Here is a 71,733-nt window from a genome sequence, read left to right as displayed (position 1 = left end):
AGGAACATGATAGATTCGCTAGGGTTGCTCGTCAACCTCGAGAAGTCACAACTGATCCCCAGCCAGAACTTGGTCTATCTGGGGATTCAGATGGATTCTCGGGGTTTTGGTTTTCGGGTATATCCTTCGCGAGAAAGAATCGCTCGAGGTTTGTCGAGAATCTCGAGCTTCTTAGAGAGAAAGAACAGCTCAGCGAGGGATTACCTGAGCCTTTTAGGGACCCTGTCCTCACTGGAAAAGTTCTTCTCACTAGGAGACTTTACTTCGCCCTCTTCAGTTTTTCCTCAAAGAGGTGTGGAGTTGGAAGACGGGTCAACTCTCGGACATCTTCCAACTTCCACAAGAAGTAAAGATCATCTGAAGTGGTGGATCCCTCCGCTTCAAAAGAACGAGGGTTGTATCGCTTGCTCTGCAGAACCCAGACCAAGTGTTATTTACCGACGCTTCGGAGTCGGGATGGGGAGCGACGCTAGGAGCAAGGAGGTGTCAGGCACCTGGACAAAGGAACAGTGTCCTGGCACATCAATTGCAAGGAACTTGTGGCCATACACCTAGCCTTAAAGTCCTTCGAAGAGATAGTCAGAGACGGGGTGATACAGATAAACTCGGACAACACCACGGCTCTGGCTTACATACGCAAGCAGGGGGGCACGCACTCTTTCTCCCTCTATCAGTTAACAAGACACCTGTTAACCTGGACGGGAAGAAAAGAGGCATAACTCTCCTCACAAGGTTTGTTCAAGGGATCAAGAATGTGAGAGCGGACAGACTGAGCAGGAGAAATCAGGTCCTTCCACAGAATGGACTCTACACGAAGAAGTATGTCGAAGTCTTTGGTCCCTGTGGGGGAGACCTCACATAGACCTGTTTGCGACGTTCCTCTCCAAAGAATAGAGATCTTTTGCTCTCTAGTGGAAGATCCGAGAGCCTTCGCAATAGACGCGTTTCTCATGGATTGGTCGGGTGTGGACGCATACGCCTTTCCCCCGTTCAAAATCCTGGGGGAAGTGCTCAGGAAGTTCGTAGCTTCGAAGAGCACGAAGTTGACACTCATAGCCCCATTTTGGCCAGCCCAGGAATGGTTCACAGAAGTACTGGAGTGGATAGTGGACTTCCCCAGATCGCTTCCAAACAGACACGATCTACTCAGACAACCCCACTTCGAGAGGTTTCATCACAACCTCCCAGGTCTCGCTCTGACTGCCTTTCGACTATCGAAAGACTTGTCAGAGCGAGAGGCTTTTCTCGCAAGGCTGCGGGCTCTATCGCTAGAGCCCGCAGAGCTTCGACGAGAAGAGTATACCAGTCAAAGTGGGAAGTCTTTAGGAGGTGGTGTAAGGGTCAGAAGCTGTCCTCCTCCAGTACCTCTATAGTGAATATTGCCGATTTCCTCTCTTTCTGAGAGAGGAATCACACCTATCTGTCTCGACAATAAAAGGATACAGAAGCATGCTGTCTTCAGTATTCAGGAATCGAGGCCTGGACATTGCTAACAACAAAGATCTACACGATCTAATTAGATCTTTTGAGACTTCGAAAGCAGCTACTCCTAGAACACCTAGTTGGAATCTAGACGTGGTCCTGAAATTCCTTTCATCGGATAAATTCGAGCCTTACATCTGGGCGTCCTTCCGCGACGTCACTAGGAAATGCTTGTTCCTGGTGGCTCTCGCTACAGCCAAGAGGACGAGCGAATTACACGCTCTGGATTCCACGGTGGGGTTCAAAGGAGATGCTGCCATCTGTTCTTTCCAGACAATGTTTCTGGCAAAGAACGAAAACCCGTCAAAACCATGGCCCAGAAGTTTTGAGGTAAAAGGCCTATCTAACCTTGTAGGCAGAGAGATAGAGAGATCTCTCTGTCCAGTGAGAGCTCTTAAATATTATTTAGAGAGGAAGAGACAGATGGGAGCTTGTCAACAAGGTCTTTGGTGTGCGGTGAAGAACCCCAAAAGACTCATGTCCAAGAACGCCTTAGCTTTCTTTGTGAGAAGCGTTATTACGGACGCTCACAAGAACTGCTCGGAGGAATCCTTCGGTCTTCTAAAGGTCAAGACTCATGAAGTGAGGGCAGTAGCAACGTCTTTGGCGTTCCAAAAGAATATGTCTCTAAAGAATATCATTGAGACTACATATTGGAGGTGCAATTCAGTGTTTGCATCTCATTATCTGAAGGATGTGAGTGACCTATGAGAAGTGCTTCTCGCTAGGTCCTTTTGTATCAGCAGATACAGTACTGGGTCTTGGAGCAAAGACTGATCCTTAATTTTGTGTTTTTTATCGTACATAAACCCTCTTGTCAGATATGTGCTTGGTTTTCTATTAGCAAGCTCACTACTGTCGCACGGGAGCAGAGTGTCATTGCTGGTAGGGGATCAAGGGTATGTATGACTAGTAGGGGAGTACAAAATTTTTTTTTATATTTTGTAATGAAAGTGTAATTATGTTTCGAGTTTTTGGTTGTTTGTAAGGAGTTCGGGGATAACTCCTTACAATCTTAGAACTAACATGGATGTTAGGATCAGGTGATCGGGATCGGTTTTGTGCTCCTTGAACAAGGTGTATTGTCATGTTAGTGGAATAGCACCCAATGACAAAGGCCTTTAGGTTCTGCCGAGTAAGTGGATAAGACCCCATTGGCAGACCCACAAGAACTCTTAGCCATAGATCAATATCTCGCTGAGGCTCTTGAGGCTAAACAGACTCCAAGGCAGTAGCCGCGAAGTCTTCAGCCTAATAAGGTAGGAACCAAGGTTTATTAATACCTACAACATATGTTGTTTACCTGTCTATTTCAGTAGTTAGCTGTCTCTTACCTACCACCAATGGGTGCTAATCAGCTAAGTATATATCTGGCAGGGAAGTTGAATGTATAAAAATGATATTGTCATGTTACAATAAAGTTTTATACATACTTACCTGACGATATATACGATTAATGGCCCACCCAGCCTCCCCGCAGGAGACAGGTGGTGGAAGAAGAATTCTGATTAGAAAACGGGGATGGGTTCCTAGTCCCTGCCACCCCCACCCAGGGCAGGGCGGTAGATCACCTGACCTAACCTGTAGCGTGTGCCGCGAAAATTTGAAATTTCTGTCGGAGACGACGGAGTCTATAGCTAAGTATATATCTGTCAGGTAAGTATGTATAAAACTTTATTGTAACATGACAATATCATGTCTCTAGAACAATATTTAGAATTACGGGGAATTTTTTAAAATAACATTTTTTTACGTCCGCGCGTTACGAATTCGTACATCATTTTGTGATAATATTTTTCCGGTGTTCCTTTTATTGTTTTACTATGTATTATATATCAAAATGATTGCAATTTAGTGTACAATACAACGGAAAAAAAAGTAACTCGTTAGCTTTGACCGTTTTTTGCACAGCGTGATTTGAATACAATTATCTATGAATTTTGTTTTTTCGCTACCATATCTCGCATTTATATATGATAATGATATTATTTTTCATTAATGATGATTGCATACTAAACTTCAGGCAATGACAAAAAATTGAGCCAAAAATGAACTCTTAATCTTCAAAACTAAGCACGCTGTGATTTTTTGAAAAAATTATTTTTATACATTCAACTTCCCTGCCAGATATATACTTAGCTATAGACTCCGTCGTCCCCGACAGAAATTCAAATTTCGCGGCACACGCTACCGGTAGGTCAGGTGATCTACCGCCCTTCCCTGGGTGGCAGGACAAGGAACCATTCCCGTTTTCTAATCAGAATTCTTTTGTCGCCCGGACCGTCAACATTGTTGTTGGTTCTTCTCGATTGGATTTTCTTTTTTCACCGGCAATTGATCTTCTTGACCAACTTTGGTGACGTATCTGGATTGTTGGATTGGCATACGCTTTTGTGGACTGTTTTGTGGACTTGATTTGGATTTTTCTTGAAAATGTCTGACGCTGGAATGGTTGTGAGACGTTGTGTGAATGTAGGCTGTAAGGTGAGGTTGCCGAAAGCTTCGGTAGACCCTCACACCGTATGCAAGGGTTGCAGGGAGTATGAATGTTCTTTCACTAATACTTGCAAGGAATGTGAGAATTTGAGTGAGAGTGAGTGGAAGAATCTAACTAATTATTTTAAAAAGTTAGAAAGAGAAAGAGTGAGGAAAGCTTCTTCTAGAAGTTTAAGTAGTTCTAGATCGAATGAACTAATTCCTAGTTTGGGATCTTCCCCAATGGTAAGAATTGCTACTTCTCCTTCCTTTTCAGCCTCTTCACCTATTGCAGATCCTGTAGATTCAGCGAAAGAACTTGCGGATCTAAAAGCAGCCTTCAAGATAATGGAAAACAAAATGGCTGCCCTGCAGGGTAAGGCTAGTGATGTTACAGTGGACAGTGATGTGAGTGTCCCCAGTGTAGTGGAGGGGGCATCTGGTCGGCTCCACAACGCTCCCAGGTCTAGACCTCTTCCAAGCTCACATGCCCAGAGGAGAAGGAATGTCAAAAAACCGAAAGGAGGTTTGTGGAGAATCCCACCGATCAGGTGTCCCTTCGGCAGTTTCTGTGACACCCCAGAACTGCCAGGGATCACTATTGTAAAAGCGTCCTGCGTGATTGTTTTTCATCGTCGGGATCTTCGTCTCCTAGACGTGATTGGAGGGATTCGGATCGCTCGCGACCACTGAAGAGGAGCTGGAAGGCTCCGACTATTGACTCGAGCCCGGAACACTTCCCTGAGGAGTATCCTTCGGAGGTTAAGAGGGCAAAAAGAGCCATTTTGTCACCTATAGTTAGAAGGAGTCAGGAGGTGGAGCCCATGGACTCCTCCCCTCCTCCTTCTCCTCCTCCCGAAGAGGATAAAGAAGAGGTTACTAAAAGGTTTCTGGTTTCCATGCAGGAACAGATATCGTCTTTGGTAGGAGTGCTTTCAAAGGAGCCTCCTCGAAGGAAAGACACTTCCCTTCCTATCAAAAGGTCCTCCAGACGTGTGGAGGTACCTGCCGCTAGGATCGATGCTCCTACTCGAGGTGAGGCTCCTAGCAAGAACGAGGAGTCAACCATACGTAAGGAGTTGTCTAAATGCAAGACTTATCAGTTGCGAGGAGCCGATCAGGCGTCTGGCACCAGCCAGGAGTGAAGAGTCACCCAGGAGGCAGGAGCCAAGAGCCAGGAGCGAAGAGTCTCCCAGCAGGCAGGAGCCAAGAGCCAGGAGTGAGGAGTCACCCAGGCAGGAGGCAGGAGCCAGGAGGCAAGAGCCAGGAGGCAAGAGCCACGAGTCAGGAGTCAGGAGGCAGGAGCCAGGAGGCAGGAGTCAGGAGTCAGGAGTCAGGAGTCCTCGGCCTTCCTGAAAATGAAACCTGCGATTTCAATGAAAAAGGCCCTCCAATCTTTGGATTCTTGGATGGGCACTAAGAAAGAGTTGGGAAAAACAGTATTCTGCATGCCTCCTTCCAAACTCCATGGAAAGAGAGGTATTTGGTACGGGACAGGAGAGACTATGGGTCTTTCTCTTTCTGCATCGGCAGACTCGGACTTTGCGAATCTAGTGGATGCCTCCAGACGACACTCTTTAGTCTCGGTCAGATCTACGTGGAGCATTTCAGAATTGAACCACTTTCTTAAGGGACTTTTCATCACTTTAGAAGTGTTCAATTTTCTGGATTGGTCTCTCGGAGTCCTGGCTAATAAGTCTAAGGACCCGGAATTTCTTAAAAACCCAGAAATTCTCCATAGCGTCCTGTCATGCATGGACAAGGCAGTACAAGACGGTTCGGGAGAAGTTGCTTCCCTATTTGGTGCTGGTCTTCTAAAGAAGAGATCAGTTTATGGATCCCTTTTATCCAAAGCTGTTTCTCCGAGCCAGAGGACAGCGTTATTGTTTGCCCCTCTTGTCAGATCATCTGTTTCCTTCTCAGTTAAGTGCAAAGATAATATCTCGCTCGCTAACTGAGAAGGCGACACAAGACCTCCTTGTCCAAAACATCTAAGAGAGTCGTCCTGTAGTGTCGACGAATAAAAAGGACTCTCGTCCTCTCAGCAGCCCTTTTCGTGGAGGTGCAACGGCTCGTCCCCCTTCCAGGAAGAAGAGCTCTGATAAGAGAGGAAGGTCTTCCTTCAGACCATTCAAGAAAGGAAAGTGACTTGATCCTCCAAGCACCAGTAGGCGCCAGACTCCTGAACTTTGCAGGAGCCTGGGCAAAAAGGGGAGCCGACCCTTGGTCAGTTCAGTCCTAAAGAAAGGATACGTAATCCCCTTCGAGGACAGTCCTCCCATAACCTCTACTCCTCGGGAACTGTCAAAGCGAGGTACAGAGACCCTGTAATGAGAAATACTCTCTTCAAATGGTAGAGCAAATGTGGGAAAAGGAGGCCATCGAACTTGTGCAGGATCCACACTCCCCCGGATTTTACAATCGCCTATTTCTAGTACCAAAGGCATCGGGGGGGGTGGAGACCAGTACTGGACGTAAGCGCTCTGAACCGCTTTGTTCAGAAAAGAAGTTCCGTATGGAAACGTCCGCCTCAGTAATGTCAGCACTTCATCCAGGAGATTGGATGGTCTTCTGGACTTGCAAGATGCATATTTCCACGTTTCCATTCACCACTTGTCAAAGAAATATCTTCGATTTATGATAGGAAGCAAGGTTTTCAGTTCAGGGCTCTGTGTTTCGGCCTGTCTACAGCTCCACAGGTCTTCACCAACCTGATGGCGAATGTAGCAAGATGGCTTCACCTAGGGGAGGGATAAACATCTCCCTCTACTTAGCGACTGGCTGATCAGGGCCAAGTCGGAGATTCAGTGCTTGGAGGACCTATTGATAACAAGAAAGATGATAGAATCGCTGGGATTACTCGTGAACCTCGAGAAGTTGCAACCGATCCCCAGCCAGAACTTGGTCTATCTGGGGATTCAGATGGATTCTCGGGTTTTCGGGTATTTCCTTTGCGAGAGAGAATCACTCGAGGTTTGTCAAGAATCTCGAGCTTCTTAGAGAGAGAGAGCAGTTCAGCTTTTTTAGGGATTATCTGAGCCTTTTAGGGACTCTGTCCTCGCTAGAAAAGTCTTCTCTCTGGGGAGGCTTCACCTTCGCCTCTTCAGTTTTTTCCCTGAAAGAGTGTGGAGTTGAAGACGGGACAACTCTCAGACACTTTCCCGATTCCACAAGAGATAAAAAATCACTTAAAGTGGTGGATCCTTCCTCTTCAGAAGAACGAAGAGTGTCACTTGCCCTGCAGAACCCAAGCCAAGTGTTGATTTTCCGACGCTTGGAGTCGGGATGGGAGCGACGCTAGGAGCAAGGGAGGTGTCAGGCACCTGGACAAAGGAACAGGTGTCCTGGCACATCAATTGCAAAGAGCTAGTAGCCATACACCTAGCCTTAAGATTCTTCGAGGAGATAGTCAGAGGCGGGGTGATTCAGATAAACTCGGACAACACCACGGCTCTGGCTTACGTACGCAAGCAAGGAGGGACGCATTCATTTTCCCTCTATCAGTTAACAAAAGACCTGTTAACCTGGACAGAGGAAAGAGGCATAACTCTCCTCACAAGATTTGTGCAAGGTTAAAAAATGTGAGAGCGGACAGACTAAGCAGGAGGAATCAGGTCCTTCCCACAGAGTGGACTCTACACACAGAAGTGTGCCCGAAGTCTGTGGTACCCGTGGGGGAGGCCTCACATAGACCTGTTTGCCACGTTCCTCTCCAAAAGAGTAGAGATCTTTTGCTCTCTAGTGGAAGATCCAAGAGCCTTTGCAATAGACACGTTTCTCCTGGATTGGTCGGGCCTAGACGCCTACACCTTTCCCCCGTTCAAGATCCTGCGGGAAGTACTCAGGAAATTTGTAGCTTCAAAGGGCACGAAGTTGACCCTAATAGCCCCATTCTGGCCAGCCCAAGAATGGTTCACGGGAAGGACTGGAGTGGATAGTGGACTTCCCCAGATCTCTACCAAGCAGAGCAGATCTACTCAGACAAACCCCACTTCGAGAGGTTTTCATCACAACCTCCCCGGTCTCGCTCTGACTGCCTTTCGACTATCGAAAGACTTGTCAGAGCGAGGGGTTTCTCTCGCAAGGCTGCAGGCGCTATCGCTCGAGCCCGCAGATCTTCAACGAGAAGAGTATACCAATCGAAGTGGGAAGTCTTTAGGAGGTGGTGTAAGAGTAAGAAGCTGTCCTCCTCCAGTACCTCTATAGTTAACATTGCCGATTTCCTCCTTTTTCTGAGAGAGGAATCTCACCTTTCCGTGTCGACAATCAAAGGATACAGAAGCATGCTGTCTTCAGTATCAGGAATCGAGGGCTAGAGATTGCAGAGAACAAGGATCTACATGATTTGATTCGGTCCTTTGAAACTTCAAAATCAGCATCCTCCTAGAAAACACCTAGTTGGAATCTGGACGTGGTCCTGAAATTCCTTACCTCAGATAAATTCGAGCCTCTACATCTGGCTTCCTTCCGCGATGTCACTAGGAAATGTTATTCCTGTTGTCTCTCGCGACGGCCAAGAGGACGAGCGAATTGCACGCTCTGGACTCCACAGTGGGATTCAAAGGAGATGCGGCTATCTGTTCGTTCCAGACTTGTTTCTGGCGAAAAACGAGAACCCATCTAAACCTTGGCACCCGAAGCTTTTGATATAAAAGGCCTATCTAACCTCGTAGGCAGAGAGACAGAGAGGGCTCTCTGTCCAGTTAGAGCTCTTAAATTTTATTTAGAGAGAAAGAATCAGATGGGAGGATGTCAACAAGGTCTTTGGTGTGCTGTGAAGAACCCCAAAAGACTCATGTCTAAAAACGCCTTGGCCTTCTTTGTGAGAAGCGTGATTACTGATGCACACAAGAACTGCTCGGATGAATCCTTCAGTCTTCTAAAGGTTAAGACTCATGAGGTGAGGGCAGTAGCAACGTCCCTGGCGTTTCAAAAGAATATGTCTCTCAGGAATATCATTGAGACTACATATTGGAGGTGCAATTCAGTGTTGCGTCTCATTATTCCTGAAGGATGTGAAAGTGACTTATGAGAAGTGCTTCTCTCTAGGTCCATTTGTATCAGCAGATACAGTTCTGGGTCTTGGAGCAAAGACTGATCCTTAAAAATATTTTTGTTCATGACACTTACCTGTCAGATATATATATATAGCTGTATTCTCCGAAGCCCGACAGAATTCAAAAACTCCCGGCACACGCAGTGGTCGGTCAGGTGGTTAGTAACCATTCCCGCCGCTGGGAGGCGGGTTGTCAGGAACTATTCCCATCTTCTATTCAGATTTTCTTGTCTGTCGCCGGTAATGGAAACACCTGTTTCATTACCTCCGTCTAGGATTTTGGAACTTCATTGCCGCTTAAGTATCTTGGTTGTTTTCTTTTTTGAGGGGGTTTATTAACTTGGATTTGCGGCTAGGCATACGCTATCATAAATTGATTTAATTTTTAATTTCTTGACATAGGAAGTCTGATTCTAGTTAGACTGGTTTCAGACTTTGTTGTCCGCAAGGGGTTAGGTGAGAATAACGAAACTTTAGATATATTCTCACTTAATATGCACGACGTGTCATCAATGTAATTAGTGTATTAATTGGCTGATTCCGAAAGGAGATGTATGATTCGTTCGTATGTACGCAAATTAGAGCGTAATAGAATCAGGAAGTTTTCCTCCAAGATTAGTAAACAGAGTAAACTTTATTTTGCCTAACCTTGTGGTATGGCCTACGGGCCTAGAGGAAGTGTCTGTGAGAGGTAATGCCCTTTCTGTTATGGTGGATTACATCAGTAATCGGAATCTAAGGTGCTCGCTCTCCAATCAGTGTTGTGAGTGTAGTGATGTTGATTTAGTGCCCCTAGTGTTGTGGAGGGGGCGTCAGATCGGCCTTATAATGCCTCTAGGTCTAGACTCTGTCGGACTCCCAGGACCACAGGGAGAGGGCATGTCGAAAGCCGAAGGAGGGTTACGAGGAACCCCCACCGATCTGGCGTCCCTCGGCAAGACCTGAAGACGCTTCTCAGCTGCCAAAGATCGTGCACGTGCACGAATCCTGAAGGATTGCTTCTCGTCCTCTGAGGCGTCCTCCCCGTACAGGGGTTGGAGCTCTCGGAAGGACTCGCGCCCTTTAAATAGAAGCTTATTGAGGAGGACGCTTCACGTCCTCTCTCTATTGTCGTGCGATTGTAATCGCGCCTTAACAATTTGACGACTTTCCAACACATGAGAGAAAGAAGAAGGAAATAGGAAGAACGCTGTTAAGCGCCCAGATCGCCTTATCATTCTTACTGTGAAAAGGAAGAAGGCGTGCCTCGTCTTCTCACAGGTTCAGCCCTTCTCGGTTGGCCTCGTTTTCGCCAAAAGAAGTGCAAAACACATTTACTGAAGGAAGGATTTGAGGCTGTCTGTCTGTCAAGTCAGGCAGTCTTCTTCTCCTTTTCCTTGCTCGTCGCTTTCTACATCCTCGCACCCAAGAACACAAAGGCGTCTTTTGAGTGCTTTCTGGAAGTGCGGTGAGCGTGACAGAGACGCAAGATGTCGCACAAGCGGCCGCCGTCTTTGTCAGGATTGCCGAACGTCCATGATACTCGTCCGGACGACGATCACCGTACATCGGCTTATGACTAGCACGCTTCATGAGCGGCGCTCGCCCTTGAAGGCAGGACGCTTTTGAGGACGCTTTTTTTCGGGACGCATCCGTATTTGATAAGCAACAGTCATGTCGAAGTTTTTACCAAAACGTACGGGAGAAACCTTGGTTTCTTAATAAGAATCTTATCGACGTTTGGTATGGATGGCGGATAGGAAATATCTACTTCCTTCCGTAAAACATAGAGAGATGAACAGGGAAATTCTGTCTCTTCCGCGATTTTATGAGGAAATTTCGAAGATTTAAAGAGTTCCTGGATTAACTTCCTTCCTTAAGGAGATATATCACTCTTTCTATCGTTCTATTAACGAAAAGAACGAAGATAGTAAAAGTTTTTTCCTTTCTCTATCTGCCTCGGCAGGGAAAGAAGGTAGTTAGAGTATCTGCTGTATGAATAATACGATACGGTCAAATCATAAGCACTACCGTAGTTACTTCTTTGCTGTGCAACTCTATTACCAGTATCCTTACAGGACTTTCCTAGGAAGGACTACGCTTAAAGGGATTGTTATGACAATACCTAATTAGCTTCTAGATTATCGAAGTCTTGTTTCGCTTAAATATACATTAATAAGAACTTCCTGAAGTTCGATAATAAGTTTATAAGATTCCTTTATTGAATGGAGTAGCTGGCAACTCTGGAAGAGTAAGGCCAGACAGGTAACGGGGAGGCTGCTATCGCTTAGACCAACGCATAACCATCTATTGCTCAGTCATGAGAGGTCGGTCCTGCGGGATAGGAATGACTAACCGTATCTCTCCCCTACAATCGCGGTCTTAGCGCCTCGGATGGAGGGGATAGTTAAGCAAACATAAATAAAATATTGTCTGCCTTTTGCTAAGAAAACTTTCAATAAGAAAGATATTCCAGCCTTTCAATGCTGATTACCGTAGGTAACATTATTAAAGGAATCTAACGCAGCAGAACACTATATATTATATAATGTTCTCATGCTTACGAAAGCATGGCTTATTAGAGTACATGCTTAGTGAGAAGATGAATGTAGTAGAGAATTCACTTTAAGTCTACGGTATGGTCAAGTCTTTTCCGGCCTTCCATAGCACAGGGCGCTCGACAAGATCCTCTCTGAGATGCCCATGGTGTTCTAGGCACCAATACGCTCGGTAAAGACTCTCGCGAGGACGTCTCTTGAAGATGCTCAACGTCCTACGCATTGAGACGCGAGGAAGCTTTTGCCGATGCTCGACGTCCTACATGAAGAGACGCTCTGGAAGACGCTCGACGTCATAAACATTGATAAGCTTTTTGGAAGACGCTCGATGTCTTACACATCTGGACGTCATGTCGCTCAGCAGAGCACTTACCAGGACGTTCTTCAGATGTCTACTTTGCTTTCTACGAAGGGAGCGTTCAAATAGAATTCATGGACTTGATGAATTCCAGAAAAAAAAAACTGTAAGCAGATTTCGGTGTCATAAAACGCCTCGTCTGCTTTCGGGACTGCGCTGCCGAAGGGGAACATTAAGGTCCTACCTGTCGTAAGCCCAGTCTCTGATTAGGAATCCTGCCCCTTCCTCGATTTCTGCGGGAATCGGGAAAACTATATGCTCGAATTCCTGGATTACTTTCTGTCATGTAAATGGGTTAGTTCTCATTGACAAAGATCTTCATAACATTTTATCGCTTAAGCGGATAAGCTCTCATTAACAAAATTCGAGAGAGCTCTCATTCATTAGTCGGAGGCTCATCCAGGAAAAAGACTTGTAGACTACGTCCATGAAGTCTTATGTCCAATATCATAAGAAGCTTGAACTGTCCTTTTCGATCCTCGGTTCTCACTTGATCTCCATTCGAATAATGTTAATTCGTTCTCTTGGGCAAAGAGACGAAGAGTCAAATTTCCATTCTCTCTCTCTCCTCGTCGAGGAAAGAATGTAGTAGAGAATTTTATGTTCAAGTGACTACAATACTTACGTATTTTATCTTTGCGTCATATTACTAATGTAGGGTTCAAGTCATATCATATCATGGTTACCTCTACAGATGGCAACCGAAAAGACGGTTATTGTAAATGTATTTAATCAGTCCTTCCTGCAAACTTCCAGGAGTTTCCGCTGTAAGGACAACGCTAAAAGGTATTGTTACAACAACACTAACTCAGCGTCGGCATCTAGCGGATTATGTTTCGCTTAAATATGCCTGCTTGAGAATTTCCTTATCGATAATAGTAACAAACCTATTCCTTCGTAGAAGAGAGTAGCTGGTAACTCAGGCAGAATAGTGCGAGACGAGAGGTTGCTGTCATTGTGGATGACGCAGTATATTTAATCGGTACTCCAGGCAACTTTCCAGGAGTTCCGATTTTTAACACATTTGGTTAATTAAGCGTAATGTTACGACAACACAAAATCAGCTTCTGTATTTAGCGAATTCTGTTTTGCTTAAATATGCCAACTTGAGAGTTTCTGTTCAAATAATGTAAATCTATTCCTTAGATGAATAGAATAGCTGGCAACTCGGCATAAGACTGCGAGAAGGGTGAACATAGCTGCTGCCTGCTGCCTGTGACTGTCACAGTGTCACCAACTCAGTATCAGGTAGCTCGCTGTTAGGCTCTGTCGGTTACGTCTCTCTCTCCCGCGGGATTGATTGACGAACCGTATCTCTACCCTACAATCATGACTTTCGCCTCGGGTTGAGGGGATTTCTAGTAATCATGAATAAACACGACTTCCTATTGCTAAGAAATTTTCAACAGAGATATCTCTAGACCTGTTCAGCGCTGCTTACCGCACTGTAACAGAATTCTGTACGAGTCTACCGCGGCATAGCACTATAATAATGCTCTCCTGCTTATGCAAAGTGCAGCCTTATTAGGGAAGGAAGCATGCTTAGTGAGGGAATGGATGAGTCTGCTGGGGACCATTTCCTCGCTGGAGAAGCTTGTTTCCCTGAATAGACTGCAATTCAGACCTCTACAGTTTTTCCTACAGGAGAACTGAAATAACATCAAAGATCTAGAAATAATTCTAAACATCTCTCAATGGGTTGACGATCACCTCAGGTGATACCGAGAGGGTGCCAGGCATCCGGACAGAGGTACAGAGGTCCTGGCACATAATCTAAGAGAATTAGAAGCAATTTGGTTGGCTCTCCAGTTCCTCGAAGAGTGAGTTTTTGGTCGATTGGTCCAAATCATCTCAGATAATTTCGCAGCTCTCTCATATCCCAAGAAGAGAGAGATGGTTATCGACATAGGCACGGAACAGTAACGATCCTCAAGAGGTTCGTTACACTATTGCACGTCCGTGCGGATCTTCTCGATCGGCGGCAGCAACTACTGACGTCTGAGTAATCCTCGCTTAGAAGTATGTCGAGAGTTGTGGAGACCTTTGGAGACGTCCTTTCGTAGATTTCTTCGCAAATATTGAAGACAAGAAAACTTCCTCTACGTTACTCCCTTATTCTCGATCCGAGAGCGGTAGCAATAGACGCAATCATATAGTATGGAATGGGATAGTTGGTTAGTTCTTTTCCCCTTTTTTTCTATTCAAAAGCTTAGGAAATATGATAAGATAATCGCTGGCGTCAGAGGGAGCGAGAAAGACGCTGATCGCCCCATGTTGGCCTTCGAGAGGCTGGATTCACAGAGGTCAAGTCCTTCAGAGGGCACTTTCCGAGAGAATCGGTCTACTCTAACAGCCTCACTTCGAGAGGTACCTAAAATCTCTCCGCTTCCTGATCTGGATGCGTTCAGACTGTCGAGAGTCGAGAGGATCTTCAAAGATTAATTACCAAATTCTCATTGCCAAAGCAAAGCAGTGCTGCATATTTTGCAGTGTACAATCGGAGTGGGCCGATTCTGGAGATAGTGCAGGAAGAATGACTGCCTCCTACACCTCCACCTCTGTGAATTACTTTACCGTTCTCCCTTTCCGTCTGAATTATGGGATAAGCTAACAGTCCCAACGATTGTAGAATACGGAAATATGTTGTTGACGGCCTCTAGGCTCAGAGATTCGGATCTGTCAAACAACAAAGCCCTTCACGATCTTTGAGGTGTCTGAAATCTTGAAATGGTCTAGATCGAAACTTCCGGCATGGAACTTAGACGTAGTCAGAAGTTCTTGATGTCAAAGCATTTCGAACCTCTCCTTTCTGTAAACTTAATACACGTGACCAGAAAGGCTAATTTCTAACCACTCTAGCTACGGCAATGAGGGTTAGTGAGGTTTGAGCCATCATCAGAGGTTTTGGCTTTAGAGGACATAATTCGGTGTCCTCTAAGCCTTCCGTTCTTGCTAAGAACGAAAACCCGTCTAACCCTTGGCCCAGAGGCCTGGAGATCAAGGGGATGGCACAAATTATTGGGCAAGAGCCACAGAGAGTCCTGTGCCCTGTCGGGGCTCTCAAGTTTTCTTATCTGATAAACTAAAGAAAGTCGAGGTCATTCGGACAATCTGCGGTGTTCCGTAAAAAGACCAGACTTGCCCATGTCGAAGAACGCCCTGGCGTTATTTTTAAGGAGTCTTTCTAAGAGGCTCATTCGTCATGTTTGAACAAAGATTTGAAACCTTTTAAAGTAAATGCTCACGAGGTGAGGGCGCGGCCTCGGAAGCATTTCAACAGAGTATGGCACTCAGTTACATCGTGAGTACCGCGTTTAGCGAAGCAACTCTGTGTTCGCTTCACACTCCTGAGAGATGTGAAGACGTCATATGAGATCTGCTGCTCGCTAGGGACCATACGTGTCCGCAGACACAATCTTGGGGGCAAGAAGTACCACTCATCCTATCCTGTAGAAAATGGTTTAGGAAGAGCTCTTAATTTTATTTGTTGAGTCGCCGCCAATGGCGGACTTCTTAACTCTTAAGCCTAGTTAAAAACACCTTAACTTTGGCTAGGTTGGTCAGGTGGTGATATTTATTTTACTTCTTAGCCCTCATGGTATGGGTCATATGGTCTAGACACATTGTGGTCACGCCCCCGTTGTCAGATCATCTAGAACTCACCAGCTATACAGGTCACGTCCTTGCTGGAGGAGCTAGTAAAGCAAAAGCAGACTTGGGTGACAGTAATCACGAAGTCAGCTATGCTAACAGTAAGGAACCAAGATGTCTATCATCTGCATGTGAAATGTTTCCCAAAATCCTTTTATTCTGTCCCTCCCACCTCCAATGGTGGGAATCAGCTATATATATATATCTGACAGGTAAGTGTCATGAACAAAATGATATGTTATGATACAATAAAGTTTGTTCATACTTACCTGGCAGATATATAATAATCAAGTACCCCGCCCAACCTCCCCTCGGGGACAGTGGCATTAGAAAATCTGAATAGAAGATGGGAATAGTTCTGACACCCGCCTCCCAGCGGCGGGAATGGGTACTAACCACCTGACCGACCACTGCGTGTGCCGGGAGTTTTGAAATTCTGTCGGGCTATCGGAGAATACAGCTAATTAATTATATAATGATCTGCCAGGTAAGTAATGAATCAAAACTTTATCGTGATCCATAAAAACAATATCATTTTATCTTTAATGTACATAAACCCTTTTTTCAGATATGTGCTTGGTTTTCTATTAGCAAGCGTACTGATGTCGCACAGGCGGCTGGTGTCATTGCTAGTAGGGGATCAAGGGTATGTATGGCTAGTAGGGGGGTACAAAATTCTTTTTTTTTTTTAATATTTTGTTATAAATGAACGTGTATTTATGTTTCGAGTTTTGGTTGTTTGTAAGGAGTTCGGGATAACTCCTTGCAATCTTAGAACTAACATGGATGTTAGGATCAGGTGATTGGGATCGGTCTTGTGCTCCTTGAACAAGGTGTATTGTCATGTTAGTGGAATAGCACCCAATGACAAAGGCCTTTAGGCTCTGCCGAGTAAGTGGATAAGACCCCATTGGCAGACCCACAAGAACTCTTAGCCATAGATCAATATCTTGCTGAGGCTCTTGAGGCGAAGCAGACTCCTAGGCAGTAGCCGCGAAGTCTTCAGCCTAATAAGGTAGGAACCAAGGTTTATTATTATTAATACCTACAACATATGTTGTTTACCTGTCTATTTCAGTAGTTAGCTGTCTCTTACCCACCACCAATGGGTGCTAATCAGCTAAGTATATATCTGGCAGGGAAGTTGAATGTATAAAAATGATATTGTCATGATACAATAAAGTTTTGTACATGCAACTTCCCCGGCAGATATATACTTAGCTATAGTCTCTGACGTCCCGACAGAATTCAAAACTCGCGGCACACGCGACAGGTAGGTTAGGTGACCAGCCCACTCCCGCCGCTGGGTGGTGGGAATAGGAACCATTCCCGTTTTTCTAACCAGAATTTTCCTGTTGCCGGTAACAACAACACCGTTGTTGGTACCTCCTGCTTGGAATCTTTTCTCGTTGGCCGAGGATTATCTGTTTGACCTTTGGTGATGTACATTGATCTTTGGCTTTGGCATACGCTTATCTGGACCGTTTTTTTGGATTTTGATTTGGATACTCTTTAAAATGTCTGACGTGGTACCTGTATTTAGAGTGTGTACGAAAGAAGAATGTAAGGTGAGGCTACCGAAAGCTTCGGTGGATCCTCACACGGTCTGTAAAAAATGTAGGGGGAATGATTGTTCTGCAACTAACACCTGTCTGGAATGTGAGGGTTTAACGGAAGTGGAATGGAAGACCTTGGCTTCTTATGTAAGGGAACTTGAGAAAGATAGAGTTAGGAGGGCTTCCATCAGAAGCTCAAGTAGATCCTGCTCTATTGAGCAGGAAGTAGCTCCTAACTCTTCTGTTAATTCACCTGCTCATAGTTGGTTTCAGCCCCGTTCCCCACCAGCCCAGCGAAACCTCCCATGTAGTGCCGGTTCTACGGAAATGGCTTGCCAATGAGAGCCCTCAATAATCAACTTGCAAAATCGCAACTGCAAGAATTGAAGGGAGACAGGTAAGCGCAGTGATGTGTGCAGTGATTTGTGCAGTGTCCCCAGTGAAGTGGAGGGGGAGTCTGGACGGACTCCGCATGCTCCTAGGCTAGGAACTCTTTCAGACTCATGACCAATTGGGGAGGAGGAATTGTGGGAAAGCCGCAAGGGGGATGTAGAGTATTCCCACCGGTCAGGCGTCCTTCGGCAGATCCTGTAGCCGCTTCCCAGGCTGCCAAGGACAGCTACTGCAAAAGCGTCCTCAGGAAGTGCTTTTCGGACTCAGACTCTTCGTCCCCAAGAAGAGGATGGAGTTCTGCCTCTTAAGTCGCATCCTCTTAAGAGAACCTGGAAAACGCCAGCAAGCGAAGCTTTGCATACCAGTCCTGAACCTTTTCCGGAGTATTCTCCTGCTCGTAAGAAGAGAGCTACGAGATCTCCTGACTCTTCTCCGGAAGGTTTCGCACACAAGACGAAGGAAGTCTTGGTAGGACTCCGGCAGCAGTTGTCTGCCTTAGTAGGAGTTCTTTCTGAAGGCTCTTCTAGGAAGAAAGACGTTTCTTTCCCATCAAGAGTTCTGTTAGGAGAGCCTCAGAGAGTAGGCGCCCTGGCGTCAGCAGACGCTCCTCGCCTGAAAGGTTTTCGTACCCAGCGAGACCTTCTTCAGTTGGATATGACAGGACTCGTGTGTCCTCTCCTTCTAAGATTGCTAATCGGAAACTCCCTGTGAGGAAGAGTTCTCCCAGGAGTTTTTCTAGAGGCGATTGCGCCTCTCATGGCAAGTATCAGGAGCCTGATTCGCGGATTTCTCGTGAGAGGAATTCGGTTCTGGCTTAAGAGCTACCGGGAATGAGCAAGGAGAGCCCCTCTCTTTCAGAGCTCCGCAAAGAAGGAACGGAGCGTTCGTTCGTCCTCTAGACATTTCCCGAAAGAACAACCCTCTCCCTCCGGCAAGTGCCCAGGAATCAGGAGTCCCGTAGGATCTTATAGATATCCTTCTAAGGATGCAAGAGTATTGCCGAATAAGCACCACGATTTTGACAAGTGCTCTTCGCCTCCCAGGAGGTATAGGAGAGAATCTAGCGCCTCTCCAAATGGACGCAAAGGAAAAAGGAGCTATTCGCCTGCTAGACGCAGTTACCAGGACGCAAGCGTCTCCGCTACTGGACGACGGGAACAAAGGGTTCTCCTTTCTCCTCGCAGGCGCATTTCGCCTTCCAGGCGTCCTCATCAGGACGCAAATGCCTCTCCTTCTTGGACCAGGCATCCTCACCAGGACGCAAGCGCCTCTCCTTCTTGGCCCAGGCGCACTCACCAGGACGCAAGCGCCTCTCCTTGGCGCCAGGAACAGGATGTTCTCCTGATGTTCTCCTTTCTCCTCGCAGGCGCTCTTCGCCTCACAGGCGTCTGATTCAGGAAGCAAGCGCCTCTCCTAGAGGAACAAGGGCAGAGCCAGACGCCCGAGTATAGGAAGCTCCAGGACTCGTGCAGGAAGGAGGATAGAACCAAGGTTTCGGATATCCAACAAGGGAATATTGATTCTCCTACAGATAGGATTCACGAGAGAGGCTTCTTTTCCGGTCGGATCGGTCTCCTGAAAAGGCAAAGCCCTCTTCGCCTGCATCGCTTTTCGGAAGAAGTTTCGGAAGAAGAGATCTCCAAAGATGCAGGAGTTTCGGACTATAAGAGACTTGCTTCTCTTTTGTTGCAAGTGTTTGGAGATCGCTATGCCCGTCTGATCCCCCTTCTCCGGGATCTTTATTATCTAGCACGAAACTGTCGAAGTCCTCCTCCTTCGTCAGGATGACCCCTACTCTTTCTATGAGAAAGTCTCTGAAGAGCCTCGAGAGCTGGCTCAGATCTAGGAAGGAAGCGGGGAAGACGGTATTCGCTTGTCCTCCTTCCAAGCTGACGGGAAAACCAGGTATGGTGGTATGACACCAAGGAGCCAATGGGCCTGGGACTCCTTCGTCCTCAGATGCGGACTTTTTCCGCTCTTGTAGATTCTTCAAGACGACGCTCTCTGCATTCTGCAAAAGCCTCTTGGGGTAATGTGTGAGGTTGATCATCTCATCAAGGGCCTGTTCAAGACTCTCGAAGTCTTTAATTTCATGGACTGGGCTTTGGGAGCTTTAGCCAAGAAGTCTCAAGAACCAGACTTCGTTACCATGGAAGAGTTGGGCAGCGTTTTAACTTGCCTAGACAAGGCGGTTATGGAGCTCCAATGAAGTGCATCCCTTTTGGATCATGTATATTGAAGAAGAGGGCAGTGTTTAGCTCCTTCTTAACGAAATCTGTTTCGCCTCTGCAGAGATCCTCCCTATTATACGCACCCCTCTCTAGTCACCTCTTTCCTCAGGAAATAGTGAGGGATATTTCGAAGACCTTATCAGAAAAGGCCACACAGGACCTGTTGGCCCAGTCAGCTAAAAGGCTAAAACCTGCGGTTCAGGTTTCGAAGAAGGAGAAAGTTTCCCTTCCAGCAGCCCTTTCGGGGAAGGTCTGCCCCCTAGATCTTCTCTCAGAAGTAGGACGATCGAGAAGAGAGGTCTTCTCGAAGGCGAGCGTTCGTCAAGACCCAGTGAGACTGCGCGTCCTCCAGACAAAAGTGGGTGCCAGGCTTCTAAACTTTTACGAAAACTTGGCACAGAAAGGTGCCGATGCCTGGTCCCTATCCATCCTAAAGAAAGGATATTTAATCCCCTTCAGGGAAAAACCTCCCTTGACTACAACTCCAAGGGAGTTGACAGCAAACTACAGGGGGTCCTCGAGTTACGACGTTGATCCGTTCTTACGATGCATCGTAACACGATTTTCAGCGTAAGTCGGAACATTGAAAAATACCACATGATTTAATGTAAATACCTATCAATAACAACGAGAGAACAATTCCTTACCTTTATTAGTTTGATTGGCTTGCACACTGGAGAGGAAGCTGCGGTGCTGGAGAGACTGGGGGAGGTTAGTGAAGAGAAAAAGAACCTCCACTGATCAGAAGGATGCTTGCCTATGGTTGTATAGTATGTCGAATAGCCTAGCCTAACCTGTTACCTTTGGGGTTGGCTTCATTGCATCTAGGTAGTAAGCAAAGTAATATTAGCTAGGCTAGCTCCTTTTACAGATTAGTCTACCCCACAGCAATTCTCACATTTGCTTTATGTAAAGGCTTTAATCTACTCAAGAACAATGGTTTTCTTTTTCACATTAGCTGGCTTTATGACCGGGTGCTGACTTCTCCTCCTTGGCGATGTAAGTGCGGTTAGGCATACGTTTCCAAAACAAATGTCTCGTCTACGTTAAACACTTGCTGAGCAGAATACCCCCTCCTTAATTATCTCAGACAACGCTTTAGGAAATTCACTCGCTGCTTTCTCATCCCCACTAGCAGCTTCACCTTGCAATATTAAGGTTATGGTAATTGGCCCGAGCCTTAAATCGCATAAACCAACCCCTACTAGCCACAAACTCTTCACTTTCACTTCCCTCCCCCTTTTCTTTTTTCAACGCTTCAAACAATCTTTTCGCCTTCTCCTGAATCACCATAAGGCTGACTGGGATACGCCGTTGATTTTGGTCTTCCAACCAAAAGCACCATAACCTTTCCATTTCAAATTATTAGACCACTACGCTGCTTAGTTATCACTGTCGCTTTCATAGGAGCAGATCCTTTCACATGTTCAACGATGCGCTCTTTATCTTTGATAATGGTAGCAACGGTCGAACGGCTAAGGCCAAGCGAGCGGCCAATGTTTGTTGGCGTTTCTCCCTTCTCGGATCGCTTTATAATGTCCACTTTAATTTCCATGGTGATGGCCTTTCTTTTCTTCGATGCACTACCATCAGAAGAGTCCGCCTTGCGCTTGGGAGCCATAACAAGAGCAAAAAAGTTACAAAAAACGATACAACACGAGGAGAGAGAGCAGTGTAAACAACCAAAATGGCGTATGGGCGAGGACTGAGCGTAGCGAAGCGACGCGTCCTCTCCCCCACAAAGCGTATTCTTCCGCCGTGCGCCTGAACTAGTTCGCGTTTGTTTACGTTGCTTACGACGCTAAACCGCGTAAGACGGAACGACGCAAAATATTATTTTTTGTTTTATAGTATTTTTATGGGGGCGCGTTCGTAACCACGAAACATCGTAAGTCGAGACCAGCGTAACCCGAGGACTTACTGTACAAGGATTCTGTCAAGAAACAAGCCCTTCTACATCTCGTGGAGCAGATGCTTTACAAGGAAGCCATAGAGGAAGTAAAAGATCTCTCTTCTCAGGGGTTTTACAATCGCCTGTTCTTGGTTCTGAAAAGTTCAGGAGGTTGGAGGCCCAGTTTCTGGACGGTGTAGCGCCCATGAACGTTGTTCCGTAGCAAAGAGGAAAGTTCCACAATGGAGACGACCTATCCTCGGTGTTAGCAGCCCTGCGTCCATGGGGACTGGATGGTATCCCTGGACCTGCAGGATGCTTATTTCCACGTGCCAATACACCCGTCTCCAGGAAATACCTCAGATTTATGGCTCAAGGAAGAGTATTTCAATTTTGGGCCCTATGCTTCGGACTCTCAACAGCCCCTCTAAGTATTCACAGGACTGATGAAAAATGTGGCTCACTGGCTTCATCTCAAAGGGATTCGAATATCCTTGTATCTAGACGACTGGCTGATACGAGCACAGTCGCGAGTCAGATGTCTGGAGGACTTAAAGCTGACACTGAAGTTAACACAGTCCTTGGGACTGTTAGTAAACCTCGAGAAATCCAGATGATTCCCCAGCAGAACATTGTTTATCTGGGGATTCGGATGGCTTCTCGGGTTTTCATGTATTTCCATCACAGGAAAGACAGAACCGTTGCTTGGAAAAAGTAGCAACCTTCCTAGAGAAAGAACAATGTTCCGCGAGGGAATGGATGAGTCTCCTGGGGACCCTTTCCTCGTTGGAACAGTTCATTTCTCTAGGAAGGCTTCACCTAAGGCCTTTACAGTTCTATCTAAGAGAACATTGGGATCAGAGATCCCAAAATCTGTCCGATTCCTTCCAGATCACGAAGGAAATAAAGGAGGACTTTCGTTGGTGGATGAATCCATGCAGGATCAACGAAGGAGTATCCCTTCACGTTCCGAACCCTCGGCTAGTGTTGTATTCCGACGCCTCAGATGCGGGGTGGGGAGCCACTCTAGGGACGAGAGAAGTGTCAGGCACCTGGAGGGAGAAGAACAGGGTGTCCTGGCACATCAATATGAAGGAATTAACAGCGATTCACCTGTCTCTCATCACTTCGAGGCTCAGATCTCAGGTTCAGTCCTACAGATCAATTCGGACAACACAACAGCCTTAGCTTACATCAAGAAGAAGGAGGGACGCACTCGTTCTCCCTTTACAAAAAGGCAAGAGAACTACTGCTTTGGGCAGAAGAGAGAAGAATCACTCTCCTGACGAGATTCATTCAAGGGGAGAAAAATGTAAGAGCTGACCTTCTGAGCAGGAGAGACCAAGTACTGCCTACAGAATGGACGTTGCATCAGGAGGTATGCAACAGACTATGGAACCTCTGGGGGAGATCAATATAGATCTTTTGCCACCCATTGGAACAGCAGGCTGGAAAGTTACCTGCTCCCCGATCGCCGACCCAAGGGCGATTTCTGTGAACGACCTTCTCCTCGATTGGTCCGGAATAGACGGGTATGCTTTTCCTCCGTTCAAGATCATATCGGAAGTAGTAAGGAAGTTTTGCAGCAGCAGAGGGAGCCAAACTGACCCTCATAGCCCCATTCTGGCCAGCGCAAAACTGGTACACAGAGGTACTGGGATGGATAGTAGACTTTCCGAGATCTCTCCCAAACAGGAGCAATCTTCTCAGACAACCCCACTTCGACCAGGTATCACAAAAACCTGCCCGCTCTCGCTAACTGGCCTCCTCAGACTATCGAAGGACTTGTCAGAACGAGAGGTTTTTCCTCGAGTTGTTCGAAAGCGATCGCAGCAAGAGCAAGGAGACCATCTACTATTCGAGTCTACCAGTCGAAGTGGGATGTGTTTCGCAGATGGTGTAGACTCAGAAGATATCCTCTTCCATACCCTCTGTGACAGATATAGCTGATTTCCTCCTTTACTTGAAGGAAAAATGTAATCTAGTAGTCTCTACAATTAAGGGCTATAAAAGTATGCTATCGTCAGTCTTCAGGCATAGGGAGGCCTTCTTAACATTGGGGAAGACAAAGATTACATGATCTGATTAAATCCATCGAGACGTCAAAGAACAGAGGTATTAGAGCACCTAGTTGGAACTTGGATGTGGTCCTAAAGTACTTGATGACCCCCAAATTCGAACCTCCCCGTAAGGCTACGTTCAGAGATCTGACAAGGAAGTCGTTATTCTTGGTCGCGCTAGCCTCAGCAAAAAGAGTAAGCGAACTACAAGCCTTAGAACATAATGTTGGCTTCAGGAACGACTCTGCGTTCTGTTCCTTCAAACCGATGTTTTTGGCGAAGAATGAAAACCCTTCGAAGCCTTGGCCTAGAACCTTCGAGGTAAAAGGACCTTCGTCTCTAGTAGGTACAGAGCAAGAAAGGGCTCTTTGCCCAGTTAGAAGCCTTAAGTTTCTACTTAGAAAGGAAGAACGAACTAAAGGGAGTAAGGATAGTTTATGGTGCTCAGTTAGAGATCCCAGAAGACAGATCTCAAAAAAATGCTCAGGCGTTCTTCATCAAAGATGTAATCAAGGAAGCCCATTTAGCGTGTAAAGAAGAACTGGACCTCCTTAGAGTTAAAGCTCACGAGGTAAGAGCAGTCGCTACCTCTTTGGCATTCCACAAGAACTTGTCGATACAGAATCTAGTGGAGTCAACTTTTTGGAGATGCAATTCAGTCTTTGCATCCCATTACTGAGAGACATTCAGTGACGTACGACAAATGCTTTACTCTAGGAGCGTTACGTATCTGCGGAATTCGTTGCTGGGGACAGGGAGCTGAACCCAATCCTTTTTTAGTTTATTAGGTCAGGGTTTTTTAATGGTTTTTTTGGTGCGTTTAATTGGTCGATTGAAAGAGGGTGCAGGAGTTGACCCCTTTCAAATCGTAGTTCTAACATGTTAGTGTGGTCAGGTGATCGGGATTGGTCGTTATGCTCCTTGTAGTGTCTTAATTTTTTACCTAAAGCCTCTTATCATGTAAGAGGGTTTAGCTCCGTTTGGTATGATAGGTCAAGGTTCTGCCAATGTAAGTGGGTCAGCCCCCCATTGGTACGATCCAAGAAAAGGCTCTGCCATGTAAGCGGGTAAGCCCCATTGGCATGATCTGAAAGGGTTACAGTCACAGGTCTCATCCTCTCTGAAACTCTGATGGCAAGCAGACTCATAGACAGATATCAATGAAGTCTTCTCCATATCAGGTAGGAACCAAGGTTGTTTTTTTAATATACCTACAACGTATGTTGTTTCCCCGTTTTTTATATTCATAAATATTTAGTATGTAACTGTCTCTTGCATTTGCCCTCCACCAAGGGTGTGTTCAACAGCTAAGTATATTATCTTGGCCGGGGAAGTTGCATGTACAAAAACAAATAATATTGTTAGTATACAATAAAGTTTTGTACATACTTACCCGGTCAGATATATACGTTAATGGGCCCGCCCATTCCTCCCACCCTCAGGGAGCCAGGTGGGAAGAAAAAATTCTGGTTAGAAAAACGGGTGAATGGTTTCCACTATTCCCCTACCACCCAGCGGTCGGGGAGTGGGCTTGGTCACACCTGACCTACCTGTCGCGTGTGCCGCGAGTTTTGAATTCTGTCGGGACGTCAGAGACTATAGCTAAGTGTATATCTGCCGGGTAAGTATGTACAAAACTTTATTGTATACTACAATATCATTTTTATACATACTTATCTGACAGATATATACGATTAATGGCCCACCCAGCCTCCCCGCAGGAGACAGGTGGAAGAGAAGAATTCTGATTAGAAAACGGGAATGGGGTTCCTAGTCCTGCACCCAGGGCAATGGGCGGTAGATCACCTGACCTACCGGTAGCGTGTGCCGCGAAATTTGAATTTCTGTCGGGGACGACGGAGTCTATAGCTAAGTATATATCTGTCAGGTAAATATGTATAAAACTTTATTGTATCATGACAATATCATTTTTTCCGCTTCCGCGCTCACTCCAAACCGGCGCCGGCATACAGGAGAGGTTTTGATTTTTAGGGCTTCGGCATAAGAGGGTTAACAGCCTTCAGTATTTTTTTTAGAAATTTGAATCATTCATGGTACCTTCCTTTAGATTTTGTTTTATGTACAGTACAGTACTTAGTTACTTAATGAGACTGATTTATTTCATTATTTCAGGAAAGCATAAGGGTGGACGTCGTCAGTTCACAAACTTTGAGGCCTTAGAGGAGCAAAAGAAAAAAGAAGAGAAGGAAAAGCAGTGGAGAGTAAGTGCTAACTTTTTTTAAGTTTGGAACTATTCTAGAGTAGACAAATTATGAAAATAAATCGTGGCTGTCTAATAATTAATGTAACTTGCAAGGCATACTTTACAGTAAAAATTTTCTTCTTCAACGGAGAACAGTCGTCAATAAGGAAAAGAAGTATTGTGTGATCATCCCAGTTGAGTTGATTATAGTTGGATGATAGATTTATAAAGGATTATGTGGCATCACAATTTCTTTCAAATTGGGATGCTGCCTCATTGGTTTGTATTGTTATTATTTGTGTTACCTTCTGTTGCTTTTAAATAAATACCATATTCTTTGGAAGCTTGAATTTCAAGTCCGTCTCTGCAGGCATGTTCCATATGAATAGATGTTTTTGTACATGCAACTTCCCCGACAGATATATACTTAGCTAATGTCTCTGACGTCCCGACAGAATTCAAAACTCATGGCACACGCTACAGGTAGGTCAGGTGATCACCCTCTCCTGCCGCTGGGTGGCGGGAATAGGAACCATTCCCATTTTCTAATCAGATTTTCTCTGTCGCCGGTACTGACAACATCGTTGTTGGTTCCTCCTGCATGGAATTCTTGCTTGCTTTGCTAAGGATTGTTTTTTGGTGAAGTATTCATTCTTTGGCTTTGGTATACGCTGATTTGGACGGTTTTTTGGATTTGCTTAGGACTTTTTTCTTCATTATGTCTGATGTTGCACTTGAAACTCGTTTTAGAGTGTGTATGAAAGAAGGATGTAAGGTGAGACTGCCGAAAGCTTCGGTGGATCCTCACACTATTTGTGTTAAATGTAGGGGGAATGAATGCTCAGTTAGTAACACATGTGATGAATGTTTAAGTTTGACTGAAATGCAATGGAAGAGTTTGACTGCGTATGTAAAGAAATTGGAGAAGGATAGAATTAGGAAGGCTTCAGCTAGAAGTTCAAGTAGGTCCTGCTCTATGGATCAGGACAGTCATTCTAATTCCAATGTAGTTTCTCCTACTTCTAACGTAGTTTCAGCTCCTTGCTATGAAAGCGTCGATCCGTAATTTGCAAAGGCAATTACGAGAGATGGAAGGTAAGAGTGAAGTGTGCAGTGTCCCCAGTGAAGTGGAGGGGGCATCTGACCAACTCCGCATCGCTCCTAGGCCTAGACCTCTTTCAGACTCCCATGACCAAGGGAGGAGGAATGTGGAAAGCCGCAAGGGGGATGTAGAGTATTCCCAACGGTCAGGCATCCCATAGGCAGTTCCTGTAGACTCGTCCCAGGCTGCCTTGGACCGCTATAGACAAAGTGTCCTTAGGAAGTGTTTTTCCGACTCGGATTCTTCCTCGCCGAGACGCGGATGGAGCTCCGCTTCTAAGTCGCGCCGCGCCCTCTGAAGAGATCCTGGAAGCCTCCTGCAGGAGATGCATTAGACTCCAGCCCAGAGCCTTTTCCGGAGTATTCTCCCGCTCAGAAGAAGAGAGCTATGAAGTCTCCTGATTCTTCTCCTGAAGGAATTCGCTCTTCGACTAAGAAGTTTTTGGTGGGCCTGCAAGAGCAGTTATCCATGTTAGTAGGCTCTCTTTCCAAGGAGCCTTCTCGCAGGAAGGACTCCTCTCTTCCAGTCAAGAGCTCTTTTAAGAGACCTTCTTCGAGCCGGCGTTCGGCCTCTGGCAGGCGCCTCTCACTTGTAAGGCGCTCCTCTCCAACGAAATCGTTTGACTACGCTTCTTCTTATCGCGAGCGATCTGCGACTCCGACCAGACGATCTTCTAGTAAGATCCCGCATTCGTCTAGGCGCCCTAGTAAGGGCTCAAGCCCCTCTCCTGGCAGGAGCCAGGATCATCAATCCTTACGTAGGAGTAGCGAACGCTTTTCTCCTTATAGGCGCTCTCAGAGGGATAGAAGCCCCTCTCCTTGCAATCTTAAGGAACAGGATAGTCACTGCTCCTCTCGTAGACGCAGAGAGAGCGATGAACAGTTCTCTCCCCCCAGACGTTCTCGGAGAGATTCTAGCGCCTCTCCTAGCAGGTGCCATCATGATACCAGACGTTTTTCTCCGCCTAGGCGAGTTACTCCTTCCAGGCGCCCACGGCAGGACACTAGCGCCTCTCCACGCAGACGCCAAGAGCCTGAGAAGAGCCTGGCTGGTATGTTGTGCCCTACTTCTGTTAGGCGCTTCTTAGGAGATCCGAGTTTTTCCTCTCGCAAGAGTCTTCGGAAGGAAGTAAGCTCCTCTCCTGGCAGGAGCTAGGATGAGAGCAGGCGCTTTTCTACCCCAAAGCGCGTAGCGCCTGATAGGCGCCACCGACGTGACGCTAGCGCCTCTCCTCGCAGGCGCCAAGAGCCTGGAAAGAGCCTGTTACTGGATTCTCGCCCAACCTAGCCACCTGGGGGGGCAACCAAGTCCTTATGGGTGCCGGTCCCAAGCCCGGATAAATAGGGAGGTTTGGTGTCAGGAAGGGCATCCGGCTGTAAAAATCTGTGCCAAAACCAAAAAATGGTATGAACCGAAATATGGAAAGAGGTAATGCTAGGGCGTACTCCGTAAACGACGCACAGAGACATCGCCCTAACTCTGTGGTAAGGCGAGGGCTACTGCATCAGGAGCGGGTGCAGCTAAAGAAGCGAGCTCACATTGGGTTTAGAGTATGTCAGCTAAATGTTGGGTCCATGACTGGGAGAGGTAGAGAATTGGCTGACTTGATGAGAGAGAAAGTAGATGTTGTGTGTGTGGCAAGAAACTCGGTGGAAAGGAAATAAAGCTAAAAGATTGGGAGATGGATATAAGCTATATTATGTGGAGCAAATAAACAAGTAGAAATGGAGTTGGCATAGCACTGTCTAGTGAAAACTAAAGACTCGGTAATAGAAGTGCATAGAAAGAATGACCGTATCATCAGATTGAAGATGTTAAGGAGGAGAGATTTCTGAATATTGTAAGCATATGCACCAAAGTTGGTTGCACAGAAGAAGAGAAGGGAAATTTCTGGAGAGACATGGATGGAATAATGCAAGAACTGAAAGAGCATGAGAGGGGTGATGTTGGGGCAGATTTGAATGCGCATGTGGAAGTGAAAATGAGGCGATTGGGCGGGTGCAATGGGGGCCATGGAATGGGGGAGAGAAAACCAGGAAGGAGAGAGTGTAGTGGACTTTGCTGTGTCATTCGACATGGCAATAGTAAACATTCTTTAAGAAGAAAAGGGAACACCTAATAACATATAGGAGTGGGGGAAGATTCTCCCAGATAGACTATTTCTTGTATAAAAGGATAAATCTGGTGGAGGTCAAGAACTGCAAAGTTATTCCAGGCGACCATGTAGCCCCCCAACACAGACTGCTATGTATGGACTTGAAGTTGAAAAGGGAAAGAAAACAAAGCTAAAGGATAAGGAAAATAAATGGTACGAATTACAGAAGGAAGGGGATAAGAAGAGAGAGTTTAAGAGGATTTGGGTTTTGGAGGATATTGATATGGGGATTGAAGATGTTCAAGAATGGTGGGCACAAAATGCAGCAGTTAAGAAGGCATGGAAAGGAGCTGCTAGGAGAGACATCTGGTATCATATGGGAAGCAAAGGAGAGTTGGTGGTGGGATGAAGACATTGAGAAAGTAGTAAAAGATAAGAAGGGGGCAAAGAAAAGATGGGAAGAGTCACAGTCAGTGGAAGACAGAAATAGGTACAGAGAGAAAAACAAGGTGGTGAAAAAGGTGGTATTAGCCCAAGCCTAAAGCAAAGTCGTATAATGATGATGTATATGAGCTGGGGGGGGACAAAGGAAGGATTAAAGAAGATGATCAAGCTATCAAAGGCTAGAAATAAGAGCACCAAAGATATAACACATATCAAACAATAAAGGATCAAGAGGGTGTTGTACTTAGAAAGAGGGAAGACATTGTGAAGAGATGGAAAGAATATTTCGAACAGTTGTTAAATGAAGAAAATAATAGGATAAATAAGAGAGGATGGGCAAGTGAACATTGGCATGGTAATGAGGTTTTCTAGGCAAGAGGTACTAAATGCACTGAAGAAGATGAAGAATGGAAGGCAACCGGACCAGAACTGATCCTGGTGGAGGCATGGAAAGCATTATGAGATGAAGAGTGGATATACTGTACGATCTTATGATAAGATCCTTGAACAGGAAAAGATACCAAATGAGTGGCGTGGGAGTATATTGATCCCAATTTTAAAGGGAAAGGCGATGTCCAAGAGTGTGGTAATTATAGGGGCATTAAATTGATGTCCCACACTTTGAAGATACTGGAAAGGATGATAGATGCTAGACTAGAGAAGAAGTACAAATAGGTAAAGAGCAGATGGGATTTATGAGGGAAGGGGAACAACAGATGGTATATTTTGTCTGAGGCAAATAATGGAGAAATTCGGGGAAAGACAAGGGACCTACATATGGTATTCATTGACTTGAAAAGGCTTATGACCGAGTCCCGAGACAAGAGGTATGGAGGAGCCTGAGGGAGAAGATGGTGCCAGAGAAGTATGTGCGATATATAAAAGAGACGTACCGGAATGTATTTACCAGAGTGAGGAGCAGTGTTGGGGAGACAGAAGGTCTTGAGGTGAGAGTAGGATTACACCAGGGGTCGGCTCTGAGCCCATTTATTTCTTTAACTAGTGATGGATGTTATAATAGAGGAAGTAAGGGAGACAGTACCCAATGGAACATATTGTATGCGGATGATATTGTTCTGTGTGCAGAGAGCAGGGAAGATCTGGAAGTGAAATTGGAAAGATGGAGACAAGTACTGGAGGACAGAGGAATGAGAATAAGTAGATCCAAGGACAGAATATATGTGTACACCACTGAGGGTGAATGATAGAGAAAGTATTCAGCTTGGTGGAGAGCAAATAAGGAGAGTTGATAAGTTTAAGTATTTGGGATCTTTTGTTAACGCTGGAGGAAGTATGGAAGAAGAAGTAAAACACACGGGTACAGGCAGGCTGAACAAACTGGAGAGCGGCCTCGGGAGTTCTTTGTGACAAAAGAGTGCCACTTAGGTTAAAAGGAAAATTTCACAAGACGGTGGTAAGAACAGCAATGCTGTATGGTACGGAAACAGCAAGCATGAGAAAAGCAGAGCAGAAGAAGATGGATGTGGCAGAAATGAGAATGCTTAGGTGGATGTCTGGGGTGACAAGAGTGGATAGGATCAGAAATGACTACATAAGGGGGTCAACTAAGGTGGTGGAAGTATCAAAGAAAGTGCAGGAGGGGAGGCTGAGATGGTAAGGACACCTGTTGAGGAGAGATGAGGACCACGCTGGGAGACATACTATGGGTGGAGGGGTGCAAGGAAGAAGAAAAAGAGGGAGACCAAGAAAGAGATGGAAGGACTGTGTGAGAGGAGACTTATTATGAGAAGGAATTGATGAGGCAGAAGCGCAAGATAGAAATAGATGGAAACGGCTCATCCGAAACGGCGACCCCATATAAAAATGGGAAAAAGCTGGGAAGAAGAAGAAGACTGGATTCTCGCCCTACTCCTGGTAGATTCTCCTGCAAAGATGCAAGCTCTTCCCCTCTCAGACAAGAGCCTTTGAGAAGCGGCAGTCATTCTTCTCCTGCTAGGCCCCTTCCTGTGGAAGCTAGTTCTTCTGTGGATAGGATCGCTTCGGAAAGTGGACTCCCTTCCTCTTCTAAGCTTCCTTTGAAGGAGAAGAGCCCCTCTCCTTCAAGGACTCCTTCTCCGAAGAGAACTTCTTCCCCTAATGCTACCTTAGAAGAGGTTTCCGAGGATGAAGCGCCTAAAGATGCGGGCGTCTCGGATTACAAGAGGCTGGCAGCCCTGCTTCTTCAAGAGTTCGGGGACTCGCTTCGCCCAGCGGATCCTCCTTCACCAGGATCACTCCTTTCAAGCACCAAACTTTCGAAGTCACCTTCATTCGTTAAAATGCGTCCAACGCTTCTAGAAGAAAGCATAGAGAGAGCTCTCCTCTCTAAGAAAGAAGCGGGCAAGACTGTATTTTCCTGCCCTCCTTCGAAGTTGGCAGGTAAGCCAGGTGTCTGGTATGACACAAAAGAACCAATGGGATTGGCCTTCCTTCTTCAGCGGATGCCGACTTTTCAGCTCTAGTGGATTCTTCTAGGAGACGCTCTCTTCTATCGGCGAAGGCTTCTTGGGGAATGTGCGAAATGGACCATTTGCTTAAGGGTCTATTTCGCACACTTTAAGTCTTCAATTTGTTCATGAAACTTACCTGTCAGATATATATATAGCTGTATTTTTCTGAATCCGACAGAAATTTAAACACTTACGACACACGCAGTGGGAGTCAGGTGGTTAGTACCCATTCCCGCCGCTGGGAGGCGGGTATCAGGAACCATTCCCATTTTCTATTCATAATTTTTCTGTCGCCGGTGCTGGAAACACCTGTTTGCAGCACCTCCGTCCAGATTTTGGAAACTTACTAGCTACTTGAGTATCCCTTTTGGTTTTTTCTTTGGTAACTGAATTGGATCGGTGGCTTGGCACACGTTGACTTTGGATTGATTTGATTTTGGTATTGATTTTTCTTTGATCAAGATGTCAGGGTCTAGTTCAGCTAGCGCTAGATTTTGTTCTATGTCCGAATGTAGAGGTAGGCTACTGAAAGCTTCAGTAGACTCACATTCTGTTTGTAAGGTTTGCAGGGGGAATGAATGTACGTTTGAAAGTCGTTGTAAGGAGTGTGAAAGATTAACAGAGTCTGAGTGGAAGGCGTATGAAACCTATCTTAAGAAACTTGAGCGAGATAGGTAAGGAGGTCTTCCTCCAGGAGTGTTTCAGGTAGGCAAGATTTTAATGATTCTCCTGCTAACCCTCCTTCTGTAGTTATTGCTCCTACCCTGTAGTGTTGCCTCCGGCCCCTGAAGCAGTGTCGGTAGAAGGTAATACTTTATCGCTAATTCTTGAATCGATTCGTAACTTAGAATCAAAAGTGTTAGCTCTGGAGAGCAAAAGTGAAAAAGAGAAGTGCAGTGAAAGCCCCTTATTGTGTAGTGGAGGGTGCGTCAGATCGGCCTCATTCCGCCTCTAGACCTAGACCTCTGCTTGACTCCCAGGCGTTACGGGGAGAGAGCATGTCGAAAGTCGAAGGAGGGTTACGAGGAACCCCCACCGATCTGGCGTGCACCTTCGGCAGCTTCTGACGAACTTACCCAGACTGCCAAGGAGCGTGCGTGTGCACGTCTTCTCAAGGAGTGCTTTTCTTCTTATGAAGCTTCCTCCCCGCGCAAGGGGTGGAGCTCTTATGCCGCATCACGTCCGCTGAAAAGGACGGCTAGCGTTCGGGACGCTTCACGTCCAAGTTGTTCTCCGGAACTTTGCTCTTCGCCTGATAGTGCGTTTGCTGTTTTTCCTCCGCAGAAGAAGCGTAAGAATTCTTCGGAGGCGGAGTCTTTCCTAGACGTTTCTTTCGAGTGCCGCAGTCGCTCTAAGGTGCGTGAAGTGGCGGTTCCTGGGAGTAGGAAGAAGGCGTCCCCTCGCCACTCGCCTGCTCACAGGATCAGCCCCTCCCCAGAAAAGGAGGCTTCACCTACAAGCAAGATTCTCCAGTCTCTTCAGCAGCAACTTCGAGATGTTTTTTCTTCAAGAGAGACTGTTCCACGTCGCCGTAAGAAGGATGACAATCTTCCTGTGAAGAGGTCGAGGCGTTCTCCCTCTCCCTCTCCTCGCTTGTCTCTCTCCGTTTGAGTCTCCCTCTAGAGTTCGTTCTGCTCCCCAGCAACTTCTAGAGGAGGTGAGAAATTTGTTTCTCGCTCTCGGGAAGCGGTTGTATCCGCTACTACGAAACTTGTAGATAGGAAGCGCGTTTCTTTAGATGCCGAGCGCGCTTCTGTGAAAGTCAAGCGCACTTCAGTGGACGCCGAGCGTGATTCGGTGCAAGGTAAGCGAGCGCCAGTGGACGCTCAGCGCATTTTAGTGGACGCTCGGCGCGCGCCAGTGGACGCCAGGTGTACACCTGTTGCTGTTGAGCGTGCTTCAGTCGGCGCCAGTAGATTGGCTTCGGACGCTAAGGAGTCGCGGCCTCAACGGTACGTCAGTTTACCACCTGCGCAAGTGGAAGCGGGAACTCTTCCTGTTTGCCGCTCTTTCTCTTTTGAGAAAGCTCGTGACTCTTCCTTACTTCCTCCGACTTCTCCAGTGTCTGAAGAGGAAATTAGTGACGCTTTTGTCGGAAGTGGACGAAGAACAGCAGTTGGCTCCAGTCTCGACGGACTACAAGGTTTTGACTCGTCTGCTACAGTCAGTCTTTGCAGACACTTTCCAGCCTGAAGCTCCACGTACTCCTCCCTCTCAGTTTTCGTATCCAAAGCTACTAAGTCTCGGGCTTTGTGAAAATGAAGAAGTCGCTTTCTACGAAGCAAGCTTTTCGCAAGGCCCATGATTGGATGGAAAAGAGGAAAAGCTTCAGGCAAGACTTCTTTCGCTTTACCACCTTCAAGACTTTGTGGCAAAGCTGGTATGTTGTACGAGACGGGAAAAAACGTCTGAGTTAAGCTTCCAGCCTCGGCTCAAGGAGACTTTGGTAGTATTGTGGATGCCGCCAGAAGATCTTTTCTGTCTTCCTCCAAAGTCTCTTGGACGCATAGTGAGCTAGACTTTCTTCCTTAAAGGCCTTCTCAGACACTTGATGGTCTTTAAGTTTCTTGACTGGTGCCTAGGAGTTTTGGATGCCAGGTCCAAGGAGTTCTGATTCCATCAGTCTGGGGGAGCTGTCCAGTGTATTGTCTTGCATGGACAAGGCCGTCAGGGATGGTTCTGAGGAATTGGCTGCCCATTTTAGCACGGGACTGCTTAAGAAGAGAGCACTCTTTTGCAATTTTACTGCAAAGTCGGTCTCGCCAGCGCAAAAAGCGGATCTTCTCTTCGCTCCTTTCTCAGAACATCTCTTCCCCCAGTCTATGGTAAAGGACATAGCTGCCAGTCTCCAGGAGAAAGCAACCCAAGACCTTCTGGCGCAGTCTTCTAGGAAGCCTACAACTACTTCGTCTTCTGGGTCCTCTGCTTTGAAGAAATCGAAGCCCTTTCAATCTGCTTCTTCCTCGAAGCCAGCCCCTGAAGAAGAGGCTCTTTCAGAGGCAAGACCCCCGCTCCTTTTAAGAGCAAGAAGTGAGAGGGAAGTCCTTCAGCCACGGTAGGAGCCAGACTTCTACATTTCGCGAGAGCCTGGGAAGAGAGAGGTGCAGACGCTTGGTCTCTGGACATCGTCAAGTAGGGGTACAGAATTCCTTTCCTGAAGTTACCCCTGCTGTCAATTCGACACCAAAGGCGGATTTGTCTCCTTCGTATCAGGGAGAAAACAGAAAGTGCTTCACGATCTACTAGATCAAATGATCGAGAAGCGGCGGGGTGGAACAGGTCTTCGACCGGAGTTCTCCAGGGTTTTACAACCGTCTGTTCCTAGTGCCGAAGCAGTCAGGGGGGTGGCGCCCGATCTGGATGTCAGCAGTCTAAATCGCTTCGTTACCAAGCAGAAGTTCAAGATGGAGACACCTCAATCCGTGCTTGCAGCCGTTAAGACCCGGGGGAGGGGGTTGGATGGTCTCATTAGACCTTCAAGACGCCAATACTTTCACGTCCCCATCCATCCCCGATCAAGAAAACCTACCTGCGGTTTGTCCTGAAAGGGAAGGTATTCCAGTTCAGGGCACTCTGCTTCTGGTCTCAGCACAGCGCCGATGGTGTTCACGTTCTTATGAAGAACGTTGCGAGGTGGCTCCATCTTGCGGAAATAAGGATCTCTCTCTACCTAGACGACAGGCTTATTCGAGCCTCACTCGCAAGACTGGTGTCTGAAGGACCTTCCACGACTTTGTCGTTAGTGAGGTCCTGGGACTTCTGGTGAATCTCGAAAAGAAAAGTCGCATCTGACTCCTTCTCAATCCTTAGCCCTATCTGGGGAGGATTCAGATGGGACTCAGTGGCTTTTCGGGCTTTTCCGTCCCAGGGGCGACAACTTCAATGCCTAGACAAAGTGTCAGCCTTTCTAGGGAAGGAAACATGCTCGGTGAGGGAATGGATGAGTCTGCTGGGGACCATTTCCTCACTGGAGAAGTTTGTTTCTCTGGGAAGGTTGCACCTCCGACCACTTCAGTTCTTCCTCTCAAGCAATTGGTCACGCAAAAACAGGATCTAGAAGAGGTCTTGTTTTGACGGAAGAAGTGAAAAAGCACCTCAAATGGTGGTTGGATCCAAAGAAGCTTGCGGAAGGACTTTCGCTCAAGCTTCGGAACCCCGACCTAGTGTTGTTCTCAGACGCGTCCTCCACGGGTTGGGGAGCAACACTAGGAGGGAGAGAAGTGTCAGGCACCTGGAGAGGGGAACAGGTGTCCTGGCACATCATCTAAAAGAACTTTCAGCGATTTACCTTGCTCTAAGGTTCTTCCAAGAGGAAGTCTCCAACAAAGTGGTTCAGATAAACTCGGACAACACCACAGCCCTGGCATACCTCAGGAGACAGGGGGGGAGGGGACTCACTCTCCTTCGCGAAGAATATCCTGATTTGGGCGAAGTCGCAAAACGTCACGATTCTGACAAGATTTGTGTCAGGCGTGGACCCGGGAGCAGTGGCAGTAGACGCCCTACTGTGGAATTGGTCGGGACTAGACATTTACGCTTTTCCCCATTCAAAATCCTCGGGGAAGTGATGAGGAAGTTCGCTGCATCAGAGGGAGCGAGGATGACCCTCATCGCCCCCTTCTGGCCAGCGGTCGACTGGTTCACGGAGGTGATGTCCTTCCTGGTAGACTTTCCAAGGACTCTGCCCCTAAGGAAGATCTACTCAGACAGCCCCACTTCGAGAGGGTACCACAAAAACCTCCCGCTCTGAGTCTGACTGCGTTCAGACTATCAAGAAGTTGGCCAGAGCGAGGGGTTTTTCAAGACTGTGGCAACGGCGATTGCCACCGCACGGAGGCCCTCCTCAATCGCAGTTACCAATCGAAGTGGGCTGTCTTTAGAAGTTGGGGTGCAGAAAGAAGGGCATTTCCTCCACCTCAACCTCTGTGAGCCAGATAGCAGATTTCCTTCTTCACCTTAATAAAGAAGCGAAACTAGCCGTTCCCATGATTAAAGGCTACAGAAGCGTGCTTTCTGTGGTCTTCAGGCATAGAGGACTCGACTTGAGAGAATGATAGAGACATTCATGATCTCATTAGATCATTTGAGACTGTGAAAGTTCTCCAACCGAAAGTACCACGTGGAACTTAGACGTGGTACTTAAGTTTTCTCATGTCGAGTCAATTTGAACCGCTCCATTTAGCTTCGCTTTAGGAATCTTACTAAGAAGACCATTTTCCTAACCGCTGGGCTGGCGACGCGAAGAGGGTTAGCGAAATACAAGTCATAAGCAAGCACATTGGGTTCAAGGATCATAGTGCAGTTTGTTCCTTAAGTCCTACGTTCTTAGCAAAGAACGAGAACCCTTCCAACCCTTGGCCGAGGACGTTCGAGATCAAAGGGTTGTCGGAGCTAGTGGGACCTGAAGCTGAGAGAGTCCTGTGTCCTGTCAGGGCTCTCAATTTTATTTGTAGAAAACCAGAGCATGCAGAGGCTCTTCGGAGACTTTGTGGTGCTCTGTGAAAAAAAACCTGATCTTCCGATGTCGAAGAACGCACTGGCGTTCTTCTTAAGAAGTACGGTTAAGGAAGCCCATGAAAAGTGTAGTGAAAGTGACATGGAGCTTCTAAAAGTGAAAGCCCACGAGTTGAGGGCTATTGCTACTTCGGTGGCTTTTCACAAGAATATGGCAATCAAACAGATATTTTTGGGCGTCCACTTATTGGCGAAGCAATTCGGTGTTCGCTTCACACTACCTGCGGGAGGTGAAAGCAACATACGAAAATTGTTACTCGCTCGGACCATACGTCGCTGGCCAGACACTGTTTTGGGGCAGGATGGTAGCGCTCATCATATCCTTTAATTGGTTAGGGGCGTTTTTTAAACTTGTGTTATGGTTGTGGGGTTGACCGCCTGCGGCGGATCTCCCTTCCATTAGCTTAGTCTAAGTGGGATACTTTTGGTAGGCTACGCCAGGTGGTTTTGTTTTACTTCGTTGCCCTCATTGTATGGTCAATGGTCTAGTCACGTCGTGGTCTCGCCCGTTGACAGATCATCTGGAGTGCACCAGCTTTATAGGTCTCTACCTCGCTGGCAACTCTAGTAGCACAAGCAGACTTACGCGGCAGTAACCACGAAGTCAGCTATGCTAACAGGTAAGGAACCAACCCGATATCAATTATCTGCATATATAATGTTCCTAAAATCTTCTATTCTGTCTACTCCCACCACCAAAGGTGGGATTCAGCTATATATATATATATCTGACAGGTAAGTTTCATGAACAAAATGATATTGTAATGATGCAATTAAGTTTGTTCATACTTACCTGGCAGATATATATAATCAAGTACCCACCCACCTCCCCTCAGGGGACAGTGGAAATAAAAATTATGAATAGAAAATGGGAATGGTTCCTGATACCCGCCTCCCAGCGGCGGGAATGGGTACTAACCACCTGACTCCCACTGCGTGTGTCGTAAGTGTTTAAATTTCTGTCGGATTCGGAAAAATACAGCTATATATATATCTGCCAGGTAAGTATGAACAAACTTAATTGTATCATTACAATATCATTTTTATGGATTGGGCCCTGGGAGCCCTGGCCAAGAGAGCACAGGAGCCAGACTTTGTAACTATGGAGGTTTTAACTAGTGTCCTTTCTTGTTTAGATAAGGCCGTGATGGATGGATCAACGGAAGTTGCTTCTCTCTTTGGATCCGGAGTCCTTAAAAAGAGATCTGTGTACAGTTCCTTTTTGGCAAAATCAGTGTCTCCTCTACAGAGAGCCTCCTTGCTGTATTCGCCCCTTTCGAGTCATCTGGACGTAAGTGCCCTGAATCGCTTCGTTGTCAAGACAAAGTTCACTATGGAAACGACATCCTCCGTCCTTGCAGCTCTTCGTCCAGGGGATTGGATGGTGTCCCTGGACCTTCAGGATGCCTATTTCCATGTGCCTATCCATCCTTCGTCCAGGAGGTACCTAAGATTCATGGTACAGGGCAAAGTTTTTCAGTTTCGAGCCCTTTGCTTCGGTCTTGCTACAGCCCCTCAAGTGTTCACGGTTCTGATGAGGAATGTCGCTCATTGGCTACATATCAAAGGAGTAAGGATCTCGTATCTCGACGATTGGCTGATCCGTGCTCAGTCAAAGGATCGCTGTCTGGAGGACTTGAAATTAACATTGGACCAAGCTCAGTCCCTAGGACTGTTAATAAACCTCGGGAAGTCCCAGATGAATCCCCAGCAAAGCATTGTCTATCTGGGGATTCTGATGGATTCTCGGGTTTTTCGTGCGTATCCATTAAAGCAACGACAGGAGAGATGTTTACAGAAAGTGAAGACATTCCTAGCGAAAGAACAATGTTCCGCGAGGGACTGGATGAGTCTTCTGGGGACCCTTTCGACCCACTTCGACAGATACCACAAAAACACAGAGCTGTAGCTACCTCCTTAGCTTTTCACAGGAATATGTCTCTACAGGCGCTTGTCGAGTCCACCTACTGGAGATGCAATTAAGTTTTTGCATCGAGTTACTTAAGAGACGTGTGAGTCACTTATGATAAGTGCTTCTCCCTCGGACCGTACGTGTCTGCGGATTCGTTGCTGGGGCAGGGAGCTGAAGCTAATCCTTTATAGTTAGTTAGATTAGGAAATTTTAATTTTTAATTTGTTCATGAAACTTACCTGTCAGATATATATATAGCTGTATTTTCTGAAATCCGACAATTTTAAAAAACTTCCGACACACGCAGTGGTCGGCCAGGTGGTTAGTACCCATTCCCGCCGCTGGGAGGCGGGTATCAGGAACCATCCCATTTTCTATTCATAATTTTTCTGTCTCCAGTGCTGAAACACCTGTTTCAGTACCTCCGTCTTTTGGAAACTTCATTGCCGCTAAGTATCCTAATTGTCTTTTGATTTATTTACTGGATTTGTGGCTAGGCATTCGCTATCTTAAATTGATTTGAATTTGATTCATTTTTGCATAAGATATCTGAATCTAGTTAGGCTAGTTTCAGAGGGGGTTGTCTGCAAAGATAGGGTGTGGCTACCGAAAGCTTCGGTAGATCCGCACTTGGTATGCACGAGGGTATGGGTCTTGCTTCTTTGTTGAGATTTGTCCATTTAAGGAGTGTGAGACTTTGTCTATTCCGTAAGGAAGACGTATGTTTGTATGTACGCAATTAATCAGTAAACATGCTAATTCCGTAAGGAAGACGTATGATTCGTATGTACGCAGTTAATCAGTAACAAAAGTCAGGGATATGAACCTGCTAACCTTCCTGTAGACTATTTTGCCTAACCTGTAGTATGCCTAGGGCTATGAATATGTCTGCGAGAGGTGCTCGCTCTCCTTCATTGCTGTGAAGAGTGCTACTTCTGTAATTGTTACTCCTAACCCTGTAGTGTTGCCTTCGGGCCCTAAAACTGTCTGTAGAGGAATCGCCCTTTCTCTTATACTCTTTCGATTTGTAATTTAGAATCGAAAGTGCTTGCTTTAGAGAGCAAAAGTGAAGTGGCTAAGTGCAGTGTCAGTGCCCCTTGTGTAGTGGAGGGTGCGTCAGATCGGCCTCATTTCGAAAGCCGAAGGAGGGTTACGAGGAACCCCCACCGATCTGGCGTGCCTTCGGCAGTATCTGATGAAACTCCCCAGACTGCCAAAGTGCGTGCACGTGCACGAATCCTGAAGGATTGCTTCTCGTCCTCCGAAGCGTCCTCCCGTGCAGGGGTTGGAGCTTTCGGAAGGACTCGTGCCCTCTAAATAGAAGCTTTATAGAAGAGGACGCTTCACGTCCTCTCTCTCTCTCTCGTTATGCGTTTCAGTGAGAAGTAAGAAGGCGAACGTCGCCTGAACACGTGTCCGTCTTTCCACCGAGAAATACGAAAAAGAAGTCATAGTAGCAGGACGCTTTTGAGAGCGGACGTCCGAGCTTTATTACTGTGAGAATAAGAAGGGACGCCAGGCGCGCGCGGGCGCGCCAAGTGGCGCGCCAGACGCGAGCGCACCAGCGCACGCCAGGTGGGTCGCCTGGCTGAACGTTTCTGTTGAACTCTTCAAGCTCTGTTTCAGATTTGGGTCCTAAAGAATTTTTAACTCTACCTTCGGTGATACCTTCTATCTCACCTGCAAAGAATGTGAAGTAGGCAGTGCTTCGGAGGAAGCTTAAAGTGAACAGACAACTTCTTCTTCGAAACCCAGCAAGACATCGGGTTTCGTGAATTCAAGAGGTCTCTGTCAATTAATATTGCTTTTTGCACTCTTATAAATAACTTTTCCTAGGACCACTAGGAGAATTGTGGAAGGAGCTCTCATCACTTTGAATGACATTTTTGAGGGGAATACTGGCATACAGAACAATTTACTTTTGAGTGAAGAAATTTGTAAAAGGGCCAGAATAAAGAACTTCAGAAAGTGTACAGCCTCCTCAATCCTGATAATGTAAATAACCATCCTTCGCCCGAGCCCGTTCAAGAGCCTAATCTACAAACTACCTTTTTGGTTAACGACCGTTCAAGATGTCATTCAGGAAGCAAGACCGGCGCTTTGTCCCGCCTCGTAGATCACAGCGAATTATGGAAAGGCAAACGACCCAATGACTTGTTCGAATTTTTTAACCTTGTTAATGTTCTTTGTCTGTTTGTTTATGTTTATTTGGAATTCTTCACCAATACTTGTCTCATTTGCTTAGTGATCAAGTCCACAGGAGGCATGGATGAAGCTTTAAGCTTTGATATACATATTATACTAGATAAACAAGGATATTACTGTGGATCCCTCTATTGATTTCTTAGAAGCATGATACAGTGTTTTTATATTGCATATTATATCTATATATATATATATATATATATATATATATATATATATATATATATATATATATATATTACTATATATATATATATATATATATTTTACTTCTTAGCCCTCATGGTATGGTCAATATGGTCTAGTCACGTCGTGGTCTCGCCCCTGTTGACAGATCATCTGGAGTGCACCAGGTATATAGGTCTCTACCTCGCTGGCAACTCTAGTAGCACAAGCAGACTTACGTGGCAGTAACCATGAAGCCAGCTATGCTAACAGGTGGAACCAAGATGTAAATCATCTGCATGCATTTGTTTCCCAAAATCCTTCTATTCTGTCCCTTCCCACCTCCAACGGTGGGATTCAGCTATATATATATCTGACAGGTAAGTTTCATGAACAAAATGATATTGTTATGATACAATAAAGTTTGTTCATACTTACCTGGCAGATATATATAATCAAGTACCCACCCACCTCCCCTCAGGGGATAGTGGAAATAAAAATTATGAATAGAAAATGGGAATGGTTCCTGATACCCGCCTCCCAGCGGCGGGAATGGGTACTAACCACCTGGCCGACCACTGCGTGTGTCGGAAGTTTTTTAAAATTCTGTCGGATTTCAGAAAATACAGCTATATATATATCTGCCAGGTAAGTATGAACAAACTTTATTGTATCATAACAATATCATTTTTTTGGTGTTGTGTTTTATGGTCGATTGGAAGGGCATTTGGGAATGTGCCCCTTTCAAATCGTAGTGTTAACAATGGTAGTGTGGTCAGGTGGTCGGGATTGGCTTTCGTGCTCCTTGTTAGTTGTTTGGACCTAAGCTCTGTCATATAAGAGGGTTAGTCCCTGTTGATATGATGAAGGTGAAGGCTCTGCCATATAAGTGGGTTTTTCCCCATTGGTATGATCCGAGACAAGGCTCTGTCAAATAAGCAGGCTGGCCCCCATTGACAAGACCCAGAAGAACTGTCAGTAACAGGTCTCATCCTCACTGAAGTTCTGGAGGCAAGCAGACTCATAGACAGTAATCATGAAGTCTTCTGCCCAATCAGGTAGGAACCAAGGTTTTTTATATTACCTACAATATGTTGTTTCCCTGTTTTTTATTTTTTGTATTAGTGTTTAGCTATCTCTTACCCTCCGCCAAGGGTGCCAATCAGCTAAGTATATATCTGCCGGGGAAGTTGCATGTACAAAAATGATATTGTTAAGATACAATAAAATTTTGTACATACCGTATATACTCGCATATTGTGCGACTTTTGAAACATAATTTTGAGGCTAATTTTAAAGGGGTCGCATCATACATGCGGTATAAAATTAGCGTACCGTCTATGCTTTCCCAAATCGGCAGATCGCGATAGTTACTACCGGAGAAAAACAGTAGATATTTTAAAAAGTTAAGCTTTACTTGTACTTCACTATATCCAATAATATTGTATGCATTCTCATATTACTATTGTATTTTAAAATACAAAAGAGCGATCAGTCGTGCGCCATTTTGCATTCATTTTCGGTTTGATACAACATGTTTAATTGTTCTAAGACTAAACATTTAATATTCCAAATCAGTTGATTAAGGCACAACACCGAAGGATTTTTTACTTTTTGTTTTACTCAGTAAAAGAAACATTTGTTACTTGAACTATTATTTTCATTTTAGGATACGCAGGTAAGTGAAAATATATTAAAGTAAAAAAAAATGCATAAAATTAATAAACTAAAATCCTCCAAAGTCGCTCTCTGTGTCCGTATCATCAAATACTGCTCTGAATTCTTTGCCATCAAGGCAGTCATCATATTCGTCATCTTCCAGATCTTTGATCATTTCATCTTCATCTCCTGAATCTTCCTATAGGACATCGTCAATTCATATGGAAGGTATATTCTTGTCACAGTGGCGAGCTCTCTGGCATGGCTTTTAAAGATCTGCCCTTAAGCTAATTTTACAAAAACAACAACTGCCCATGTGTGACAGATCTTTGAATGTCCTTGAGACAAACCCCGAGGCTATAATTATAAGATTATAAGGGGTTTTCATTCCCAGGTACTTTAATCTCCTTCCTATTGGCGGCTGCTCTCTCTCTCTCTCTCTCTCTCTCTCTTCTCTCTCTCTCTCTCTCTCTCTCTCTCTCTCTCTCTCTCTCTCTCTAAATCTACAGCTGTCCGAGCGAGAACTTTTTTTATGGGACAACATAGGTCCTCATTTCGCATTTTTCCATACCTATTTATTTTTATACGATTGCCCTTTCTCGGCTGTTAAGTTGATGTCTATCCATGGCTGTGAGATGACCAGGAATAACTTGTAAGTCGGAGTCAAAGTCACTCCACACTTCAGTCAGGCCAAAACTTTGCCATATCGCATTCAAGCAATATTCAGTCATTGTTTCCTATCTATTATTTTCTCAGAGAGAGAGAGAGAGAGAGAGAGAGTGTCTGTATACGATTGTTTATTTTCTCACTCGTCAAACTTACTGTTATGCTTTATTTCATATTTCCTTGCTCACCAATTTATTCTATACCTACGATATTAAGAAATCAAGATATGTGTAGAAGGGAGAACTGCCTCCAGACTGTACAGTCAGTATGAATTTAAACGCACGTGGAACTGGTTGAAATATGCGCAACAGCACCAAAATGAGATGCCATGGTGATAGAAAATCTGATTCCGTTTCTTGTTATTGCATAAAAAAAACTTTATCAATCGTGAACCTACGTAATTTATTTAGAAATCTGCGCAACGGAAAAGATAATATTTGATATCTGTAATGGGAGAAATGGTTTTATCTCCGTTGTTGTTATAAATGGATTTTGGCAGATATGCGATCAAACACGTGGGTGACAAAACAGCCCAGCCATAGAGCTCCATCATTTTGTAAATACTATTGTTTGGGGGGGTGCGCTGCAGCTGCTGCTACTTCTACTCAAATAAACGCATTTTTCTTACTAATCCCAAGAGTTGACCGTGGAAAATCCCAAGATTAACCAGAGAGAGAGAGAGAGAGTACACTAATAAAAACAAAAACTACGTACTGTATGCAAAGCACACGCATCATCGTTAGCTTCCCGTGTATTACGTGTAAACGTTCATTCTAAGAAATTCACAGAGTAGTATAACTAACACCTGATTGGCTGGTTGGTAGCCATGGAGATCTGTTATCCAATGACTGCCCTCGTGCTTCTGTTCTATTTATAGACATATGCCGTGGATGACACTAAGTTTGAACGTTACCATGTTCGTGATTTTCTGACTGCTGACGGCAAAATTACGATAATTTTCTTATATAATTATTTCTTCGTGAAAACAATAATATAATATGATCATTTTAACTTTAATGTATACGGGTATGAAAAACACCAGTGTGTCGTAGCGATGCGTCATCAATATAGTGGTATGAAAATACCACATGGTGTTGTAGCGATACGTAATCACAAAGTACAAATCCTTTCCCGACCATCCTCAAAATTTTTACGACTCTTCAACTGCAAGATCGATATGGTGAAATATATAGTCATACTTATGTTGAAATTCACAAGTTGAACTGCAAAAACATTATTAGATTTTGATTGTTATGTACATATATTTTTTGTACGTTTTACGGAATGTTTGTTTGAAAATAAATAATATAGCTATTAGTGAACATACGATATTAATTGTGTCCACTATTTTTATTATAGGTGATCTTAATTATCTCACATTCATGTAACAGTATTATATTAATATTTATTTAAATAAACTGTAATTAGTAAATAACAATAATGAAAAACATAAAGGAAAAAAAATGTTTTTTGCTGCAGTAGTGAGGTTTGTTTGATTATGCAATCTGACCTCACATTTCCGAGATTGAAAAAAAATTCCAAAAACCGAAACATCGGAATGTGTGTACTGCACATCTTTTTAAACACGCACACAATGTCTACACATTTACCGATACCCGTTGGTGAAAGATTCAAATTACAGTATTTATTTCTGAGAGAGAGAGAGAGAGAGAGAGAGAGAAAGAATGATTTAGGACTCCAAGGCGTGTTATTTTTACAATTATTTTAATATCTTGGTATTCTTTTTTAATCTTGAGATCTTCTATTAAATTCTCAAGATTAGTAAGAAAATTACCGTAACTTCACTAGCAGCAGCACACATATGAACGACTCGGCCATTAGCACGCTAAACCACCAACCTTATGAACTCGGAAAAGGAACTCGCATGATACATGAGATACATGACAAAACCACTGTTTATTGGTGAAAATTTTGGGGTCGCATGATATGCGAGATCGCACGTTACTTGAGTATATACGGTACTTACCCGGCAGAAATATACGATTAATGGCCCACTCAGCCTCCCCTCAGGAGATAGGTGGAAGAGAAAATCTGATTAGAAAACGGGAATGGTTCCAATTCCCGCCACCCAGCGGCGGGAGAGGGTGATCACCTGACCTACCTGTAGCGTTTGCCGCGAGTTTTGAATTCTGTCGGGACGTCAAAGACATTAGCTAAGTATATATCTGCCGGGTAAGTATGTACAAAACTTTATTGTATCTTAACAATATCATTTATCTAATGAATAATTATATTGTAATAATAATAGGCCTTGTTCTTCAGCTCTCACTCGTCAGCTAACTCGTCTCCTAGGGATTGCATTGCTCCTGATTCTCCTGCTCTACCTCTGACCAATCATATGTCCTCCCCAGAATTTTTCAGTGGCTGTTAAGGGGGTTGGAGAAGTTGTTTAATCTTTACAGGGTCTAGGCAAATTTAGATTAACGTGCTTTATACTGTGAATTACTCTGATCATTGTAACTAATTTTGACAAAATTTTCTCCATTACTTTGTCACTTGTATGCAGAAAACCCAGGGCGAGACAGACAGTGAAGAGGAGGGAGAAGGAGAAGAGAAGTCAAGCGCTAGCTCAGAAGAGTCCGGGAGTGAAGAAGAAGAAGAAGGAGAGGGAGAGGATGATCAGAAGGAAAGGAAACCCAAAGGAGTTGCTGCTTTAATTGAGACAGAAAATCCTAACCGTGTAGTAAATAAGACCAAGAAAGTTACTGAGTTAAGCACAACAACTAGTGGGGCGGCTGCTGGAAAACCTCAACTTTCTCGTCGTGAAAGGCAAGTAATTTGTTTGGGTTGATTGTTTCTTGATACTTGAAATCTAAGTTTTTAACTTGTTTATAGTTTTAAAATGAAAATTTGGAATTTTTTTTTTACACGAGATAAGAAACTTATCCAAAGCATTTTGGTTTTTAATTTTTAATGCTGCATTTCAACAGAGAAGAAATTGAAAAGCAAAGAGCCACAGCTCATTATCGCAAAATGCATGCTGAAGGAAAAACAGAGGAGGCAAGGTCTGATTTGGCGCGTCTAGCAATCATCAGACAACAGAGAGAAGAAGCAGCAAAAAAGAAGGAAGAGGAAAGGATTGGTGAGTGTTTTAAAATAGTACTTTATATATTAAAATATGTTACTTAAATAATACATACTTTTTCAATGAGCCAATTAAAATGGGGTGGTTCGACATTCATCCTTTAATTGCTGAATCAAGGACGAACCCTTTGGGCAGAAAGCTTCCATGAAATAGGCTCTGCATGTACTATATACACAAAAGTTTTATCAGTAGTTTGTTGCACCTGTAACACACTGTACTATTTATGCAATTCCATCGCTCACATCATGGATGTTGAGGTCCTGCAGTTTCAGTATCTCTGTGCTTCACATTCTGGGTCTCCTGGTTACTTATACTACTCTGCTATTTTGGACAATAAGTCCATTACTTATATTGTCCCCAAATGCTCCACTGGATCCCATGGACCCTTGCAAGGGTTAGGGCTCCTAGCTTCTTGATGTCCCACCTAAATTTTGACTCATGATCTATATGATTGATGAGTTTGTGATGAAACAAATTAAGGTTTTTTTTTACATGTTTTTTCATAACCTATCAGTCACACATGAAGTACCCATAGGGCTCTTTATAATTGATGGGTTTGTAAAGAAAATTAAATAAAATAAGTTTTGTATCCTAAGAACTGATATTTTTTTAATGGTTACTTTTATTTACTTTTTTTAAATATTCTCAAATTAATTTTCAGTTCATTTAACAGGAACACTTTTTATATATAATGGATTTTATCACATTTGTGTTTTTTTAAGCACGCGAGGAAGCTGCAGCTGCAAAGAAAGAGAAGATGGCCAGGGCGTTAAACAAGAAAAGGAGTTGATCGTTTCCAAATCATAGATGTATGACTTGATGTATCACGTTAGATGTTTAAATGACAGCTTTTAGCTATAGCACTACAGGCAATTGGCTTTGTGCAGAATTTTAACTGCTAAGGTTTCCTAAGCATTTTTAATTTTACAGGTTATTCATTACAAAAGTTTTTCTCTTTGAATTTTCATGAAGCCAATTGTCTTTAAATCAACTCATGTTGGATTATAGGCAATTTTCTTTGCATTTTTTTTCCCCTTGAAGCCTGATGTGTCGTGTCATGCTAAAGAATGGACTCTTTCAGTGCTACTACTATTTTGGAAATTGTTGTCTGTGTTTACTTTGACAATGTCATACAATCTTTAGAGAAAGTGGTGTTTTTATATGTCATCAGGACATATCTTTTGACAATGCCATAATCTTTAGAGGAAGTGTTGTTTTTATATGTCATCAGGATATATCTTCATTATGATGAATTTAGTTATCAACTTATTAAAAGCAGAAATTCTTGCATATTCAATTTTCACCAGTTGCCTATTTTTCTACTGTAAGAATAAGTTTATAAAAGTATTAGGTGGTTATGGAAAATAATTTCACGTTTGTTATGTCAAGGATGATAGAATTTTTCTTGTTCTCATATACTTTGTACTGTAGTTGTCATTAGTGGAGCTGGTTGATTGTGAAATTGTAACCATCTCATGATAACCAAATTGAGAATTGCTATATGCATCTTGTAACTCTACTTCACATTTGCAGTGTTCTTTTGCCCTCCATGTCATGTTTGGTGACTTATTATTTTGTAAGTTGGTGACTGGAATAGTTATTGATTTCTTGCATCATGTTGTTGCTAATGGAACACCAAAGGACATGGTTTATAGATTTTTGAATTGTAAAGCTCCCCAAAGAGAAATGCATTTAATTTTGAGACTGCATTTCCAAAGAACTGGAATCGTGGATTCTGTTGCCCTAAACATACGTTAATGTGAGTTGTACCTGACCAAAAAGATCCCTTATTTTACTTTTTCTTGATCATGTTAACCACACCTTTATAATGCCTCACAAATGCTTCCAAATTATTTACACTTGTTTATGAAACAGTATGTCATTTACAATATATTTAAATTGACATTTTTGGGGGGGAAAATCAAAGAAAAGAGAAACAAATTCAGATTTAGAAATATGGCCTCTTCTGGTGAAAGTCACAGGGCCAATTATTTGTATTTTTATTTGTATAAATTAGTTTTATTTTTCACATAAACTTAAAATTTTTTTCAAGTACCATTTTCCTCCCAACCATCCTAGCTAATATGCTTCTCTGAAATGCCTTTACATAGCACCCCTATTACCTGGTACCTGATGTCATTCTTCCTTGCTTCATCCAAGAGAATGGGATCTGTTTTTTGTTATATTAGTATATTTGCTTTGCAATAATGTCTGTAATGACTGCATGGTTTATGATGCTTGCATCTGACAGGCGATTTTCCTTTTTTTAAATTTCATTTATATAACATTATTACAAGTGAGACGTGGGTATTTTTCCATCTAATGTCATCGTAGCCCCCATAACCTCTTGCCGGGGTGGGGTTTGTACTATGTTCTGATATCTATAATAAAGTGTTTTATGAGACTTCTTTTGTCATTATCCTGTTAATATCATTAACCTTTCCAGACCTGTTATTTTGTAAGGAATCAATGAAAATTTCATGTTCAGTAGGAAAGAAGATTTTGTTCTAGTGAAGATACATACGCGGATACCAAACCTCTCCCTCCAGAAGTAATATACTAAGCATTTATGTCATTCATTTTTGTGGTGATTGTTTATTCTTCCCAAAATGGATGTACTCGCTGCTTCCCAGGTATGGTTTGACAGCCTCTCAGAAAGCTCTTTCATAGCTTCGTGACCGTCCATCCTTTATAATACCATAAGCGCCTCAGTGGCTTGGTTGGTATGGTCTTTACTTGCTACCTCAGTGACGAGGAGTTCAATTCTCAGGCATTCTTTTGAGGTGTCAGAGATGTGTATTTTTGGGGATAAAAATTCACTCTCGACATGGTTCGGAAGTCACGTAAAGCTGATGGTACCGTTGCTGAATAACAACTGGTTCCATGCAATGTAAAGATACCATACAAACAAACAATCAATCTATAGTGCCACATCTTACTACTATTCAGCCTGTAAGTCATATCCCACTAATTTACTTTAAACCATTATTATCACCATAACATATCCATTAAAAAGAATATGTTCATATACTTCCCATAGGGGGTTATTGCTGTCAGTGCAATTAATGGCATTACTTTAGGTTTTTTGCAGCGTGCCTTTGGCCCATAGCTGCAACCCTTTTTGTTCCTTTTACTGTACATCCTTTCATATTCTCTTTCTTCATCTTACTTTCCACCCTCTCTTAACACTTGATTCATAGTGCAACTGCGAGGTTCTCTTCCTGTTACACCTTTCAAACCTTTCACTGTCATTTTCCATTTCAGCTCTGAATTACCTCATAGGTCTCAGTGCTTGGCGTTAATTCTATATTCAACTCAACATATATTTGTACTGCTCTTTTTATACATTCAACTTCCCTGGCAGATATATACTTAGCTATAGACTCCGTCGTCCCCGACAGAAATTAGAATTTCGCGGCACACGCTACAGGTAGGTCAGGTGATCTACCGCCACTGCTGCTGGGTGGCAGGAATAGGAACCATCCCATTTTCTAAGACAGATTTTCTCTGTCGCGGGTAGCCATAACATCGTTGTTGTTACCTCCTGACTTGATTTTATTTTCGTATTCATCGCCGTTGATCTTCTGGACTGTCTTTTTGGTGACGTATTTGGATCTGTGGTTTGGCATACGCTTTTGTGGAAACGTTTTTGGATTTTGCTCAAAAATGTCTGATTCTAGCTGCGAAGTTAGAAAGATGCAATTGATGGGTTGATTGGTGAGGCTACCGAAAGTGTTGTTAGATCCTCACAAGGTATGCAAGAAGTGTAGGGGATATGAATGCACTAGAAATAACACGTGTGATGAATGTGTGAATATGGATGAGGAAGGATGGAAGACTCTAGATTCCTACTTAAGGAAACTAGAGAGAGATAGGGTTAGAAAGGCTGTCTCTAGAAGCATGAGTAGATCTCGCTCTAACGAGCCAGTTAGTATAACTAACCCCCAATTAATTGCTTCCTCACATGCAGTATCAACCTCTCCCGTAGCTGAATGGCCTTTGCTGCCCCAGTGCTTGGTGTTAAACCTAAACTTTATAAAACCAACCAACCAACCGTAGCAGATGTTGCAAGTTCTGCTGCGGAGATTGCAAATTTGAAGTCCGCATTAAGAAGGATGGAGCTTGAAATGCAAGCTCTTAAAGGTAAGAATGTGGAAAGTGACATAAGTGTCCCCAGTGTAGTGAAGGGTGCGTCTGATCGGCTCTGTCTCGCTCCCAGACCTAGACCTCTTCCAAGCTCAGGCCCAGAGGAGAATGGAATGTCGACAGTCGTACGGAGGTTTACGGAGAATCCCCACCGGTCAGGCGTCCCCTCGGCAGAATCTGTAGCGTCCCAGACTGCCAAGGATCGCCATTGGAAAGGCATCCTAAAAGAGTGCTTTTCATACATTCAACTTACCTGTCAGATATATACATAGCTATCGACTCCGTCGTTCCCGACAGAATTTCAAATTTCGCGGCACTCGCTACAGGTAGGTCAGGTGATCTACCGCCCTGCTCTGGGTGGCAGGACTAGGAACTATTCCCGTTTTCTAATCAGATTCTCTCTGTCGCCGGCGGTATCAACATTGTTGTTACTTCCTCCTGACTAGAATTAGTTTTTCGCAAAGCTTTTGATCTCTCTCGCTGATATTTGTGACGTACTTGGATCGTTGTTTGGCATTCGCTATCGTGGACTGTTTTTTGACTTGGTTTTTGGAATTCGTGAATATGTCTGACTCTAGTGTTAGTTTCAGAGTGTGTGTGAATGAGGGCTGTAAGGTGAGGATTCCGAAAGCTTTGGTAGATCCTCACACTACTTGTAGTGGGTGTAGAATGGTTGAATGCTCGATTGAGAATACGTGTACGAGTGTGAGAAATTGAGTGCACAAGAGTGGAAGAATCTAACTTCTTACTTGAAGAAGTTAGAGAAAGATAGAGAGAGGAAGGCGGCTTATAAAACCCGCAGATGTCTGCTTCTCATGATTTACTATCTAGTTCTGTAGCTTCTTCTCTGATAATCAATGCATTCATTGTCAGCCCGTTCACAAATTGCTAACCCCTCTAGTTCTGCTTCGGAAATAGCAGAACTTAGAGCTTCCCTCAGAAAATGCAGGAAAAAGTCGCAGCATTGGAAGGTAAGGAAAGTGAATGTGGTTTCGCTAGTGATATTAGTGTCCCCAGTGTAGTGGAGGGGCGTCTGGTCGTCTCTGCGACGCTCCCAGGCCTAGACCTCTTCCAAGCTCCCTGGCCCGGAGGAGAAGGAAAAGTCGAAAGCCGTACGGGGGTTGTGGAGAATCCCCAACGATCAGGCGTCCCTTCGGCAGAATCGAGCATATCAATAAATGCCAAGGACCGCTATAGGAAAAGCGTCCTTCGAGAGTGCTTTTCGTCGTCTAGTTCGCCTTCTCCGAGAAGAGGATGGAAGGAGTCGAAACTTTCCCGTCCGCTGAAGAGGAGTATGAAAGAGCATGAACTCAATTCGAGTCCCGAGCGCTTATCAGAAGAAGGAGCGCCTTCGGTAATAAAGAAGGCGAGAATACATTCAGACTCTGGGTCTGGAAGGGATCCTAGAGCGCCTTCCAGATCTCCCTCTCCTGATTCGAAAGACTCCTCAACCAGGAGAATATTAATGAATATGCAAGAGCAATTAGCCTCGTTAGTAGGAACTCTTTATAAGGAGCCTACTCGTAAGAAGGACGATAGGCTTCCTATTAAAAGATCTAAATACGATCCTGTCGGGCGCGACGCACCTTCAGGGGAGTTGTCGCACAACGCCGCCATCTCTGGGGGAGCAATGCGTTAGACAGGAGAGAAATAAGAAAGGAAGTTACTCCTGTCAAGAGTTGGGCGCCAACCAGAGCCAGGCTCCGAGTAGGCGCAAGGAGCCAGTACAACATTCAAGATCTTCAATCAAGCGCCAAGAGTTAGCTGAAGAGGAAGATCCTGTTAGGAGTAGAGCGCTTGTGAGACGGAAAGCGCCTACCGGAATCAATACTCCTACTAAACATCAGACGCATTCTAAGGATCAGGAGTATTGGAACGACGTGCTCCTACCAGGCGCCAGGAGTCGTCGGGCCTAGATACTCCTCCCAGGCGCCAGGAGTATTCTGAACTTAATACTCCTCCCAGGCGCCAGGAGTATTCCGAAGCTTATGTTATCTCCTCCCAGGCGCCGGAGTATTCTGGACTTAATACTCCTCCCAGGCGCCAGGAGTATTCCGAAGCTTATACTCCTCCCAGGCACCAGGAGTATTCTGAACTTAATACTACCTCCACGCGCCAGGAGTATTCTGAACAAGATGCGCCTACTAGAAGCCAGGAGTATTCGAGGCGCTCTGCGCCTGCCAAGCGCCAGGAGTATTCCAAACACGTTACTCCTCCCAGGCGAGATACTCCTGCTGTACACCAGGCGCATTCCTCGTATGAAGAGCCTAACACTCGAAAAAGAGTAAGAGAAGAGTTCAGAAGAAAGAAGGGAGCCTTCCTCCTTCCGAGCCTATCAACCCAGAAGATGCCTCGGAGGACGAAATGAAGGAAGGATCTTCCTAATTACAAAGTTCTTTCGTCCTTCTATTGGAGGAATATGGAGACTCGTTGACGCCAGCTGCTCCCCTTCTCCACGCTCTCTGTTTTCGAGCACGAAAACACACAAGTCTTCCTCTTTCCTAAAAATGAAGCCTGCTATATCTATGAGGAGGGCTCTTCAATCTCTTGACTCCTGGTTCAAGAAGAAGAAGGAGTTAGGAAGGACGGTCTTTTGTATGCCTCCCGCTAAACTTACAGGGAGGAGAGGCAATTTGGTACGAAACGGGAGAGAATATGGGGATTGTCTCTGTCCGTTTCAGCTGAGTCAGACTTCTCGAGTTTGGTGGAGTTCGTCGAGAAGGCACGCCTTGAATGCAGCGAAGGTAACATGGGGGCTTTCGGAAACGGACCACCTCCTCAAGGGACTTTTTCACACTTTAGAAGTTTTTAACTTCTTAGATTGGTCCCTTGGGGTTCTGGCCAAGAAATCTCAGGAAAAGGAACAACTCGACCAGAAACCCTAAATAGCATCCTCGCCTGCATTGATAAGGCTGTTCAGGATGGATCGGCTGAGGTATGCTCTCTTTTGGTGCAGGAGTTTTAAAGAAGAGGGCGGTTCACAGTGCTTTCCTCACGAAGGCCGTCTCCTCTTCCGCAGAGAGCGCCTTATTGTTTGCGCCTCTCTCGAACACCTTTTTCCCTCGCAGTTGGTGAAGGATATCGCGCATTCTCTGACTGAAAAGGCCACCCAGGATCTCCTTAGACAATCCTCAAGGAAGAGTAGGCCTGTGGCTAGTGAGGAAAAGAAAGTGGCTCGTCCAGCTCAGCAGCAGCCCTTTCGAGGAGGTCATCCAACTAGATCGATCGCCAGAAGGAAGTCAACCGAAAAGAGGGGCAGGTCTTCCTTCCGTCCCTTTAAGAAAGGGAAGTGAGAATTCTGTCCTCCAGACACCCGTAGGAGCCAGGTTACATTCTTTTGCGAAGCCTGGGAAGACATAGGAGCGAATCCTTGGACGATGTCGATCATCAAGAAGGGGTATCGCATCCCATTCAAGGACATTCCTCCCTTGACAACATCACGAGGGAATTGTCCGCAGATACAGGGACCCTGTTCTGATGGATACTCTTCGTCAAATGTGGAACAGATGTGGGGACAAAAGAACAATAGAGCTATTGCTGGATTGCAACTCCCGGGTTTTTACAATCGCTTGTTTCTTGTAGCAAAAAGCCTCGGGGGGATGGAGACCGGTACTGGACGGTAAGTGCGCTGAACAAATTCGTCGAACAACAGAAGTTCAGCCATGGAAACGTCTGCTTCAGTCCTTGCAGCACTGCGGCAAGGGGATTGGATGGCGTCCCTAGACCTTCAGGACGCATTACTTCCACATCCCGATCCACCATTCGTCGAGGAAGTACCTCGATTATGTTCGAAGGAAGAATCTATCAGTCAGGGCCCTGTGTTTCGGCCTGTCCACGGCTCCTCAAGGTCTTCACGGACGTGATGAAAAATGTAGCAAGACACTTACATTTGAAAGGGATAAACGTCTACCTGTACCTGGCGACGACTGGCTCTTATCAGAGCCAGGTCTCAAAAGCAGTGTTTGGAGGACCTGTGGGGGGGGGCCAACACACTGGAGTTTGACAAAAATCATTGGGATTGATCGTGAACCTCGAGGAGTCTCAGATGATCCCCCAGCCAGAACGTGGTTCCATCTGGGGATTCAGATGGATTCTCGGGGTTTTTCGAGTTTTTCCATCTCAAGAGCGAATTAAAGAAAGGGCTGGGGTGCAACAGTATCGACTCCTAGGGAAAGGCGCACTTCAGCGAAGGGAATGGTTTGAGCCTTCTGGGAACCCTTTCCTCGCTCGAACAGTTTTTTCTCCTAGGAAGATCTTCGACCGCTTCATTCTTCCTAGAAGGTTAGTTGGAAGACAGGACTCGGACGTTTCCAACTCGGAAGAAAAAAAAAATCATTTGAAGTGGTGGTTCCATTAAAGGAAAACAAAGGAGTCCCTACAAGTACGGAACCCAAGCTGATTATTCTCGACGCCGAGTCGGGCTGGGGGGCAACATGGGGATCCAAAAGAAGTGTCAGGCACCTGGTCGGCGGAACAGGTGTCATGGCACATAAATTGCAAGGAGCTTTTAGCAATTCACCTGGCGCTAAAGAGCTTCGAACACATAGTCAGAGGCAAAGTCGTACAGATAAATTCAGACAATACGAACAGCTCTGGCTTATGTCAAGAAACAAGGAGGGACGCACTCTTTTGCTCTGTACGAGCTGGCAAGAGATCTATTGATTTGGGCGAACCAAAGGAAGGTAGTTCTTCTAACAAGGTTTGTCCAAGGGGAGAGGAATGTGAGAGCGGACAGATTGAGCAGGAGGTTCCAGGTCCTTCCCACAGAATGGACACTCCACTCAGAAGTCTGTCAGAGCCTTTGGCTCCTTTGGGGGAAGCCTCAAATAGATCTTTTCGCCACATTCCTCTCCAAGAGGATAGAAACATTTTGTACCCTGGTGGAAGATCCCGAGCTTATGCAACAGACGCCTTTCTCCTGGACTGGTCAGGGATAGACGTTTACGCTTTTTCCCAGTTCAAGATACTGGGGGAAGTAGTCAGAAAATTCGTGGCATCCGAAGGAACCAAAATGACTCTGATTGCTCCGTATTGGCCAGCTCAAATTTGGTTCACAGAGGTGATGGAATGGACGGTGGACTTCCCCAGATCTCTTCCAAACAGAATAGATCTGCTCAAACAACCCCACTTCGAGAGGTACCATCAAAATCTACCCGCTCTTGCTCTGACTGCCTTTCGACTATCGAAAGAACTTGTCAGAGCGAGAGGGTTTTCTCGCCAGGCAGCAAGCGCAATTGCTAGAGCCCGCAGATCATCTACTAGGCGAGTGTACCAATCGAAGTGGGGAAGTTTCAGAAACTGGTGCAGGTCGAAGAAGCTGTCCTCTTCCAGTACCTCTGTGACTGAAATTGCGGATTTCCTTCTGTTTCTTAGAGAAAAGTCGCATCTCTCGGTACCGACTATTAAGGGGTACAGGAGTATGCTTTCAGCAGTCTTTAGAAACAGGGGATTAGATCTAACGAATGATAAGGATTTGCACGACCTCATTCGTTCCTTCGAAACATCAAAATCACTTGAAACCTAAGGTTCCAAGCTGGAACTTAGATGTGGTTCTTAAATTTCTTATCATCAGAAGAATTCGAACCACTACACACTGCTTCTTTTCGTAACATCACTAGAAAGTGTTTGTTTCTGATGTCTCTTGCAACGGCAAAAAGAGTCAGTGAGTTGCACGCCCTTGAATCTAGAGTTGGCTTCAAAGGAGACTCTGCAATTTGTTCATTTCAGTCCCTCTTTCTTGCCAAAAACGAAAACCCTTCGAATTCCTGGCCCAGGAGCTTCGAAGTGAAAGGACTTTCTAGTTGGTGGGCAGAGAGGCAGAAAGATCCCTTTGCCCAGTTAGAGCTCTAAAAATATCTGGACAGGAAGAAGCAGTTGGGGGGTGGGGTTCGCAAAAAGGTCTTTGGTGCTCAGTAAAAGACCCCAAGAGAGCAATGTCAAGAACGCCTTAGCCTTCTTTGTTAGAAGTGTTATTACGGAAGCTCATAAGAATTGTCCAGATGATTCTTTTAATCTTTTAAGTGAGAGCCCACGAAGTTAGGGCAATCGCAACCTCTGTGGCGTTCCAAAGAAATATGTCACTCAAAAACATTTTGGACGCAACTTATTGGAGATGCAACTCCGTGTTTGCATCCCATTATTTAAAAGACGTACGCGTTACGTATGATAAATGTTTTTCTTTAGGTCCGTTTGTGTCAGCACAGACGGTTCTGGGTAAAGGAGAAAGCACCAATCCTTAATTTGTGTACGTAACCCTCTTGTCGGATGTGTTCTGTGTGTTTTTCGGTGCATGGGAGTGTCAGTTGTCGCACAAGCGGCCTTCACTTCACTTCATTTGAAAATCGAGTGACATCTGACTATTAGAGGGGTACAAAAATTTTTATTTTTTTTTGTATGTATGAGTTTCGAGTTTGTGGTTGTTTGCTAAGAGTTTGGGGATAACTCTAGGCAATCTCAGAACTAACACGGGTTAGGATCGGGTGATCGGGATTGGTTGTGTGCTCCTTAAATAAATGCGTGTTGTCATATAAGTGGATGTGCTCCATTGACAAAACGCCAGTTAGGTTTCTGTCGAGTAAGTGGAAGAGACCCATCGACAGATCCAACAAGAACTCTTGGCCACAGATCACTATCTCGCTAAGGCTTTCTTGAGACGAAGCAGACTCCTGGGCAAGTAGCCGCGAAGTCTTCCATCTAAGAAGGTAGGATAACTAAGGTTTAATTTTATACCTACAACATATGTTGTTTACCTGTCTAGTCAGTTAGTTAGCTGTCTCTTGCCCTCCACCAAAGGGTGTCAATCAGCTATGTATATATCTGACAGGTAAGTTGAATGTATGAAAATGACATTGTTATGATACAATAAAGTTTCATACATATTCTTACCTGGCAGATATATACAATTGAAGACCCACCCAACCGCTCCCGCAGGAGGACAGGTGGAAGAGAGAATCTGATTAGAAAATGGGAATAGTTCCTAGTCCTGCCACCCAGAGCAGGGCGGTAGATCACCTGACCTACCTGTAGCGAGTGCCGCGAAATTTGAAATTCTGTCGGGAACGACGGAGTCGATAGCTATGTATATATCTGCCAGGTAAGTATGTATGAAACTTTATTGTATCATAACAATGTCATTTTCATCATCCGATTCGCCTCCTCGAAGAAGTGGATGGACTTCTGACGAACTGTCGCGTCCGATCAAGAGGAGTTGGAAAGCTCCGACGTTGGACTCGAGCCCGGGAACGGTTTTCCCTTGACAATTTCTCCCTACGAGAGGAAAAGAGCCAAGAGGACAATATCTCGATCTCTTACGCCTTCCAGAGCGCATTCTCCTATTCATGGCAAAGAAAAGGAAGAAACCGCGACGGACATCCTACTTAAAATGCAGGAACAAATTTCCTCTTTAGTAGGAGTATTGAGAAAAGACCTTCCGAGGAGAAAAGACGATTTTCTTCCTGTTAAGAGATCTCGTCCGACGGGCGTTCCGGACTCCAGACTTATCTCCTCTACTCCTCGTACGAGTACAGAGAGGAATAAAGAAAGAAGGATGAAAACTCATAGGCTTGGGACGCCACACACGGACAATGACGAAGAGTGTCCGAGTCGGACAGAACCACCCAGGCGCTCGGCGCCAGAATTGGAAGACTCGGACAGGAAAAAGTGTCCTACGCGGACGGCTCCAACCAGACACCATTCGCCAGACGCGGACAGCCCGGACAGGCGGATATGTCCTATGCGGACAACTATGTCGAAGCGACTCGTGCCGATTGCGGACAACCTTGACAAGGCGGACAGCCTGGATTGGACAAAACGTCGTGCGCAGGCAACTCCGTCCGGGCGCCAGGCGCCAGAAGCGGACAAGACGGACAGGCAGAAGTGTCGTACTGGCGAATGGACACCAGCCCAAGCGCCAAGTTTCCATTATGTGGACAGCTCGGACAGACGACACGGTCTGAGACGGACAGATACGTCCAAGCACATTGAACAAACCAGACTTTCGGCAACGGTTGAGCACCAAGATTTTCCTCAAAAGAATCATACGGAGAAATCAACCAGGAAGCGTCTCTTCATGATTTGGACCAGGAGCGGATTTCTCTGGACAGACAAAAGGTGCCACACGGGCGGCCGTCGTCCTGTTCACGATATGTCCGTTTCTGGTGGAAATATTCTGCAAGCACAGCTGTCTCCTGAGAAGAATGCAATATGTCGCACAGGCGGCCGTCATTCTTGTCAGGAGGACTTAGATGATGATCGGGTTTTTTCTCAGGATCAGCATTCGCTGGACAGGGACGCAAGATGCCGCACAGGCGGCCGTCGCCCTGTCGCCCTTCGGGAGGGAGCTGATCCTGCGAAGAGCCCTTCACCTTGCGAGAAGAGACGTTCTCCCTCGGCTAATACTGATTCTCCGGGGGAACTTGCATTGGAAGATGTCTCTGACACCGAAGACCAAAAAGGGGCTGGACTATCGGACTACAAAGCGTTGGCTGCGCTTTTGCCCCAAGAATTTGGAGATTCTTTGAGTCCTGCCGCTCTTCCGTCTCCTCGGTCGCTTTTTACGAGCGCGAAAACCTCAAAGTCGTCGTCCTTCCTGAAGATGCGGCCGACAATTTCCATGAAGAAGGCTTTGCAGTCTTTTGGAAATTGGCTTAACTCAAAGAAGGAGGCGGGAAAGACTGTCTTTACCTGCCCTCCCTCCAGACTTTCTGGGAGGAGGGGTATCTGGTATGAGACAGGCGAAGCAATGGGAGTCGCCCTCCCAGCTACTGCAGAGGCAGATTTTTCAACGCTGGTGGACGTGTCGAGGAGACACACTCTATCTTCAGCCAAGACAACTTGGGGAATGTCTGAAATGGACCATCTCCTCAAGGGATTGTTCCATGTCTTGGAAGTTTTCAACTTTCTGGACTGGTCCCTTGGGGTGATGGCCAAGAGGACACAAGACAATGAACAACTGAGCCCCGATGTCCTTAATAGTATTTTGACTTGTGTGGCAAGGCAGTGCAAGACGGATCGGGAGAAGTGGCCTCCCTTTTCGGGGTGGGAATACTTAAGAAAACTGTATTCAGTTCTTTTCTTACGAAAGCTGTCTCTCCGGCACAGAGGTCGTCCCTTCTGTACGCTCCTCTGTCTAACCAGCTTTTCCCCTCTCAGTTAGTGAGAGATATTTCTCACTCACTTACCGAGAAGGCTACGCAAGATCTTCTGGTTCAGTCAACCAAAAGGCCGAGGACAGCTGTTCCTGCCACGAAGGGGGAGACACGGATCCCAAAGCCGCCCTTTCGGGAGTTCGTCTTCGAGATCCTCCTTTAAGAAGAGAGGAGCAGAAAGAAGAGGTAGGTCTTCTGCCTTTAGACCTACCAAGAAAAGCAAGTGAACCTCAAGTCCTCCAAACACCAGTAGGCGCCAGACTTCGAGAGGGGCGGACAACTGGTCCCTCTCAATTGTGAGGAGAGGATATCTCATCCCCTTCAGGGACAGACCTCCCTTGACATCTACTCCGAGGGAACTGTCGGCGAAGTACGCGGACCCTGTCAAGAGGAAGACCCTTCTGCAACTAGTAGAACAAATGTTGGACAAGGAGGCCATAGAATTAGTACAGGATCCACACTCTCAGGGCTTTTACAATCGACTGTTCCTCGTACCAAAAGCCTCGGGAGGGTGGAGACCTGTCCTGGATGTGAGCGCACTGAACCGATTCGTAGAGAAACAGAAGTTCTCTATCGAAACATCCAACTCGGTGCTGGCGGCTCTGCGTCCAGGAGATTGGATGGCCTCCTTCGATCTACAAGACGCATATTTTCACGTCCCTCTGCATCTGTCATCGAGGAAATATCTACGATTCATGATGCAGGGAAGGGTCTTTCAATTCAGGGCCATGTGCTTCGGCCTGTCTACGGCTCCTCAAGTGTTCACCAACCTGATGAGGAACGTAGCACGGTGGCTTCATCTGGAGGGGGTGAACATATCCCTCTATCTGGACGACTGGCTAATAAGGGCCAAATCAAAACAACAATGTTTGGAGGACTTGGAAACGACTTTGAATCTCGTTCGCTCACTCGGACTGCTCGTGAACCTCGAGAAGTCTCAGATGATCCCCAGCCAGGACATTGTATATCTGGGGATTCAGATGGATTCTCGGGGTTTTCTAGCATTTCCATCGCAAGACAGAATTGCTCGAGGCTTGGAGAAAGTCTCAACCTTCTTAAGGAAAGAACGAAGCTCAGCGAGGGAATGGTTAAGTCTTCTGGGCACCCTTTCGTCGCTGGAGCAGTTCGTTTCCCTAGGGAGGCTCAATCTGAGACCTCTGCAATTTTACCTGCAAAGAATGTGGGACAGAAAGAAAGGGGATCTTTCGGATCAGTTTCCCATTCTACAAGAAATAAAATTACATCTGAGGTGGTGGTTAACCCCACTTCGGAAGAACAAAGGTATATCCCTTGCGATTCGGAACCCTCTCCTAGTGTTGTTTTCCAACGCCTCGGAAACGGGATGGGGAGCAACTCTAGGAAAGAAGGAAGTGTCAGGAACCTGGACAGGAGAACAGGTGTCCTGGCATATAAATGTAAAAGAACTTATGGCAGTTCATCTAGCCTTGAAGAACTTCGAGTCGGAGGTCAGAGGCGTGGTAGTCCAGGTAAATTCAGACAATACCACGGCTCTGGCTTACATCCGAAAACGGGGGGACTCACTCGCTCACACTATACAAGATAGCGAGAGACCTCTTGATATGGGCAGAGGAACGAGGCATTGTACTGTTGACGAGGTTTGTACAAGGGACCAAAAATGTCAGAGCAGACAGACTCAGCAGGAAGAACCAGGTCCTTCCAACAGAGTGGACCCTACACTCCGAAGTCTGCTGAAAGCTCTGGTCTCTCTGGGGGAAGCCTCGGATAGACCTGTTCGCCACGTTCCTCTCCAGAAGGATGGAAAACTTTTGCTCCATTGTAGAAGATCCAAGAGCAATAGATGCCTTTCTCATGGACTGGTCGGGTATAGATGCCTACGCTTTTCCCCTTCTCAAGATTCTGGGGGAAGTGTTAAGAAAGTTCCGTTCCTCGGAGGCGACGAAACTGACACTCATCGCCCCATATTGGCCCGCTCGAGACTGGTTCACAGAGGTACTGGAATGGACGGTGGACTTCCCCAGATCTCTTCCCATGAGGACAGATCTGCTCAAACAACCCCACTTCGAGAGATATCACGGAAACATCCATGCTCTCGCCCTGACTGCCTTTCGACTATTGAAAGACTTGTCAGAGCGAGAGGCTTTTCTCGAAAAGCTGCAAGCGCAATTGCCAGAGCCCGCAGATCCTCTACTCTGCGGGTCTATCAATCGAAGTGGGAAGTCTTCCGTAGATGGTGTAGGTCGAAGAAGCTGTCCTCTTCCGATACCTCTGTGACCGAAATTGCTGTTTCATACATTCAACTTACCTGTCAGATATATACATAGCTATTGACTCCGTCGTCCCCGACAGAAATTCAAATTTCGCGGCACTCGCTACAGGTAGGTCAGGTGATCTACCGCCCTGCTCTGGGTGGCAGGACTAGGAACCATTCCCGTTTTCTAATCAGATTCTCTCTGTCGCCGGTAGTATCAACATTGTTGTTACTTCCTCCTGACTGGAATTCTTTTTTCACAACGCTTTTGATCATCTTTCGACTGATTTTTGGTGACGTACTTGGATCGTTGTTTGGCATTCGCTATCATGGACTGTTTTTTGGACTTCGCTTTGGATTTTCGTGAATATGTCTGATTCTAGTGTTAGCTTCAGAGTGTGTGTAAATGAGGGCTGTAAGGTGAGGATTCCGAAAGCTTCGGTAGATCCTCACACTACATGCAGTGGTTGTAGAATGGTTGAATGCTCAATTGAGAATACGTGTAACGAGTGTGAGAAATTGAGTGTGCAAGAATGGAAGAATCTAACTTCTTACTTGAAGAAGTTAGAGAAAGATAGAGAGAGGAAGGCGGCTTACAAAAGCCGAAAAATGTCTAGATCTCGGGAACTTTTATCTAGTTCTGTAGCTTCTTCTTCTTCTCATAATTATGCCCATTCTATTTCAGCCCGTTCACAAGTTGTTAATCCCTCTGATTCTGCCTCAGAAATGGCGGAACTCAGAGCTTCCCTTCAAAGAATGCAGGAAAAAATGGAAGCATTGGAAGGTAAGAGAAGTGAATGTGGTTTCTCGAGTGATTTTAGTGTCCCCAGTGTAGTCTCTGCGACGCTCCCAGGTCTAGACCTCTTCCAAGCTCCCTGGCCCAGAGGAGAAGGAAAGTCGAAAGCCGTACGGGGGTCGTGGAGAATCCCAACGATCAGGCGTCCCTTCGGCAGAATCTTATACACTTCAGACTGCCAGGGACAGCTATAGGAAAAGCGTCCTTCGTGAGTGCTTTTCATCATCTAGTTCGCCTTCTCCGAGAAGAGGATGGAAGGAGTCGAAGCTTTCACGTCCGCTGAAGGGGAATTGGAAAGAACCTGAGCTCAATTCTAGCCCCGAGCGCTTCTCTGAAGAGGATGCGCCTTCGGTAATGAAGAAGGCTAGAAAGGAGTTAGATCCTTGGAATGTAAGAAACTCTCGAGCGCCTTCCAGATCTCCTTCTCCTGATTTGAATGAGCCTTCGACCAGGAAAATTTTGATGAATGTACAGGAGCAATTAGCGTCTTTGGTAGGAGTACTTTCTAAAGAGCCTACTCGTAAGAAGGATGATAGGCTTCCGATTAAGAGATCCAAATACCGATCTCCTGTCGGGCGCAACGAACCCTCCAGGGGAGTTGTCGCACAGGCGGCCATCTCTGGGGGAAGCGGTGCGTTAGGCAGGAGAGAAGTGGGAAAGGAAGTAACTCCTGCCAAGCGTCTGGCGCCAACTAGGAGCCAGGCGCCAAGTAGGCGCAAAGAGCCTGACTTTACTGTAGATCGTTCTAGGCACAGATCTTCATCCAAGCAACAAGAGCCAACTGGAGAAGAGAGAACTCCTGATAGGAGTAAAGCGCCTGCTAAGCGCAATATATTTGCCATTCGAAATGTGCCTTCCATGAGCGATACTCCTACCAAACCACAGGAGTATTCGGAACTAGATGCGCCTTCCAAAGGTCAGGAGTATTCAGGAAAAGATACTCCTGCCAGGCGCCTGGAGTACTCTGACCTCGATACTCCTCCCAGGCGCCAGGAGTATTCTGGAATTAATACTCCTCCCAGGCGCCAGGAGTATTCTGGAAGTAATCTCCTACCGGCGCCAGGAGTATTCTGGAAGTAATACTCCTACCAGGCGCCAGGAGTATTCTGGACTTATTGACTTCCTACCAGGCGCCAGGAGTATTCGAAGCGCGATGTGCCTACCAAGCGCCAGGAGTATTCTGAGCTTAATACTCCTAACAGGCGCCAGGAGTATTCGGAGCGAGATGCGCCTACCAGACGCCAGGAGTATTCGAAGAGTGTTACGACTGTCAAGCGCCAGGAGTATTCCAAACAAGATACTCCTACCAGGCTCCAGGAGTATTCTCAGCGAGATACTCCTACTAAACGCCAGGCGCATTCTCCTCATGAAGAGAGGCGTGAAACTGTTATACATGACTCGCCTAATGATAAACGTAAAGAGAGAGGTTTACTCCATTAGTCCCCTCTCCTTAATAGAAGTGCTTCTTCTTCGGAAAGGAAGAAATCAAGGGAGGAGACAGAGGAGGGAAGGGAGCCTTCTCCTTCCGAGCCGATTAATTTAGAAGACGTCTCGGAGGACGAACTTACTAACAGAGAAGGACTTTCAAATTATAAAGTTCTTTCTTCTCTTCTCTTAGAAGAATACGGAGATACCTTGACTCCAGCCGCTCCTCCTTCTCCGCGCTCTATTTTCAAGTACGAAAGCGCACAAGTCTTCATCTTTCCTGAAAATGAAGCCGGCCATATCCATGAAAAGGGCCTTACAATCTCTTGACTCCTGGATCAAGACAAAGAAGGAGTTAGGAAGGACAATCTTTTGCATGCCTCCCGCTAAACTAAGGGGTAGGAGAGGCATATGGTACGAAACGGGAGAAAATATGGGATTGTCTCTGCCCGTTTCAGCTGAATCGGACTTCTCCAGTCTCGTAGACTCATTGAGGAGACATGCCTTAAATTCAGCCAAAGCAACATGGGGTCTTTCGGAAATGGACCATCTCCTCAAGGGACTTTTCCATACTTTAGAAATATTTAACTTCCTGGATTGGTCCCTTGGGGTTATTGCTAAGAAGTCCCATGAAAAAGAGCAACTAAACCCTGAAAACTTACATAGCATCCTTACATGCATTGATAAGGCGGTTCAAGATGGATCGGCAGAAGTATGCTCCCTCTTCGGTGCGGGAATACTAAAGAAGAGAGCGGTTCATAGTGCTTTTCTCACTAAGGCCGTCTCGCCTTCGCAGAGATCCGCTTTATTGTATGCGCCTCTTTCTGAACATTTATTTCCTTCTCAGTTGGTGAGAGACATTGCCCATTCGCTAACTGAGAAAGCCACTCAAGATCTTTTAAGGCAATCCTCAAGGATAAATAGACCTGTGGCCAGTGAGGGAAAGAAACCTTCTAGGCCAGCTCAACAACAGCAGCCCTTTCGAGGAGGCCCTCAGGCTAGATCCATCGCCAGAAGGAAGTCAACGGAAAAAAGGGGAAGATCTGCCTTCCGTCCCTTTAAGAAGGGAAAATGAGAAATCTTTCCTCCAGACACCTGTAGGAGCCAGGTTACAGTTCTTTGCGGGAGCATGGGAAGACATAGGATCCGATCCTTGGTCGATGTCAATAATCAAGAAGGCTTATTATATCCCATTCAAGGACAGGCCCCCCTTGACAACATCACCAAGGGAACTGTCCGCCAGATACGGGGACCCTGTTCTGATGGATACTCTTTGTCAAATGGTGGAACAGATGTGGGACAAAAGAGCAATAGAGCTGGTACTGGATCACAGCTCCCCGGGGTTTTACAATCGCTTGTTTCTCGTAGCGAAAGCCTCGGGGGGATGGAGACCGGTACTGGATGTAAGCTCGCTGAACAAATTTGTAGAACAACAGAAGTTCAGCATGGAAACGTCTGCCTCAGTACTTGCAGCTCTCCGTCAAGGAGATTGGATGGCGTCTCTAGATCTTCAAGACGCGTATTTCCACGTCCCGATTCACCATTCGTCGAGGAAGTACCTTCGTTTCATGTTCGAGGGAAGGATCTATCAGTTCAGGGCCCTGTGTTTCGGCCTATCCACAGCTCCCCAAGTCTTTACAGACTTGATGAAAAATGTGTCAAAACACCTACACATGAAAGGGATAAATGTCTCCCTATACCTGGACGACTGGCTCATTAGGGCCAGGTCTCGAAAGCAGTGTTTGGAGGACCTGTCAACAATCCTGGAATTGACAAATGTATTAGGATTAATCGTAAACCTCGAGAAATCTCAGATGGTCCCCAGCCAGAATGTAGTCTATCTGGGGATTCAGATGGATTCTCGGGGTTTTCGAGTATTTCCTTCTCAAGAGAGAATAAGGAAAGTCTGTGCCACAGTATTGAACTTCTTAGAGAAAGAGCGTACTTCGGCGAGGGAATGGTTGAGCCTTCTGGGGACCTTTTCCTCGCTCGAACAGTTCTTTCCTCTAGGAAGACTACATCTCTGTCCGCTTCAGTTCTTCCTGAGAAGCAGTTGGAGTTGGAAGACAGGACAGCTCTCGGACACGTTTCCAATCTCAATAGAAATAAAACAACAATTAAGGTGGTGGTTGACCCCCTTAGAAGAAAACAAAGGAGTATCCTTGGAAATACGGAACCCAAACCTGACATTGTTCTCAGACGCGTCGGAGACAGGTTGGGGTGCGACCTTAGGGTCCAAAGAAGTGTCAGGCACCTGGTCGGAAGAGCAGGTGTCATGGCACATAAATTGCAAGGAGCTCTTTGCGATTCACCTCGCGCTAAGGAGCTTCGAGCACATAGTCAGAGACAAAGTAATACAGATAAACAACCGTTCTGGCTTATGTCAAGAAACAAGGAGGAACTCACTCTCTCGCCCTATACGAACTAGCAAGAGATCTGCTGATTTGGGCAAATCAAAGGAACGTGGTTCTCCTGACAAGGTTTGTTCAAGGAGAGAGGAACGTGAGAGCGGACAGACTGAGCAGGAGGTTCCAGGTCCTTCCTACAGAATGGACCCTCACTCGAAGTCTGTCAGACCCTTTATTTGGTAATCTTGTGGGGAAACCGCAAATAGATCTATTCGCCACGTTTCTCTCCAAAAGGATAGATACATTTTGGCGCCCTGGTAGAAGATCCCAGGGCTTATGCAATAGACGCCTTTCTCCTGGACTGGTCAGGCTAGACGTGTACGCTTTTCCCCCATTCAAGATACTGGGGGAAGTAGTCGAAAATTTGCCTCGAAAGGGAACCAGGATGACTCTGATAGCCCCAAGATTGGCCATCCCGAATTTTGGTTCACGGAGGTGATGGAGTGGACAGTGGACTTCCCCAGATCTCTTCCAAACAGGATAGATCTGCTCAAACAACCCCACTTCGAGAGGTACCATCAAAATCTACCCGCTCTTGCTCTGACTGCCTTTCGACTATCGAAAGACTTGTCAGAGCGAGAGGGTTTTCTCGCAAGGCGGCAAGCGCAATTGCTAGAGCCCGCAGGAGCATCTACTAGCGAGTGTACCAATCGAAGTGGGAAGTTTTCAGAAACTGGTGCAGGTCGAAGAAGCTGTCCTCTTCCAATACCTCTGTAACCGAAATTGCGGATTTCCTTCTTTTCCTGAGGGAAAAGTCACATCTCTCTGTACCAACTATTAAAGGGTACAGAAGTATGCTTTCGTCAGTCTTCAGAAACAGGGGATTAGATTTGACGAATGATAAAGATTTGCACGATCTCATCCGCTCATTTGAAGTCAGTAGAACCTAGGGTTCCGAGCTGGAACTTGGATGTGGTCCTGAAATTTCTGTCCTCGGAGAAGTTCGAACCACCTCATACGGCTTCGTTCCGGGATATCACTAGAAAGTGTATATTCCTGCTATCTCTTGCTACGGCTAAAAGGGTCAGCGAGTTGCACGCCCTTGAGTCACGAGTTGGCTTCAAAGAAGATTCTGCGATTTGTTCCTTCCAGACTCTTTTTCTTGCCAAAAATGAGAACCCTTCGAATCCCTGGCCCAGGAGTTTCGAGGTAAAAGGACTTACTAGCCTAGTAGGCAGAGAAATAGAAAAATCACTTTGTCCAGTTAGAGCACTGAAATTCTATCTGGACAGAAAGAAGCGGTTGGGAGGCTCACAACATGGTCTATGGTGCTCGGTGAAAGACCCCAAGAGACCTATGTCTAAAAATGCTTTGGCCTTCTTTAGTTAAGTGTAATTACCGAGGCTCATAAGAACTCCCAGAATGACCTTTTCTTTAATCTATTAAGAGTAAGAGCTCATAAGGTAAGGGCAATCGCGACATCTATTGCATTCCAAAGAAATATGTCACTTAAAAATATTTTGGATGCAACCTATTGGAGATGCAACTCAGTATTTGCATCTCATTACTTAAAAGCAGTGTGCCGAGTAGTGACGTATGAGAAATGTTTTTCTCTAGGTCCGTTTGTGTCAGCACAGACGGTTCTGGGTAAAGGAGAAAGCACCGATCCTTAAATATGTTGTACGTAACCCTCTTGTCGGATGTGTTCTTGTGTTTCCTGTGCATGGGAGTGTCAGATGTCGCACTGGTGGCCTTCACTTCTCTTCATTAGGAAATCGAGTGACAACTGACTATTAGAGGGGTACAAAATTTTTTTTTGAAATTTTGTATGTGTGATTATCGAGTTTGTGGTTGTTTGCTTAGAGTTTGGGGATGACTCTTAGCAATCTTAGAATAACACGGGTTAGGATCGGGTGATCGGGATCGGTTGTGTGCATCCTTAAAGAAGGCGTGTTGTCATATAAGCGGATTAGCACCCATTGACAAATGCCAGATTAGGCTCTGCCGAGTAAGTGGATAAGACCCCATCGACACCCAGCAAACCAAGCAAGAACTCTTGGCCACAGATCACTATCTCGCTAAGGCTCTTGAGGGTGAAGCAGACTCCTGGGCAGTAGCCACGAAGTCTTCCATCTAACAAGGTAGGAACCAAGGTCTATTTATACCTACAACATATGTTGTTTACCTGTCTAGTCAGTAAGTTAGCTGTCTCTTGCCCTCCACCAAAGGGTGTCAATCAGCTATGTATATATCTGACAGGTAAGTTGAATGTATGAAAATGATATTGTTATGATACAATAAAGTTTCATACATACTTACCTGGCAGATATATACGATTGAAGACCCACCCAGCCTCCCCACAGGAGACAGGTGGAAGAGAGAATCTGATTAGAAAACGGGAATGGTTCCTAGTCTGCCACCCAGAGCAGGGCGGCGGTAGATCACCTGACCTACCTGTAGCAAGTGCCCCGCGAAATTTGAATTTCTGTCGGGGACGACGGAGTCGATAGCTATGTATATATCTGCCAGGTAAGTAAGTATGAAACTTTATTGTATCATAACAATATCATATTTCCTTCTCTTCCTTAGAGAGGAATCACGTTTAGCTGTTTCTACCATAAAAGGTTATAGAAGTATGCTCTCGGCTGTATTTAGAAACAGGGGCCTTAACATAGAGGACAATAAGGATCTCCATGATTTGATACGATCCTTTGGTACTACAAAGTCTAAATCCTCTATCACTCCAAGTTGGAACATAGATGTGGTCCTCCAGTTTCTCTCTTCGGATACTTTCGAACCAACTGATAAGGCATCCTTTAGAGACCTCTCGAGAAAGTGCATTTTTCTCTTGACCCTTGCGACGGCCAAGAGGGTCAGTGAGATACATGCATTAGACCCTCGGGTAGGTTTTAGAGGAGATTCTGCTGTGTCTCTTTCCAACCTCTGCTTTTGGCCAAGAATGAGAATCCTTCTCCTAAACTTGGCCCAGAAGTTTGAAATCAAGGGCCTCTCTCCCCTTGTGGGTAGAGAAGCAGAAAGGTCTCTCTGTCCGGTCAGAGCACTGAAGTTTTATCTGAAGAGAAAGAGTCAACTTCAGGGTTGTAATCAGAGCCTATGGTGCGCGGTAAGGAACCCGAAGAGGCAAATGTTGAAGAACGCATTAGCATTCTTCGTGAGAAATGTGATAACGGAGGCTCACATGAAATGCCAAGAGAAAACATTTAAGCTGCTTAGGGTTAGAGCACACGAAGTCCGTGCAATTGCAACCTCCCTAGCCTTTAATAGAAATATGTCAATGAAAGACATATTAGCAGCAACATATTGGAGATGCAACTCGGTATTTGCCTCCCACTACTTAAAAGACATCAGAGTGACTTATGAAAAGTGTTTTTCTCTTGGACCTTATGTATCAGCGGATACCGTGCTGGGACAGGGAGCTGGTACTGATCCTTAAATAATATTGTTTTTAACTAAAAGATTGTTTTGTTTTGAGTTTTTTATGGTCGTTTGAAAGGATGCTGGGGGGATAACTCCTTTCAATCGTAGTACTAACCCCGGTATTAGGATCAGGTGATCGGGATCGGTGTTATGCTCCTTGATGATGCCATATGGCAAGGTGTTTTGTCATGTAAGTGGATAGGACCCCATTGACAAAGATCCTTAGGTTCTGTCGAGTAAGTGGATAAGACCCCATCGACAGACCATCAAGAACTCTTAGCATGAGGTCACTACCTCGCTGAGGCTCTTGAGGCGATGTAAGCTCCTAGACAGTAGCCATGAAGTCTTTCGCCGACACAGGTAGGAACCAAGGTTTCTTATATTTTTGTTACCTACAACGTATGTTGTTCCCTGTCTATTCAGTAATTAGCTGTCTCTTACCCTCCGCCAAAGGTGCCAATCACCTAAGTATATATCTGCCAGGGAAGTTGAATGTATAAAAATGATATTGTCATGATACAATAAAGTTTTATACATACTTACCTGGCAGATATATACTATTAAATGGCCCACCCAGCCTCCCCTCAGGAGATAGGTGGAAGAGAAAATCTGTCTTAGAAAATGGGATGGTTCCTATTCCTGCCACCCGGCGGTAGATCACCTGACCTACCTGTAGCGTGTGCCGCGAAATTCGAATTTCTGTCGGGGACGACGGAGTCTATAGCTAAGTATATATCTGCCAGGTAAGTATGTATAAAAAAAAACTTTATTAAGTTGTATCATGACAATATTTGATTTTTCCATTTTTCAAAATCTTTCAAAAGTAAAACAAAATTTTTTAACATGGGGCTGGCTCTTTAAAAAAGGAAAGTAGATCTCGCTCTGGAATATTGCTGGTTTCATAAACAGTCAGTTTAGCAGCATTAGGAGCTTCTCTATGAGGCAGAGCTTGTGCTAATTTGCTGGCAAGAGGCAAACTTTCACAAAAACTAA

The 71,733-nt window shown here is 45.4% G+C and overlaps 1 protein-coding gene across 1 annotated transcript; it reads left to right on the top strand.

The window, feature by feature from the left end:
• Nucleotides 1–25,759: 25,759 nt before the first annotated feature.
• On the top strand, nt 25,760–48,129 carry LOC135208478 (28 kDa heat- and acid-stable phosphoprotein-like). Its single transcript, XM_064240712.1, has 4 exons — nt 25,760–25,912; nt 46,633–46,895; nt 47,057–47,208; nt 47,934–48,129. The coding sequence occupies exons 1-4, from the start codon at nt 25,769–25,771 to the stop codon at nt 47,999–48,001; spliced, it is 627 nt and encodes a 208-aa protein (XP_064096782.1). The 5' UTR covers nt 25,760–25,768; the 3' UTR covers nt 48,002–48,129.
• The last annotated feature ends 23,604 nt before the right edge of the window (nt 48,130–71,733 follow it).

The sequence above is a fragment of the Macrobrachium nipponense genome, chromosome 35 (genome assembly GCF_015104395.2).
Source record: "Macrobrachium nipponense isolate FS-2020 chromosome 35, ASM1510439v2, whole genome shotgun sequence".
Classification (NCBI taxonomy): Eukaryota; Metazoa; Arthropoda; class Malacostraca; order Decapoda; family Palaemonidae; genus Macrobrachium; species Macrobrachium nipponense.
This window is presented reverse-complemented; position numbering and strand designations above follow the sequence as displayed.

Coding starts and splice junctions, on each gene's coding strand:
- LOC135208478 (XM_064240712.1), top strand. CDS start 25,769: ATGTACAGTACAGTACTTAGTTACTTAATGAGACTGATTTATTTCATT. Junction 46,896..47,056: donor CAACTTTCTCGTCGTGAAAG/GCAAGTAATTTG, acceptor GCATTTCAACAG/AGAAGAAATTGAAAAGCAAA. Junction 47,209..47,933: donor GAAGGAAGAGGAAAGGATTG/GTGAGTGTTTTA, acceptor TGTTTTTTTAAG/CACGCGAGGAAGCTGCAGCT.